This window comes from Zea mays, chromosome 7 (genome assembly GCF_902167145.1).
Source record: "Zea mays cultivar B73 chromosome 7, Zm-B73-REFERENCE-NAM-5.0, whole genome shotgun sequence".
In the NCBI taxonomy this organism is placed as follows: domain Eukaryota; kingdom Viridiplantae; phylum Streptophyta; class Magnoliopsida; order Poales; family Poaceae; genus Zea; species Zea mays.
The window spans coordinates 17,939,210-18,011,298 of record NC_050102.1 but is presented as its reverse complement, the minus strand read 5'-3'; the positions used below and the strand labels follow the sequence as shown (position 1 = coordinate 18,011,298).

The 72,089-nt window shown below is 44.8% G+C and overlaps 3 protein-coding genes across 6 annotated transcripts in view; all 3 read right to left on the bottom strand.

Moving 5' to 3' along the window:
• LOC100279515 (uncharacterized) overlaps positions 1–3,260 on the bottom strand; it is a 3,684-nt gene extending 424 nt beyond the window's left edge. The window contains exons 1-7 of the mRNA NM_001152514.1: positions 2,944–3,260; positions 2,114–2,200; positions 1,749–2,006; positions 1,366–1,530; positions 751–804; positions 473–619; positions 1–249 (exon numbers count right to left, since the gene is read on the bottom strand). The exon at positions 1–249 is cut by the window's left edge and continues 424 nt beyond it. Of these exons, the coding sequence (NP_001145986.1) occupies positions 1–249; positions 473–619; positions 751–804; positions 1,366–1,530; positions 1,749–2,006; positions 2,114–2,200; positions 2,944–3,105 (1,122 nt within the window). The 5' untranslated portion in view covers positions 3,106–3,260. The remainder of the gene's footprint in view (positions 250–472; positions 620–750; positions 805–1,365; positions 1,531–1,748; positions 2,007–2,113; positions 2,201–2,943) is intronic.
• Positions 3,261–40,942: 37,682 nt separating this feature from the next.
• LOC100273727 (uncharacterized) lies at positions 40,943–43,058 on the bottom strand. Of its 4 annotated transcripts, none has more exons than XM_020540367.2 (7): positions 42,517–43,058; positions 42,295–42,413; positions 41,990–42,055; positions 41,774–41,856; positions 41,610–41,684; positions 41,455–41,533; positions 40,943–41,351 (listed from the first exon to the last, which is right to left on the bottom strand). In XM_020540367.2, exons 1-6 carry the CDS (start codon positions 42,756–42,758, stop codon positions 41,474–41,476), a joined length of 645 nt encoding a protein of 214 aa, XP_020395956.1. In that variant the 5' UTR covers positions 42,759–43,058; the 3' UTR covers positions 40,943–41,351; positions 41,455–41,473. The 4 variants fall into 4 exon arrangements, with proteins under 4 accessions (XP_020395956.1, XP_020395957.1, NP_001141609.2 ...); XM_020540368.2 differs by having other exon boundaries at positions 41,616–41,684; NM_001350700.1 differs by having other exon boundaries at positions 40,958–41,351; positions 41,638–41,684; positions 42,517–43,017.
• A 166-nt stretch (positions 43,059–43,224) lies between these two features.
• LOC542604 (zeta carotene desaturase candidate) lies at positions 43,225–51,528 on the bottom strand. Its single transcript, NM_001112139.2, has 14 exons — positions 51,178–51,528; positions 50,538–50,662; positions 50,284–50,418; positions 49,908–49,980; positions 46,828–46,901; positions 45,728–45,832; positions 45,311–45,555; positions 45,135–45,222; positions 45,003–45,045; positions 44,770–44,926; positions 44,448–44,576; positions 44,294–44,366; positions 43,959–44,123; positions 43,225–43,716 (listed from the first exon to the last, which is right to left on the bottom strand). Exons 1-14 carry the CDS (start codon positions 51,323–51,325, stop codon positions 43,558–43,560), a joined length of 1,719 nt encoding a protein of 572 aa, NP_001105609.2. The 5' UTR covers positions 51,326–51,528; the 3' UTR covers positions 43,225–43,557.
• Positions 51,529–72,089: the final 20,561 nt, after the last annotated feature.

The window sequence follows — 72,089 nt, the reverse complement described above, 5'->3', positions numbered from 1 at the left end:
GAGCTGGTTGCTGCTGTCCACCACCTGAACGTTCTTGAAGTAGCTCGCCTTGCTGAACCCTTCCTCCGGGAAGTGCCCGCTGCCCATCTGGGTCGATGTGTGCGTGCCGTCGGGCTCCGAGTTCACCACCTCCCCGCCCCATTCGATCATCGACGCGCTGTCCGCGAGGTAGGAGAAGAGGAAGGACGGCCAGTAGCCCAGGACGTATTCCTTGCCAAACTGCATCCACCAGTTTCCTTCCTTGGGGTCCTGCTCACAGGGCACGCAAATCAGAATCCTTACATAAGGATTTTATACGAAGTGCATGTGGTTTGGAGGAAACCACTTCAAAAAAACTGACTAACTGAGCATGGGCAGGAGAATTTTTATACCAAGTGGGCATAGATTCTCTGGCCATGGGCTCAGTGATCTGATTCTGAAGGCACACTAATGTGGTGAGGCCTAATGAGTAATTTAACTGCTAAATGCTAACCTTCCAGATCAGGATGCTAATATCATATTGGGAGCCCGCGTAGTTCGAGATGGGGAAGATACTAGCCCCCATGGCAACCTCGCTGTTTATCTGAATGAAACCAGAGCACAACATGTTGTAGCAACCTGTGGCTTGGTATGCATCACTCTGCAAAATAGACAACAGCACAGCATTGCAGCAGTCAATGAGTTGATGCGCCAAATGCTAGAATATCTGCTAATCAAGTACTGAAACGCATTAACAATATGAGCAAAAGGAATTGGATTTGTGAGACTTACAGTCCAATATGTGAACAGCCTGGTGTTGTTGTCTCCATAGAGGTCAGGGCTAACCTGATGAACAGGACATCACATAAATGACAGACACTTAAAGTTGCATGCGACCACAAAATGGTTAGCATTTACTTGACGCAAGTATGAATGAGATTGTGTCAAATTAGTAGATTGATTGAGAGACCTAAGGCATGTTTGGTTCACTACCTAAGTTGCCACACTTTGCCTAACTTTTCTGCCTAAGGTTAGTGGCATGTTTGGTTTGATGCCTAACTTTTCTGCCTAAGGTTAGTTTTTCAATTCGAATGACTAACCTTAGGCAAAGTGTGGCATATTTAGCCACAAACCAAACAGCCCCTAGTTATTCAATTCGGACGACTAACCTTAGGCAAAGTGTGGCACATTTAGCCACAAACCAAACGTGCCCCTAGTGTGTGTGCATATATAGGGCCGATGAGATCTTATGGTTTATGGAAACAACGCCAATCAGATCTCAAATCTCTCTAACCAAGATATACACAGGGCTGGCCGCCGGCAGTTAACGCCTGGCGCAGGACCCACGCACGCTAGCCACATTTGGTTGTCTAACAGGTTGAAGTCATAAACTCAGCTTTACAATACCTGCCAGCCAGCCTCTATGCTGTTGAGATCCTCCCCAAATGAACCCCCCAAGATCCAGAGCTGGGACAGGCTAAATTCGTTAGCCTGCTGAATCTTGGGCTCCCACACATTAATGGTAGCCTTTGCACCATAGTACTTGTCGCCCTGGACGTACGCAATGGCGTGCTGCATTCCGCAATGGCAACAGTTCAGTAATCACAACATATCAATGTAGCTACCACAACAACAAACAAAGCCTTTTAATCCGAAGCAAGTTAGGGTAGTTGAACCCCACTAGAAACCACAAATCAAGATTTAGCTATTTTCCATGCATTCCTACTCAAGGCCAGTGTAGCTAGCTACCAAGCTCTTCAATATCAGCAAGACAAACCATGTGGACGTACTTGGTGGCCACCCTCACTGAGCATGTTGGGATCAACAGACAGTGGGTTCGGAGCAGTGTGCCGCTTCCTGCCATACCGCCTCACGGAGCTAGCTCGAAGCAGGTCGTCCTTCTTGGTTCTCCTGATTGGAACCGTGCCCTCGGGGCACCTGCCATTTCGATGCCACATCTGGAGCATCGGCCTCTCGCCAGCATTGTTTGAGCCTATGCTGCTCTTGGTATCATCGTATAGACCTTCAGGGTGGTACGCCGGCCTAAACTGAAAGGATTGAGGTTGTGGGGAGAGTTAAAATGGTGGAAGGGCAAACAAACCATCTATAGGCTTTGCTTTGATTCCTGAAAAGATTTGAGTGCTGGTTGGCTCACCTGTATTGTGTGGTTCTTGAGGAGAGGATGATCAAACGCTGGCTGGTGGGAGATATGCACGCAGTCGATGATGTCTCCATCTGGACTCTGAAGAGTGAGAGGCTTCTATCAGTGTCAAATGGGAAGAAGAAAAAAAGCGCTGTTCTCCCAAAAGCAATGCTCATGTCAACTTTCTTTCGATTTTTCACAGTGTCTACTTCATTCAAAAGGAAACTCCAAGATTGCAAAACTTAAAAAGAAATGCAGAAAAAAAACAAATATGCAGCATTAAGCTGACATTCTGGAGCTCGGCACGTTCGTTGAGCTCAGAAAATTGCTGAAACTGGAGCCGGAGCAAAACGCTCAGAAAGGCAAGGCTATGTCCCTTTTTCACTAAGAGAGCATCACTTTGCAAGAGCCAGCCTGTCTCCAAGCAAGACCCATTCATCTTTTTTTTTCTTTTTCACTCTGATTTGCTTGGATTTGCATAGTCTATCTACCTCCAAAAGGCGAGAACTTTTGAGATAATTCTCCAAAGTGACAGCGAAAAACTACCAGCGAGGAAAGCCCAAAAGAATCGGACAAAAGTAGCTTTTTTCGTTGTTGAATAATGCGGAGGAACTGCCTTCGATCCTGAAAAACGAACTGAGGTATGAAACCAGAAAATGGGGAATAAATCTAATAACCCCAAGAACAGGTCCCCGCCCAAAGCATCTAGCTGGAAAGAAACCTGAATTTGAACCCCCCCCCCCCCCCCCCTCCCACCCTTCGTGGCAAAGGCAAAGCTCGACAGAACACGCAGAAGAAAGAGCAATCATTTCGAACTCCACGGACGACGGAGCGACCAGCACCTCGATGCTCTTGACGGCCGGCTTGTTGAGGCGCTTGAGGTGCCGGTGCACCCTCCTCGCCGACGGCGACCTGGCCTCCGCCTCCGCCGCAGCCGCAGCCGCCCACAGCACCCACGCCGCTGCCAGCACCCACCACGCGGCGCCACCGCGCGCCCTCGCCATGCGCCTCGCCACACCGCCGCTGTGTCAGCAAGATAGGATAGCAACGCCTGCTCTTTTCCACTCGCCGCCTCCCCTCTCTCAGAAATTGCAGGGACGCGCTTCTCCCCCGCAGAAACGCCCCGCTCCGCTCGCCTCCCGCGGCGAGGATCGGTCCGCGATACGGGAAGAATGCAGGGGGGGCAGGGTCCTCGCCTCCCGTGAACCTACAGGTGGGAGTGGGAGTGTGGGAGTGTGCAGTGTGTGAGCTCGGTGGGAAGCGTGCGGAGGAGACTGGTCGCCCACCCTGCCGCCTCTGCGCTACTCGCCGTGGCTTTTGCCGTTTCCGAGCTTTTTCTGTTTTGGATTCCTTTGACGAAACTGCCCTTCCCTTGCTCCATGATTCGCGAATTATTGTTAGGCGCACAGCGTGGACGCGGGCCGTGACGCTGCCTTGTGGGGCCAGATGTGAAGGTAAGGACCAGCTAGAGGTATGGCACGGGTGCTTGCAAAAGTACTCTCATGACATCTTGTGCAGCGTTTTGAATTTTTTTCAACTGTGTGAGTGTAAATACTATGCTAAACTGTTTAACTTCTTTTTGACACAAAAAGATGCTCTTTTTCTGAGTGCCACATGGGATGGGATGGGATGCAAATATGCAATGCAATGCAACGCAACAACCAGCTGGCTGTTGTTGATAAGATACTTTGCAAGTAGTAGTAGTTGTTACAAAACAATGTAATATATGATCAAGACCCATCCAACCGTTGATTCTACGGTTATTTGATCCAAGGGTCTGATGCCCTTTGTACACATGTATATATATGGAGATCCCTGCAATAAACAGACAACACCAGTCATTTGTCTCATTCTCTCTTTTGTCTCTCCATTTTGCCACTGAGCACTGCAATAGAGCGCAACACGTTATCAGCACTGTCTCAAGGGAGAAATCAGAGAAGGGGAAGAGGAAGAACACGCTGTTCTTGACAAGAACGGCAAGATCGATCTACACATCAACAGCAAGGTATGGAGCATACCGTTTCCATGCGCATACGCCGTATGCGCGAAGTTCTTCACATTGTTGATGATGCGATGTTGGAAGCGTTCACCGTTGGGCAAGCCGCAGCGCTTCCACCGGTGCACGCGATCCCTGAACGCCGTGTGCAAGTGCAAAATGTGCACTTCTGCGTTCTCCATGGATGGACAGCGGTGGTTCCACTGCCAGTGGTGGAGTGTGGACTCCCCATTGCATCCCCGTCGCCACCGGCGCCGGTGTTTGACGCGGGATCGTCCGCATCGGCCCCCATGGATGTCGATTTGGCAGCACCACCACCGCCTCCGCCCACTGCAGCGGTTGTTGCTCGTCGTTCGCCATCTCCGCCGGCGCCCGTGGTCGTCGGAACCATCGCTGCCCGTCGTGGGCAGCCCCCTCGCGCCGTCAATGCTCCACGCGGACGTGTCATCTTCACTGGCCACCGTCCAAATGGGGTGGCTCCATCTTCCTCCTCCAACGGGAGGGCCTAATGGCCCTTTGTCCGGCCGGTGGTGGTTGCCGCCACGACGGCCGGTTGGGGGAGGGGGTTGGGGAGCGGCTTGGGCCCCAGGACAGCTCGCTCGGCTGCGCAACTCGAGCGCGGGCGCGGATCTGGGCCAGGGCGCGCGACCTCGCGCGCGACCTCGCGCGCGAGGCAGGCGGCCAGAGAGCCCAATGCGGGCACGGCGGCCCCGTGCTGCTCGGCCCCCACGAGCAGAACCGAGGCGCCCGCGGCCGGCCCCTCGCGGAGTTCGGCGTGGCCGCCTCCTGGTGCGGGGTTGGCTGACACCGGCACGCATGACGAGGACGCCCCGGCGCGGCTCGGACGTGGGTGTCGGCGCTCCTCAGCATGGGAGCCATGGCGGCTGTCAAGGCCGGCGCTCGGCGCATGCGCATCCTCGGCAGGAGGAGGGGCCGGCCTCGACGCACGTACGCGACCCCCGCTGGCTCTGGCCGGACATGGCAGCGCGGCCCCAGGCGCGGGAGAAGGCCCCGGCGCGGGCGGCTCCGGTCTGGCGCGCTCGGCGCGGTATCCCGGTAGCGCTCGGCGCGACCCACCGAGACGCCCTGCGCGGCTCCCACCAGGCGAGGACGCGGGCGCGGGAGTCCTCGGCCAGGAGGCGCTTGGCGGGCGCTGGCGGCTGGGACTTCGGCACCCTGGCGGCGGCGGCTGGGAAAGCTCCTGTGGGCGACGGCGGCTGGGGGCGGTTAGGGTTGGAAACCCTAGCCGCCCCAATATAAAATAGGCTTTTTGGGCCTCTGTTGGGCCGCCTGGGCAGGCCAGCTGGGCTGGGCCGGCGTGCAGGCCTCTGGCCGCTGCCTGGCTCGCCTGGCAGGCCGCCTGGGCTACTTTCAGAGGCCTAATATAGCCTGTTTTACCATTTTAAATTCTGAATTTCTGTATAAGACTATGTTTTATATGCATTTTCAGTTCAAAGTTATCTTAGGCGTCTAAATTCGTGATTTAGACTGCATATATTGTAAAGACATATCTGTTTTATTGTAAATATAGCAGATTTTAGTTCGTGAATTATTGTTTGTTTTACATTAATAATTCACATATCTCTACTTGCTATTATTTACGCATTCATTTATGTTTGCATATAAATATAGCATTTATTAAGTTCAGACTTAATAAAACTCATGCAAAAATGAAATTACATTATTTTGGATTAAGAGCATAGGGAGATAGAGTCCTAAGCATTGGCTGCACTAAATTCTTTATAGAATTTAGTAGCCCAGAGACCGTGCTTGTGGCAGCATTTGGAATGCCTATCTCTATGAGGTCTACATCCCTCGGGATGATTACCAATACGTGCTATCCAAAATAACAGGATATGGAGTTATTGAATTTTACTTTGATAATTAGTAGAGCATGGGTAGTGGAGACCTAAGCATTGGCTGCGGTTTGTTCATTTATGAACTTATCTGCCTAGAGACCGTGCTTTTAGGCAGCAAGTTTCTTGCCCACTACTAGATCTACCTCATTAATTTGAGGATTATCTATACTATACTTACTAAAATTCAAAGTATTTATTCAATTGGAAGGTCTGGAACCTTCAGGCAACTCATATCACATGTAAGAGTTAGTGAATTTTACTTTGATAATTAGTAGAGCATGGGTAGTGGAGACCTAAGCATTGGCTGCGGTTTGTTCATTTATGAACTTATCTGCCTAGAGACCGTGCTTTTAGGCAGCAAGTTTCTTGCCCACTACTAGATCTACCTCATTAATTTGAGGATTATCTATACTATGCTTACTAAAATTCAAAGTATTTATTCAATTGGAAGGTCTGGAACCTTCAGGCAACTCATATCACATGTAAGAGTTAGTGAATTTTACTTTGATAATTAGTAGAGCATGGGTAGTGGAGACCTAAGCATTGGCTGCGGTTTGTTCATTTATGAACTTATCTGTCTAGAGACCATGCTTTTAGGCAGCAAGTTTCTTGCCCACTACTAGATCTACCTCATTAATTTGAGGATTATCTATACTATGCTTACTAAAATTCAAAGTATTTATTCCATGGGAAGGTTTGGAACCTTCAAGAAACTCGTTACATATGTAATTTTAAAGAACCTTTGCATAATGAGCTTACAACATCACCATTGTGACTATTAATTTATGCGTAAATTAATGGATGTCCATGGTAATGACTGTAGGAACATGTCAACCAAAGAGTTCGAGGAACTCGCCCTTGATGGGCATAACTACCCAACTTGGGCTTCAGATATTGAAATAACTTTTGCTTCTCGTGGGATAATTGATGCCATTGCAGCACCCATCACTGGTACTGATCCAGTGAATGAGGTTAAAAAGAACACAGCACTTTTCCTTTTGAGGCTTTACATCCATAAGGACCTTAAACAAGAGTACCTTATGGAGAGATGCCCTCATAACTTGTGGAAATCTCTCAAAGAGCGCTATGAACAGCAAAAGGAGCTCATATGGCCGTCAGCCAACCATGAGTGGAACCACCTTCGTCTGCAAGATTTTAAATCTGTTGCAGAATATAACCATGCTCTTCATAGCATTTGTTCTAAATTGAAATTTTGTGAGAAAGAGCCCACTGAAGCAGACAAGATAGAGAAGACTCTATCTACCATGCTTCCAGAGGATAGGATATTGCATCAGCAGTATCGCTCTAGCAATTTCCAGAGATATTCTCAACTCATGCACACATTGACCCAAGCAGAAAAGCATCATGAGCTTCTTCTAAAGAATGCTCAGCAGCGCCCTCCTGGGTCTGCCCCTCTGCCTGAGGTACATTTCAATGTGCATAAGACTGAGAATAAGAAAGGATTCAAGAAAAACTTCAAGAATCCTCCTGGACCTCACAAATTCAAGAAGAACAAATTCCACAAGAAAGGTAAAGGAAAAGGAAAAGGAAATGGCAAGCCTCTACCATCTAAGGGCAACAGAGCTTGCCTTAAATGTGGTACTGAGGGCCATTTTGCTAGGGACTGCACTTGCCCTAAGCACCTTGTTCTTTTGTATCAACAATCCCTAAAGAAGCCAAAGTCTGATAAGCCTGGTTTTGAGGCTCATTTCAATTCTACTGAAGCACCAATTGAGGTTGGAAGTTCTTCACTGGCTTCTGGTGACCTGAAGAACACTCTTGCTAAAGAGCACCTCAATGGGGTTGACAACAAGCCTCCACTTCTGCAAGAAGATGAATCTGATGATATGATCATTGAGTATATGTCAAAGGATCCATTTGGAGATTTGGCATAAATCTCTCATGCTTGGAGATTTGATCATGATCACTGTGGCTTGTGTGGTTGTTCTATACTGTCTTTATAATGTTGTTGTAATAAGTAGAGGTATACAATCTCATGTGTTGAGATGTAACACACTCTACAAGACCAGTGTTGGGTCCTGTGTGTAGTGCGAACTCATTGGATGAGTCGCCATACCATTATTGTAATATTGTTTCGACATTGTGATATTTAAATATCATGTTATGTATAGTACTAAGTTGCATCACACAAATTCTTATTCAGAATTTTTATTTATGTATAGATGCATAATGATGACAACTCGACGGAAGAGGAATTATGCCTTGTGGACAGTTGTACCACAAACTCTATACTTAGGGAGATCAAATACTTTCAGACTCTTAAGAAAAGAGATGGGAAAGTTTTGACCATCGCCGGACGCGATGCTGTGATAGTTGGCTCTGGTCGAGCAACTATTACACTCCCCATGGGTACTGAAATTGTGATCGAGGATGCATTATTGTATCCTGATTCTACACGTACCCTCCTAAGTTTTAGAGATATCCGGCAAAATGGATTTCATATTGAAACCCATGATGAAAATCAAGAAGAGTTTCTCTTCTTGACCAAGCCGAATAAATATGGCAAGCGCATATGCGAGAAAATTTCATCACTCACGTCAGGGTTGTACTATACATATATTAAAAGCAATGCACATGTTGCATACAAGGTAATTTTCCAAGATGTTGATGCATTCCAAATTTGGCATGATCGACTTGGTCATCCTGGCATAGGGATGATGAGGAAAATTACAGGCAATTCAATTGGCCATAATCTGCCCACAACAAGTTTTCCCAAATCTCAGGATTTTGTTTGCACCGCATGTGCAACTGGGAAACTTATTTTGAGACCATCATATCTCAAAATTAAAGCTGAACCGCTTAAATTCCTTGAAAGGATTCAAGGAGATATTTGTGGGCCCATTATGCCAACTTCTGGGCCATTCAGGTATTTCATGGTACTGATTGACGCATCTACTAGATGGTCACATGTGTGTTTACTATCAACACGCAACCATGCATTTGCCAAGATAATGTCTCAAATTATCAAGTTAAAGGCAAATTTTCCTGAACATCGGATTAGTTCAATCCGAATGGACAATGCTGCTGAATTCAAATCTCAGGCATTCAATGATTACTGTATGGCGCTGGGGATTCAAGTACAGCACTCGGTACCGTATGTCCACACCCAGAATGGTCTGGCTGAGTCACTAATCAAGAGGATTAAACTCATAGCAAGGCCATTATTGATGAATTGCAAATTGCCTTCGTCGTGTTGGGGTCATGCAGTTCTGCACGCTGCTGACCTTATACAATTACGACCAACTGCATACCATTCAACATCCCCAATACAAATGGTACGTGGAAATCCTCCAAGTATTTCCCATTTGCGTAAATTTGGATGTTGTGTATACATTCCAATCTCACCACCTCAGAGAACAGCTATGGGCCCACACAGGAAAGTGGGGATCTATGTGGGATTTCAATCTCCGTCGATCATTAAGTATTTAGAACCCTTAACAGGGGATCTATTTACAGCCCGTTTTGCTGACTCTATCTTTGATGAGGAACATTTCCCGGCATTAGGGGGAGAATTTATGTACCAAAAAGAATGCCAGGAAATAAATTGGAATACTCAAAGTGTTCCAGGTTCTGATCCACGTACTTCAGAAACTGAACTGCAAGTTCAGAAAATTATACATTTGCAAAGACTTGCAAATGAACTGCCAGATGCATTCACTAATTACAAAGGTGTCACTAAATCATTCATTCCTGCTAGGAATGCACCAGAAAGAGTGGAAGTACCGAATAAGGCCACTCAACTCCTAGAGAGGAGAAGTATGGTGAATAAGCGCTGTTCTGTTGCTAAGAAGCAAAGAACAATAGTGAATGCAATAGGACACCAATATGATACAATGTATCATGTGGATTGTGATGATCCACAACCCAGCTCGGATGTGCACATAACCGAGGCTGGGACATCGGAAAATCCTGGACACATCAATTTGGGAAATTCTGATGAGTCTCTAAGGAATGATGAAATTGCCATCAACTATGTTGAGACTGGTGAAACATATGATAGAAAAGCTACCAATGTCGACATATATTTCTCCGAGCAGATTGCTGAGGACCTTCAAAATGATCTAGATCCAAAGACCATGGCAGAGTGCAGTAAGCGCTCGGATTGGATCAAATGGAAGGCAACAATCGAAGCGGAGTTAGCCTCGCTTTACAAAAGAGAAGTTTTCTCTGCTGTAATACCTACACCACGTGATATCTTCCCTGTGGGATATAAGTGGGTTTTCATTCGGAAACGAAATGAAAATGGTGAGGTAGTGAGATACAAAGCAAGGCTAGTAGCACAAGGGTTTACGCAAAGACCCGGCGTTGATTTCAACGAAACTTATTCACCAGTCATGAGTGCAATAACGTTCCGATATTTAATATCTTTGGCAGTGCAAAATCGTCTATCTTTGCAGTTGATGGACGTAGTGACCGCATATCTTTATGGGTCACTGGATTCTGATATATACATGAAAGTTCCTGATGGAATAGATGTACCGAATCCAAAGGCAAAGCGCAACATGTATTGTGTAAAGTTGCAGAAGTCATTATATGGCTTAAAACAATCGGGCAGAATGTGGTACAACCGATTGAGTGAATTCCTTTTGCGTAAGGGATACACGAAAAATGATGATTGCCCGTGCGTTTTCATCAAAAGATCCAAAGTGGGATTCTGTATCATATCAGTTTATGTTGATGACCTTAACATCATAGGAAATAAACTTGATATTGATGAAGCACGTCATCATTTGACGACGGAATTTGAGATGAAGGATTTGGGTAAAACCAAATTTTGCTTAGGTCTACAACTTGAGCATTTACCTTCTGGAATCCTTGTACATCAAAGTACATATACCCAAAAGGTATTGGAAAAATTCAACATGCATACGTCTTATCCTTCAAAGACTCCTATGGTGGTCAGATCTTTGGATTTAAAGAAAGATCCATTCAGACCACGGGATGATGAGGAACAGACATTGGGACCGGAGTTCCCATATCTCAGTGCTATTGGTGCATTGATGTATCTTGCTAATAATACCCGGCCGGATATTGCTTTTGCAGTAAACTTGTTAGCAAGGCACAGTTCTGCCCCAACGAAAAGACACTGGGTTGGCATTAAGAATATTTTCAGATACCTAAATGGCACAAAGGATCTAGGACTCTTTTACAAAAGAAGTAATGATCCTAGTTTAATTGGGTATACAGATGCTGGCTATTTATCTGATCCCCACAATGGCCGATCGCAAACAGGATTCGTATTCTTACAAGGTGGAAGTGCCATATCGTGGAAATCGTCTAAACAGACTTTGGTGACCACGTCCACCAACCATTCTGAAATAATTGCATTATTTGAAGCATCACGTGAATGTGTATGGCTTCGTAGAATGGTGAATCATATACTCACAACTTGTGGTATTGGTTCTCTTGACTCACCAACAATTATCTATGAAGATAATTCAGCTTGTGTTGTTCAGATGGATACAGGTTATATCAAGAGCAATATCAATAAGCATATTTCTCCTAAACTGTTGTATCCCCATGAACTTCAGGAAAAAGGGGATATAAACATCTTGCAAACAAAGTCTTGTGATAATCTTGCAGATCTATTCACAAAATCTCTACCATACTCTACATTTCAGAAATGTGTTGAGGGGATTGGTATGAGACGACTTAAGTGCTTGCAAGGTTCAGGGGGAGTAATTCCCCATGATATATAACCTGTATTGAACCATCATATTACACTCTTTTCTTTGTATGAGTTTTGCCTTACTAAGGTTTTCTCATCCAAAGTTTTTAACGAGGTAATATCAACAAAGCTATATGCTTCATCATTGATTTTTCCCACAGGGGTTTTTATACATGATGATTACAAGCGTATTTTTCTTTTGGAGACAATGTGAGATTATTCTCATTTTCCAAAAGATATTGTGTACTCCTTATTTTTCCCACAGGGTTTTTGAGGAGATAAGATAAATTGCAGATGATCAAACGGTTTTGGGTTGATCAAGGGGGAGAGTGTTACAAAACAATGTAATATATGATCAAGACCCATCCAACCGTTGATTCTACGGTTATTTGATCCAAGGGTCTGATGCCCTTTGTACACATGTATATATATGGAGATCCCTGCAATAAACAGACAACACCAGTCATTTGTCTCATTCTCTCTTTTGTCTCTCCATTTTGCCACTGAGCACTGCAATAGAGCGCAACAGTAGTTTAGTGGAACAGTAGGTTGACGTGGAACTTCGCATCAATGTGTCGTCGAGTGGCAATACGATCTGTCACTTCTATTCTACTCTTCGAAACAGTATCGAAGAGCCAAGAGAAGTCTCAAAAAAAAAACTCGCATTTATTGTTGATGGTGTATTTCGAAGCTAAAACGAATGGTGTGTCTTTTATTGCTCCGTCTGTTTGAAATTACAAATTTTTATAGTGTTTTCTGTATGTACGATAAAACGTTACATATATAGACATAATGTGTCTATATATACATATAATAAAAATTATGTGGCTAAAAAACAAAGAACGATTTGTAGTTTGGAATGAAGGGGTATTAAAGATGAATGTTCTCCCTCGGTTCCGAAATATAGTTTTTTAGCTCTCTTTTTCGTCCAAGTTTAAATAAATGATAATAAATATAGACATACATAACAACAACACTCGCAAGTTAATCAATAAATCTATATACTTTGGGATTAAGGGGGCATGATTTTTTTTGTATTTTGTGCCCATGTCAAGAAAGTAAATTTTAAAAATTAATTCAACAAGAATGAGACACTTAAGTTGCTTAGACTGTCTTTGGTGGATATGGTAAAATAGATATGCAGAACTGTAAATAACAGTGAAGTTTGAAATAGACGACAGGATAGGGGTCTGCTTGAGATGGCCTTAAAATGAGACAGATGGTATGCTTCTAGCAAATATCGTGGCTTCCTCTGAGCTAACTTGTGATTTTTCCTAGATGAGAAGATCAAGCATCCTATATTGTTCAAGTTTCATGAGTAATTGGCGAGTGCTTTTATTAGTTGTGATATCTGAAGTACTGCATTAATGACGGAAAATAGTGCAAGCAAACGGATATTCAAGTATAAGACAATGACGAACACCAACCAACCATATAAATTTACTCACACTAATACTGGATAAACATTCGATGTGGACATTTAGTTGTTCCCAAGTGCAATTTTTCCTATATAGCTCCCTCTGAAAGACAAGTTCTCTAGTGTGAAATTACCATCTCTCGAAAGGGAAATTCATGTAAAAGTATTCTTACTTGAATAGGAGTATCCTCTCTTCTTTTTCTCTACCCTTAAACCTAGGAGTTCAAACTAAGTCCACCCCATAAATCTTCCCACACACTCATGCCTATACTAAAACCACTCAACGTTTTAACCCCAGACAAATCCCACTATGAAAAAAAAACAATGTTCCAGGTTATTTTATTTGCCTACTTTCTCTTATTTAAACACATTCGACGTCCATTATTTATTGGATCATCCTTAACACTACTCAACAATCACCTGAGTTTCGTCGTGCGTCTTTGCCTCTTCTGGAAAAAAAATTCCCACTCACACTCGCCCCCGCGTGCGCCCGGTCGAATTTTCGCACCAACCGCTAGTCGCATCCTCCGCTCTCATCTGTGAAACCAACCGCGACCACATCCTCCGATCGTCATCCATCTGTCGTCCATCTCCCGGTCGCCGCAAGACAGCCGCGACCTCACCCCGACCCTCGTCTGCCCTGCCTCGCTCATGACGCCTGGAGCCGCTCGCGCATGAAATCGTGCTCCGCACCGGTCACCGCGCTCCACGTCAACCACAAGCACCCCACCTCGCTCACAACTCGCCCAATGGCAGAAGAGCTGGAGGCGGCCGTCGCCGCGCCCTCGCGCACTTGTAGGACCAAGCATGGGCAACGACACCCACGAGCCAGTCCCGGGTCGTGCACTGGTTTCCCGCCCGAGGTTGGTGTTGGGGCGAAGGCGAAGACGCTACCCTTTGCGCGAAGTCTTCGTCGCCTCGCTACACCAACAAATGCGAGACGATTGGCGCGACTGCCCTTCGTCCTCTCCATTGCAAGGCGTCTTCCCGTCTGGGGTTGGTCTCTAGGGAGTCGTGACTGCGTCTTCCCGTCTGGGGTTGGCCAATCGTCTGTCCGTAGTACTATTTATTTACTAGAAACTCCATCCCACTTTAACCGTAGTACTATTTATTTACTAGAAACTCTATCCCACTTTAACCGTAGTACTATTTATTTACTAGAAACTCTATCCCACTTTAACGGTTAAAGTGGGATAGAGTTTCTTTTCATACGCAACTATATTTAGGTTGATGCTACATATATAATTAACAACCCATCCAAGAAAGGAACGGTTGTTACTTGTTCATACCTCTCTGGAGTTGCTTGGAACTTATTTACTTATGTTTCTTATCTTTGTATCGCTTGTGATCTGGTTTATTAGAGACAAGAACAAACAAGATTCAAAGGAATCCAAATAGAGCACAATGGACATATAGTTTTTTCCCAAAAAATGGTATTACTTCCGTTCTCGAATATTTGTCGTCTGCTAATTCATTTTTTAACTGAACCACGATAAATAAAAAAGAACGAAGGAGTACCAGTTTGAAAAGTTTTTTGTTTTAAAATAATTAAGTTATGAATTTTAGAGGTTAGAACAAAGTTTTGATATTTCGGAAAATATAGACCAACCTTCGAAACCGATCAAATTTGTCTACTCATAATTGAAGAGTGTTCTCCCGAGAGTTGAAACCAAACTATTGCTCCCTTGAAAATAGAGCAACTCCATTAGTTCTCTAAAATCCTTCTTAAATCAATAATTTAGATATTTAAGCTAAAAACTTTGCTCCAACGGCTCTCCAAATAAACTTCCTAAATTAGGCTACTTCTTATCTAACCACATTTTCTCTCTACATAGTAACCTTTTACTGACTCTCAAAACAACGAAGAATGATGGCAACCAATCATATGTCGACATGGTTTACCCTCTTCAGTAGCAAATCGACCGTCGCCCCTGAATTCCCAAAGTTTCATTACGTGTATGTGGTTTTTGGGTGGCGACCGTTGGGGTTCTGTTAGACTGACTGCAACGCATGCCCCTTCCCCTCCCCTCCCCTTGTACTGTTCATCGTATAGGGGATACAGTTCCCCCCTTCCTCCCGCAGCGGCGCACGCTACCCTCTCCCCTTCCTCGCGACACTCTTCTCTCTCACGCCAGATGCAGGGGACGACTGTAGCCGCCCCCTCGCCTCCTTCGCGCGGACGCTGCCGGCCGCGCCAGACTACGGAAACTTCGCGTTCCACCTCGCTTCGCCTTGACGCCTCCGCGGACGGGCGATTTTGCGCGGCGACGCGACGGCGGATCCACCGTCGCCCGGTGGAGTCGGCCCCGGCCCCCCTCGGTTGCGCAGAAGAGGAGGTCGACTTCGTCACCACGCACAGCCGTTCGCGACCGAAGCCGAAGAGGACTCCAATCCACTTCCAGCGACGAACGTCGCGACCGATTGGTTTGCTTCCATTTCCGACAAACGACGGCGCCATCAGATCCAGACGGATCCCCTACGATTCGGCGTGGTGGGCCCTACATCTCCCCTTCTTAAGGTATTACCTTCATGAACCACGCGAAATCATTAGTTATTTCACGATTGATTTACAAAACCACTCATATTTTGCTTGGATTCGCCGTCTTGCGGCCGAGATCCAACCCTACTAGAGGTATACCATCTTCTACCCCGTCAAATGAAAACTTCAGTGAGGATATATGTACATTCGCACTGCTTTTGTTCAAAATTCGTAATTTTTGTTGCCAAGCCCAGAGGAGTTTAGCATATCCACACTAGAGTTCGAGGTATGAACTTGTTACGTTGTTCATCCTCCGATTTAGGCGCCTGGTATACCAAACTTTATGTTCCACGTGATGCAAATACACGAACAACAGTAACCCTAACATTAGCCATGACAGCATTTCTATTTCCCCAGTGCTGTTCATTGGACTGTTCTTGATGTTTTTAAACTGAAGACAATGTATCTGTGCCATTTATGTGGAATGTTACCCTTTCGTACTATATGAGTATGCACCAATATAAGCCATAACACTGAATCACTTATTTTGTCACAATTCTTTGTGCTTGCATGGAGTACACGTATGTTCATGAGTAGACTCACTAAATTTAATGACATGTTAAATTACTTATGACTTCGATTATGTGCCAGATCATGTGTCTGGCACAACTTGTGTTTGACTATGATTATCTGGCTCAATATGTAATGTTCAAGACTTGAACTAGTGTTTCTGTCATGACATTAGTTCTAACATTTCTATCTGCACGTACTAGTTTCCTTTATATTTCTGTGCCATACACTTCCCTTACCTTGAATTGTGTATAAAATGTTCTTGCTTTCGTTCATTCCCATGTACCTGCCAACAATTATATAACTGATATGTACAACTTCAAAGTTTGCATCTCTCTGTTTGTTTTATGATTCGAAGTGTACATGTCATATGTCATCTTCACTTTACTTCCTCCCTATTTTTTGGACATGTTCATGTTTTTCATATGGCTTAAGATACAATTTGTCTGTTACATTTGATCATCATTATGATATATCTTTGCAAGGGCTTGTACAGTACTTTGGAATCTCTATTTTATACTTCCCTTATATTTCCTACAAGTTTGTAATGTTTTTCCTTTTTTATGAATCCCTGGTGGTGCATACAAATTTTGTATGCAATATGATGTGGGAACTTTTGTCATTACAACAATGCATATGCTTTTAAAGGGTTTGAACATGTTACTTCATAAATTAAATGTTTGCAGCCCATTTGATAATGGCATCCTCCCAAGAAGATAAGATGAAGGCTTTGATGAAAGTCCTTGTCGACTGTACCGAGGATGCCACAAAATCCCTGGGGGTTTAGTTGATCATGCATTAGACCACATGCATGATGAAGAAATCCTAGCTAGGACATTGTTTGCCATCAGGGGCGGACCTACAGGGTGTTCTAGGTGGGCCCTGGCACACCCTAAGCCAGCCCACCAAAGCCCAGCCCCTATAGATTTTGCGTGTGTATTTGGGGGTTGGAGTAGTAGTATATGTTGATCATAATAGGAATTCATGGTTTAAATTATGATTATTTTAAGCAGCAACGCTAATTCATCCTAGTATACTAACATTGATTATACAAAATTGTATATAAAAAATTGTTGTGGCACACCCTATATAAAAAGCTAGGTCCGCCACTGTTTGCCATGAAAGAAAAACTAGAGTTGCTTCAGCAGGATGCCTTAGAGGCAAAAGTCCAAGCCTTTCCAGAAATAGCTAAGTACGAGTGGGATGACATCAGTGTTGATCCTCCCTCTCCGTCACCCCCTCCAACAGTTACTGATCCTTCTGTTGAGGAAGAGGAGTTCTACTGCCCCGAAGTCAGTGACAAATGGTATTTCAGTGATTCAGATAGGTCTACCCGTAATAGCTACTGGAATATGTTTTAGGTTTATGTCCGCAGTGAAAGTTACATGACATCCTTTTGAACAACCATATGTCATGTATGTCTAAGTCTAAGCATTACCCTGTCCCAACAAGTACTTAGTTTGATGTAAGGAATTATGTAGTCAGTGAACTATGTTCAGTACTATTTGTGATGTGCTTGGTTTAGTACTGTAACCGTGAATGGGAACCTTTTATTATAACTGTTGCTCAGTTCTATGCTTGTTTTGTAATTCATTTGTTCAAATGCTTCTGTACATTTTCATAAGTTATTAGCATATTACTAAATTTGTCCCCTCTCCACACTTACTAGAATGGACCCATCAAACAATGCCACTTCTTCACAACCCATGTCAAATTCATCAATTGGCCAGCAATTTCCTCCTCCACCCCCTTTGTGGCCAACGGGTTACATGCAGCAGAGTGGTATGGATTGTAACTTTATGGGAAACCTTAATTTTCCAAACCCTGCTCAAGGTCCGACAACAATGTGGGCACCCATGCATACAGGAAATACTTCTTCCCAATCTACCATGATTCCCGCCTCACAATCAGCTATGTACTGGAATCATTACTTGAACTTTGTCAGGAATCCTCTTGGGTCACCTGAAGTAAACCCATTTCCTGATTCCATTCCACCTTCGAATACCAGTACACCATTACAGGGTTCCAATACTATACCTTCCTTACCTGTGAATTTGGACTCAGATGCAGAACACAGTGTTCATGACATCAATAGTCCTGAAAAGAATGCACCTCCTATACATAAACCCAAAAAGTCTAAGGAACAAAACTTTACTGGCCCTGAAGATCTTCTCCTTTGCACAACCTGGTTGCAAATAAGCAGTGACCCTGTTGTGCACACTGGCCAACGTAGGGAGGGCCTTTGGGCTAGAATTGAAAAAAGATACAACAAACAGAGGGGCAAGTTTCCTTGTAGAGTGAACAGAGCGCTTAGCAGCAGATGGGACAAGATTAGAGCAGATGTTAGTAAGTTCGCTGGCTACTACGCAAGAGTTCTAAGAGAGAAACAAAGTGGGTTAACTGATGACGACAAGGTAACCCAAATTTTACAGACTTTAAATCATGTACAAATGATTGTATACATGTTAACACATTTGTAAAATGAAACCATAATTTGTGCAGACATCGAAGGCGGTAACATTATTTGCACACGAGGAGAACAAACCTTTCCAGTACATGCATTGCTGGCACCAACTAAAGGGAGAACCCAAATGGGAGAGCATTTGTAGTGGACAATCGTTCCGCGGATTGAATGCAAATCCAATTGGCTCAACAGGTACTCCGTATGCTCCCGCAACTGAAAATGATAGTGCATCTGCAGGGTTGACAGGAAAACGGCCGCGTGGTCGTGATTTCAGTAAATCAGAGAGAAACATACCTGCATCATCGTCATCTCCAGAGTACCTTAGCCGTTTGCAAGAGATAACTGAAAAACAAATTCAGAGGTCCATAGAAAAGGGTGAAAAGAAAGAGAAGTGCTCAGAAGAAGACAGGGAAATGGAGAAAAAGAGGTTGGAATTGGAAGCAGAAAAGGTCATCATACGAAAAAGGGAATTGAAACTTCAAGAACTAGATTGTGCTGAAAAAAGATTACAGAGGCTGGAGGCAACAAATGAAGAAGATGTCGAACCCGAAGTTTGGATTATGATGAAACAACAAAAAAAGAAGTTGCAAGAATTCATATTTGGTTATGAGTGAAAGATATATTCGGTAACTCGTAACTTGAGCTTGTTCACCAAACCGGTTTCTATTATTTGCTTATGTCAGAACGTTACATTTGTTTGGCAGACCATTATATTTTTGTTCGAACCATAAGTCGTGAAGGACAGTTGTGCTGTGCTGTTTGTTGTATGGTGTTGTAATAGACAATAATTATTTGACTTTGCTGTGAACATGTATGCTTAAAGTTTCATATATTTCGTCGTGAACGTATTCGAGGTTCCGAACTAATTGCTGCGTGTTCAGCTTGGAACCGCTTGTCATGTGTACAAATCGTTTGTACTTTTCATTTTACATGCCTGAAGACTACATATGAATATTTTTGTGTTCAAAGAACAAGTACAGGTTTGCAATGAGCATATACTTTATTTCATAACCGATACGTAGGACATCAGAATGGAAATTACACATAGTAGAATGAAGTTGAAATAAACTTAGCATCGAATGATGAAGTTTACATGCTTCCACGCCGAGCCCACAAATGCTCGACAAGATCATTTTGGAGGGAGCACGATCTTTCTTGGCGACGAAGATCGAAGTGGTTAATGACCCATTCTGCCCTTCCTTCTGCAATTAGTTGTGGTGCTTGACTGGTTGAAGTGTTATCTCCAAAATCAATATTAGCAGCAAACGGCCCTTCGTCTTCAACAATCATGTTGTGCATGATGATGCAAGCTGTTATTATTTCAGTTAAACGATTACGATCCCAACCATACGCTGGACCTCGCAGCACCGCCCACCTTGCTTGAAGAACTCCAAATGCACGCTCAATATCCTTTCGACAACTTTCCTGCATTTGTGTGAAATAGACTTTCTTTTGCTCATATGGGTGCCTTATAGCTTTTACGAAAGTTGGCCAGTTGGGGTAAATACCATCAGCTAGGTAATATCCGAAGTTATATGCATTACCATTAATTGTATAATGGACAGGTGGAATTCGACCAGATGTCATGGGGTCGAATACTGGTGATCGGTGGAGCACATTCACGTCGTTGTTTGTCCCTGGCATGCCAAAGAAAGCATGCCAAATCCAAAGGTCATATGTTGCCACAACTTCTAGAATCATGGACGCTCGACCATTTCTGCCACAAAACTGACCACGCCATGCGGTAGGACAGTTCCGCCACTCCCAATGCATGCAATCTATAGAACCCAACATCCCTGGGAAACCCCTTGATTCGCTATGGTGCATGATGCGTGTTATGTCAGCTTCATTAGGAGTTCGCAGATACCACCCACTGAAGTATGCAATGATACCTCGACAAAAATGCTGAAGGCATTCCCTAGCTGTGGACTCCCCTATTTGAATGTACTCGTCTACAGCATCAGAAGGTAACCCATATGCAAGTACCCGCATTGCCGCACATACTTTTTGTAGGGGACCTAGACCAGGCATACCAGTTGCGTCTACCCGTTGTGTAAAGTACGAATCCTGTTGTTGAAGACCTTGCAAGATTCTGAGGAAGAGAGGCCTACTCATGCGGAACCTAAGTTTTGAATAAAGAATATTTGTAATGAAATTGGAAATATCAAACCGTATTCGAATAACAAGTAGTGGGTACCTTCTACGAAAGACGTGGGGTGGATACACTGGTGTAAGGAAAATGGACCCCGTGCCATTTGGCTAATTGAGTTTTGGTGTTTGATGAACAACACAATCCGTGAACTAATAAGTTTTCTAGTGTTTGTGTTTGTAGTTCACAGGATGCAAAGAGAATTGGACCAAGGCAATGAGGATGCAACACCTCAAAAGAAGACATAAAAAGATACATAGGAGTCCAATACTCAAGAACAAAGAAGCCCGAAGAAATCAGCGAAGAAATCCAAGATGAGGGCTGTCAGCCAACGCCTGGTGGCGCACCGGACATTGGTGTCCGGTGTGCACCGGACTGTCCGGTGAGGCACCGGACAGTCTGCGCAGAGAGGCCGCAGACAGGCGTTCTCTGGCTGTAGCACCGGACTGTCCGGTGTGCACCGGACTGTCCGGTGTGCCAACGGGCAGACGGCAACGGTCGGATCCAACGGTCGACTGCTACAGGCGCCAATGGTCGGCTGACGTGGCGTGCACCGGACACTGCAAAGTAGATGTCCGGTGGTGCACCGGACTGTCCGGTGCACCCGACGACAGAAAGCTGCTGCTTTCTGTCCAACGGCTAGTTGGGGGTGTGGAGGCTATAAATACCACCCCAACCGGCCATTCTCAAGTGTGGGAGCCCAAGCAACATACCAAGGCATATTGTAGACATTTCCAAGTGCTCAAACACCCAAGTGCTTAATATAATCACTCGGTGATTAGCGTAGGTGCTTTGCGAAGTGCTTAGGTTAGTTAGACCGCTTTAGCGCTTGCTCTAGGTGAACCCTAGATTGTTGAGTGAGTTTAGATAAACCTCACAACCCCTTGGCTCTTGCGTGAGCCATTGTAATTGTACCGAGTGGGGCGAGAGTCTTGCGAGACCGTGACAACCACGTTTGTGTCACAGCCGCCACCGTGTACCGGAGGGAACGAGGCCCGCGGCGTTTCGGCCAGAAGCTCGATAGTGGAGACGGTGGGGAGCGTCCGAGAGGAGCCGGAAGCGGAGCACCACTTGCGTGTGGAGAAGGCCCGCGACTCTCTACGGAGTTACTCGACCGAGGTGCTTGGCCCTCGCGTGGGCTTCCCTTCGCGTAGGGGCACCAACGAGGATTAGTCGGGACCTTGCACGGTTCCGGATACCTCGGTAAAAATACCGGCGCCATCCACGAGAGTTTGCTTCTCTACTTTGCTCTTTAAGTTTCCGCATTAATATTAAGCATTTAAGTTTCAATCTTGTATTCATACATATCTAGTGTAGATTGAAACTTAGCCTTTGCGGTAGAGATAGCAACACTTAGACAAAACCTAGTTTGCACATTCTAGTTTGACTATTTGCATAGGTTTTGCTCTAGGGATTTAATTGTGGCCTAGTTTAGCGAAAGTTTTAGAAGTCCTAATTCACCCCCCCCTCTTAGGCGTCACCCGTTTCCTACAAGTGGTATCAAAGCCCGGTTTGGCTCATTTGAAACGCTTTAGCTTCACCGCCAAAAGAGCCAACGCTTGTTTAGAGGAAGGGATGGATACCCATAGGCCACCACATTTCGACGGCACTAGCTTCCCATATTATAGTGCTAGAATGGCTTGTTACCTAGAGGCCGTTGATCTAGGTGTTTGGAGAGTCACTCGTGACGGGATGAAACCCCTCAAGAATCCCGAGAAACCCACCACGAGTGAGGAAAAAGAAATCCACTTAAATGCTAGAGCCAAAAATTGCCTGTATGAATCTCTTAGCATGGATATTTTCAATCAAGTATTTACCCTGAAAACTGCTAATGAGATTTGGCTAAAACTGCATGAGCTCCATGACGGCACATCCAATGTCCGTGAGCAAAAACATTGCCTAGTCTTAAATGAGTATAATTCTTTTGCTATGAAAGATGATGAGCTTGTTAGAGACATGTATTCTCGTTTGAATCTAATTATCAATGAGCTCAATTCTATTGGGATTAATAAGCTAGGTGATGCGGACATTGTGAGGAAGATTATCTCCCTGCTACCACAACAAAGATATGGGAGCATCATCACCATCCTTCACAACATGGAAGACTTGAGCAACATGACCCCGACCATCGTGATTGGGAAAATCGCGGCTTTTGAGATGTCGCGAAAAATGAGTCGGGGAGAGGAGCCAACTTCCTCAAGACCATATGCTTTTGCATGTGATGAAAGGAAGGGCAAAAAGAAGGCTCCCACTCCAAGTTCCTCAAGCGAAGAAGAGGAAGAAGAAGAAGAAGAAAGTGATGATGATGAAGATAATCAACCATGCACATCATCCTCCGAGGACGAAGAAACAATCCGACACGTCGGAAAGGTAATGAGGATGATCCGCAAGATTAATCTAATGGGTGTGCCCCTGCAGGTCGAGGATCTTCTCTTTAACATTGACAGGAAAAGGCAAAGAAAGAGAGGATGCTTCGCATGTGGGGAGAAGGGCCACTTCAGGGACAACTGTCCAAATATGGCCAAACCCAAAAAGGAGAGGAGCAAAGGCAAGGCGCTAACAAGTGTTAGAACATGGGATGATTCTTCAAGTGAAGATGAACCTCCAAGGACGCGCAGCCACCGGTCCTCGTCACGATCATCACGGTCATCACACAAATGCCTCATGGCAAGAGGTAACAAAAGCACTCCATCCTCTAGTGATGAAAGTAGTAGTGATGATGAAGGTGAGGGAAAGGCCTCTCTAGATGAGCTTGCGGAAGCCGTAGAATTTTTCCAGGATGTTTGCACTAAGCAAAAGGCTCAACTTAAAACTTTGAAAAATAAGTTGGTTAGCTCTCAAAATGATTACAAAGGTTTGCTAGAAAATTTTGAAACTTTTGCAAACTTAAATAGTGAGCTATCAACTAAAATTGAGCTATTAGAATCTAGTGCTCCATCCACTGCTACCGATGATGGCCTTATTAAAAAGAATGAAAAACTGAAAGCTAAGTTAGCTAGCTCCCAAGAAGCTATTGAAAATTTGCTAGAGAAAATGGAAATTCTTAGCATACACAATAATGAGCTAACTACTAAGCTAGAAAACATTGGTAGCACCCCAGCAGCATCTTTAGTTGAAATACCTGAAATAATTAAGAAAGATGTTTCTGCTTCCTGCTTTGATTTAATTGATGATTCTAACCCCTGCAACCAAGTCGTTGTTGAGAATATTATTGTAGAGACATGTTCGGATGAGGTTGCAAAGGAAAATGAACAATTAAAGCAAGAAGTGGCTCGCCTTGGCAAGGCTTTGTATGACAAGAAAGGCAAAGCCAAACAAATCCAACCTCCACAGGATAACACCACTGCGGGAGTGAACAAGCCTATGGAGGGAGAAACTGTGATTTGTAGGCTATGCCACAAGGAAGGCCACAAGTCTTTCCAATGCAAGGCGATGACCGAGGATAAACAAAGGCAAAAGCTCAAGCAAAAGCCATCAAGCAAAATCTCCAACACCTACATCAAAAAGGTGAACAAAAAGGATGCTACACCATACTTGATCAAGAAGAAAAAGAATGGAAAGGTGATAGCAATAAAGGCCAACAAGCAAGCCAACAAAGGAAAGGGGGCCAAACGCATTTGGGTGCCAAAGGAAATAATTTCAACCATGAAAAGCACCAAAAAGGTTTGGATCCCAAAAGGGAAGTGAGTGGACCGAAGGTCTGCGGGAAATTTGGAGACTTGGCAAAGTTGGGATGTATATCATGGGATACATCATATTGGATCAAGTTTATTGCCAAGTGGGTTAGTGAAAATTTTGGACCCAAATTTCCCACCCATGACTAAGGTAACTAGATTTATTGTATCTCTTGTTTTTAGATATGCGTATCTATTTACCTTGTATCTAGTTTACCTTTCTTGCCTAGTATTACATTTGTTATTTACTTTTGTTTAAAATCATGCATACTAGGTAAATCATATGGTAGGATTGCTTGCTTTTAATTCATATACTTAAGCAAACCTACATGGCTTAAAATGTTTATTTAAGCACGGCACATAGCTTCTATATCACTCCATAATAAATGATGCATAAATTGAAAATTTTGATTTCTACAGGTTGTATCATTTAACTTATATGTGCCAAAGTTGGGATTATGGATAATTTGCCCCTCTTGATATCAAATCAAAGTGCGTGTCTCCTACAAGTATTCAAAACTTGTATGCACACCTTTAGGGGGAGGTTACTCTATAATCTAACACTTTGAGACTAACACCTTTTCAAGTCTATTTCATGTGATAGTCTCATTGTAAGGAAAATAAAGTCCCCGGAGATAGACAACAATCTTCCACTGCAAAATCTCCAAGAACTCTCATGTCTCTCAAGCTCGCCATTGATCTTCAATTGGTATCTTTTGAGACTACATTTAGTATCATTTACATGTCTTCTCCAATATTTGATTAGACTATATTTCATATCATATGCTTCCATGTTGCTAAAAATGCATAAGTAGTTAACTCATATTCTGTTACCTATGCATAAGGGAAGTTAGTATTTTCAAATCATGTCTTGCACCTCTAATTTTCACATGCTTTTTCCTAAGTAGAGGATCTCTATCAGGGGGAGTATTTCTTTATCTATAAAGGGGGAGAAAAACTCTTTCTAAAGGAGAATACTCATTTAGGGGAGTAATCTTTTAAGGACTCCTACAACTGGTATCATTCATGGCTTAATTTAATATCCTTCTAGTGATATCATTTGTACAATCCTTGTTGAGGGCAAGCTTTTATTTACTTCCTACATGCTTTTAATGTCTTCCTTTTCGGTGGTTGATGCCAAAGGGGGAGAAGTTTAGGGACCAAATCAATGAAAACTATATCAAACACCAAACACCACCAATTTAAAATTTTATATCTATAAATGGCTTTTTAAGTGGTTTTGGTTATTTGGTCCAAAAATAGGAAGTAAGTGAATTATGGAGTTAGGGGGAGGCTTAAGTCCATAATATCACATTGTGGGGACAATCATGCATCTTAGCAAGTAGATTGCATATTTGCACTCAAATACTTGTATTATTTGCTTGCTTTGGTTGTGTTGTCATCAATCACCAAAAAGGGGGAGATTGTAAGGAAAATGGACCCCGTGCCATTTGGCTAATTGAGTTTTGGTGTTTGATGAACAACACAATCCGTGAACTAATAAGTTTTCTAGTGTTTGTGTTTGTAGTTCACAGGATGCAAAGAGAATTGGACCAAGGCAATGAGGATGCAACACCTCAAAAGAAGACATAAAAAGATACATAGGAGTCCAATACTCAAGAACAAAGAAGCCCGAAGAAATCAGCGAAGAAATCCAAGATGAGGGCTGTCAGCCAGCGCCTGGTGGCGCACCGGACATTGGTGTCCGGTGTGCACCGGACTGTCCGGTGAGGCACCGGACAGTCTGCGCAGAGAGGCCGCAGACAGGCGTTCTCTGGCTGTAGCACCGGACTGTCCGGTGTGCACCGGACTGTCCGGTGTGCCAACGGGCAGACGGCAACGGTCGGATCCAACGGTCGACTGCTACAGGCGCCAACGGTCGGCTGACGTGGCGTGCACCGGACACTGCACAGTAGATGTCCGGTGGTGCACCGGACTGTCCGGTGCACCCGACGACAGAAAGCTGCTGCTTTCTGTCCAACGGCTAGTTGGGGGTGTGGAGGCTATAAATACCACCCCAACCGGCCATTCTCAAGTGTGGGAGCCCAAGCAACATACCAAGGCATATTGTAGACATTTCCAAGTGCTCAAACACCCAAGTGCTTAATATAATCACTCGGTGATTAGCGTAGGTGCTTTGCGAAGTGCTTAGGTTAGTTAGACCGCTTTAGCGCTTGCTCTAGGTGAACCCTAGATTGTTGAGTGAGTTTAGATAAACCTCACAACCCCTCGGCTCTTGCGTGAGCCATTGTAATTGTACCGAGTGGGGCGAGAGTCTTGCGAGACCGTGACAACCGCGTTTGTGTCACAGCCGCCACCGTGTACCGGAGGGAACGAGGCCCGCGGCGTTTCGGCCGGAAGCTCGATAGTGGAGACGGTGGGGAGCGTCCGAGAGGAGCCGGAAGCGGAGCACCACTTGCGTGTGGAGAAGGCCCGCGGCTCTCTACGGAGTTACTCGACCGAGGTGCTTGGCCCTCGCGTGGGCTTCCCTTCGCGTAGGGGCACCAACGAGGATTAGTCGGGACCTTGCACGGTTCCGGATACCTCGGTAAAAATACCGGCGCCATCCACGAGAGTTTGCTTCTCTACTTTGCTCTTTAAGTTTCCGCATTAATATTAAGCATTTAAGTTTCAATCTTGTATTCATACATATCTAGTGTAGATTGAAACTTAGCCTTTGCGGTAGAGATAGCAACACTTAGACAAAACCTAGTTTGCACATTCTAGTTTGACTATTTGCATAGGTTTTGCTCTAGGGATTTAATTGTGGCCTAGTTTAGCGAAAGTTTTAGAAGTACTAATTCACCCCCCCCCCCTCTTAGGCGTCACCCGTTTCCTACAACTGGGTTCTCGGCGAAGTAGTGATGATGGATAAGATTTTCTCCACGAAAATGATCCCTGTGAATAACCCGCCGAGGCAAACGGGACCGTCGTCAGAGGTGGCGTCTGGCCTCTATGTTGAGGACAAGAAGATTGACAAGCATAAGTGTTTCGTCCTCACTATCACTCGAATCAGAATCTTGATCGCTATGCCTGTGAGACATACCGTGAAATGGTTAAATTGTTGATCTACTCAACTTTGTTGGTGCATTTGTGAAGAGATGGATTCCATATATATAGGGGACAGGAATGCGGCTTCAGGGGGAAGCTAGTGGCTTCCCACGAAAGGCAAACGTGGCTTTCGTGGCAAGACAAGTGCGGCTTGCCGCGCACGACAAGTGCAATTTGCTTCGCAGGAAAATATATTACAGTTCTGATGACGGTAAATACGTTTTCACGAAATTATGCAAATTCGAATGTATTGTAAAATAATATTTTTTTATATATTTTAAGCGAAATGTAATGTAAACTAATTATTAATAATAATTATATTTTTTAATACATGCGCAACATGTCGGACGTGTGCAAAATAATTAAATAAAATTAAAATTGAAGTTGATTAAGTTAGTTATATGGAAATGTTTTTTAATGAGTAGAGGGATATATAGGGGAAACTATAGGGGGAACGGTTGGGAACGGTTGCGGACAGTCTTAGCAATTTCGAGTGATGTAGTGCCCCCACCCACACCACACCACACCGTCCCGCTCCGATCCTGCTCCCCTCCCGAGTCCCGACACCACCACACCAGTACCTCTTTGCACCGGCTGCACGCACGGAAAAGGCTAGTAGCACGTTCACGCGAAACCCCACTGACGCACGGGACCCAGCGGCCTGTGGAACCCATTGGTCAGTAGATCTACCAGGCCTGCAAAATTAATCTACAGCCCGTTACTTTTGGAGAAAATTCTTTCAATGCCACCCAAACTTATACCAATCCCTTCAATGCCATCAAAATTTATAGCTTCTCTTCAATGCCAACAATTTTAAATTTTAATCCTTTGAATGCCATTACCGTTAGTTTAAAGTTAACGCTGTTAGTTATATTTAAAGCAAATCCCTCCAATGCCATCAAAATCTATACTGATCCCTTCAATGCCATTAGAAATTGGTTCGATCTATTTGGGTTTTAAAAATTTCAGAATAGAAAAATTTTTGAACCCAAAATTTTTGAAACGCAAATATATCACATTGATTTTAAAATTTATCTCCCTATGTTATCATTAGTGATTGTTGTTAGTTTGAAAAAAATATTAGGAATCAAATAGACCGAACAGATATAGTGGAGTAATTTTTGGTGTTTACAAAAAAATATGTACTAAAGTTTTTGAAAATTGTGGAATTAGTCCATATTTTGTATTCTAGAATTTTTAAAATCCAAATAAATCGAACCAATTTCTAGTGGCATTGAAGGGATTGATATAGATTTTGATGGCATTGGAGAGATTTGCTTTAAATAGAACTAACAGTGTTAGCTTGAAACTAACGGCAATGGCATTTAAGGGATTAGAATTTAAATCTAATGGCATTGAAGGGAAGCTATAAAATCTGATGGCATTGAAGGTATTAGTATAAGTTTGGATGACATTGAAGAGATTTTCTCTTACTTTTGTCCCACTCCTCATCTTCTCGAGGAGTCGTACTGCTCTGCTGCTGTTACTGTCAGCGGCGCCGGGCCCATGTGTGTGTGTGAGAGAGATAGCGCATTGGATTCGCATTCTCGCCGGTTCGCCTCTTGCTCGTACCCCTACCCAAAGGATGACATGTGGGGCGCCAGGTTTGACCTGACCGGGCTCTCTCTCTCTCACGCAGGAGTGAGAGGAGACGACCTGCTGGTGAAGCGCGCACGGGCACGCACAGGCGGAGCGGGTGTCGTTGCCTATAGCCCCCGTCGTCGAGGTAGATTAGTCTGTTCTTCCGACAACTGTACTAATGTATTACCTGTAGTATCTGTTTAGATATAAAAACAATTATTAACTGATAACCAGTAGTATCTTCAGGGATCTAAAGAATCTAGCTGTCTTCACAGTTCAAACAGATTAATAGAGAAAAACACACACTAATGGACCATGAAAAAGATGAACCATGCATCGACTCAGTACAACGTGAGCGCTTGAGGATCTCCTCTTTTGGCTACAGATTTTAGCCGTTTTTTTTATAGACAGCTGATGAGGTGATGACTGTGCTCTTGATACATTGACTGACTGACATAAATAAATGAAGTTTATGTTATTAAAGATGAGACGGCGAAACCTTGCGCGCAACAGTAGTAGTAAATCCTGGCGTCCCATTCTGTCCAAGCTATCTAGTGACTAGTGTCCTCCGATCGGTCATACGTACGCCAACCAAAACAGGCACGCGGTCAAATGCAGGAACTGTGCAGCCCACGCCCACGGCCCACCCGCTATTTATTACTGCCACGCTGAGGCTATTTGGGATGGTAGTGGCGTGTGTTCTGCCACTTTGGGACCATAGAGTCAGAATCATGGTTACATGCACCGCCTCATCCAGGGTCACCATATGACTTGGCTTTCTCTGAGTTTGTGTATGGTTGTCTACACGTATGAAATGCGGGCTACATAGACAGACGTAAAATAAGTTATGTTGGTTGCATCTAACGCGCGACTGGCTAGACTCGTGCGAGATTGTACGCGTGGGTGCCGTCATCCAATCGGACGGATAGTGTTGATATCTTACCAAAGTTCACAAACTGCATATTTCGTGCATACGATTTACAATGCGTCCACGCCGCAAAGATTCGAGAATGTATAATATTGATGCTTTGATAACTTAATCGACTCTTTGTGCATTGAAGTTAAACTTTTTATATTATATTTTAATGCCCGTTAACATTAAACAGTATTGTTATCATCATAAAAATCAGTTAATAATCGTATTACTGAGATATCTCTACTGTATTAAAGCATTGTTTCTCATGGTTCCACGGTTCCCTCCGCCGCCATGCATCCACATTTAAACATTACAAATGCTAAAATTATGGATTCAAACCATGTTTGTTGTCTATAAACTCACAATTCACACCCTACCTAGCCAACCGGACACACATGTGTTTTTATTTATAATTTATACTTAATCATAAATATAAACTGTAGCGACATATGAGCACGTTGCTAGTTCTGAATTTTATATATGACTTTATGATGTCCTTTATATCCTTGGCCACTATTATATTATAGATTTACTACTTTACTTTATCCTTTATAAGAGTATCTCCAACAATGCCTTAAAATAATGTACTATCTTGAAATATAGGGCTCAACTCATAACAAGCAACCCCAACAGTGTCCTATTTTATAAATTGTTATTAAAAAAAATATAGCACACTCCATAAAAATGACTCAAATATACTACGTGCCACATTAGTGTCCTGTCTTTATTTTCTATATCATGCTCAGTATTTTCTTTCCTAATAATGCAATTCACTTCCAAAAAAATACATGATTTAGGGATTAACCGTTGAAGCCCAATTTGTTTTTAGTGTCCTAAACACTTTCAATGATGTAGTATTTTAATTTTTAGGGTACTATTTTAAGTCACTTGTTGGAGATGCTCTTACTAAAAAAAATCATAGCTTTGTTTAGTTTTGTGTGTGTGGTGGTGGTAGTGGTGTGGTTGGGGTGGGGATATAGGTGTACATTTTGGTGGAGTTTGATGGGTTGGCTTGAAGCACGAAAAAAGTATGGTCCAAACACAACACGACTTCAAATATTTTAGTGCTAGACCGGTCTGATCCGATGTATCGGGCCATGTTTAGGCTGAGATCACGGCCTATTGGTGGTGGGCATGGGCACATTCACGAAATGGTCCATATTTGTAGACACGAAACGGCCGGTACAAATTTAAATTGGTTTGGAATGTCCAAACCGGTCTGTTTTTATCGGTTTTCCATCGATTTACCACCGGTAACCTAAAATGGTTTTGTAAACCGTGAACGGCCCTCACGTCGTCGTCGGCGGTCCAAACGATAGATGTATGGCGAAACAGTGAAAAGGAGGGAGCGAAGAGGAGTCTTGTACCAGTCATCATCTGACGATACCATCGGAAATTAAAGTAGCTAGCGTTCTGGTCAAGATGCATGCATGCCGAGAACTTGCGCCTGAACTCCCCTAGAGATGCTGTCTCTTACGGTTTGCTTGTTCCATAGAAGGTGCATTCCACCAAACAAAAGCGAAAAGAAGCAGCACGGCCGGCCTCACCACATGCACGCCAAAGCCGCAGGATCGTAACGAAGGTAAGGGACCAGCTGCAGGGTGGTGGGTGGAAGTGGAATCCATTCTCGCACACATATAAATAAATAAACGCACTCAACAACATAAATGATTGTACCATTACACCAACATATATAACGCAACTTTATTTAATTTTAGAGGCCACTACGTACTACCACACAGGCATCAAAGTTAATAATTAAGGAGATACTCCATCAGTCATCTTGTTGCATGAGAATTCAGTATTCCATATCACTAAGTTCATTCACTTTTTTATTTTTTATTTATTTATTTGGTTCTGTGATGAGCCACAAACCCATAACACATGCATGGCCTTTCCCCAAAAGGCGCTTCTGTCGTGCGTGCGTGCGTGCATTCTCAGCCATGCATGCCACTTTGGCCGGAAAGAAAGTGTGTATATGTGTATGTATTTCTCCCACGCCCACCGTCACATGAGCCCACGTCACTTTGACACGCAAGAAAGGGAGGACGGAGCTAGCTAGAGGCATGCATGCATGATCCGTTGCACACCCGATCGGCCTCACATGGTCTGCCCGCGCCCCGTTCGTTGCTCACAACAGTCGCCTAGCTGGTAGATTTGTCCACTGTTCCACCCCATGACAAGCCCAAAAAGTGTACCCTTGCTGGTTGCTACCACCAACTTCTCATGGAACTTACAAATTTTATGTATGGGCTGTCAGGAAAAAGAAACATTAATATAATATTATACTAGTACTACAAAATTGCTGGTAAGAAAGTACTATCTTCAATAAGCTTGGAAAAAAAAAGATACGAGTACTAATGATGCAGCAGCGATTGGTTGTAGACGGATGCAGCGCCATGCTGTATATGTACCAATCCACTGCAGGGCAGGCAGGCAGGCAGGTGGAATTTCTATTTATTCTATTAAAGAAGCACGCACTTACCCCGCTTTTCATTTTAAATGAGAACGAACTTCTATTGTTAAAAAAAAAAAGGGCATGGCGAACGCGTAGTTTGTATATGGCTATGATGTTCAAAATGTGAGATAAGTAATTGTTAAAGAGATGGCCGGCTTTGGTTGAGTTTAGAGACTAATTAACCATAGCGTGAGTTAGGGTAGTGTGCAACATATCTCATGGCTTATGGTACCCATGTAGAGACGGTGGTCGACGGTGAAGGTGGAGGCAAAAAGTGAGTTCATGTTGATGGACTAGGAACAGTAAAAGACAGGACACCAAGTCTTAGACTAGGGGACTAGAAAAGCCAAAGAACTGACTCGATGACTGGCACCTGGGAATCAAGTGCATGAGTATATGGTGGAGCAAACCATGTTGACCAAGTCAAACTAAGGCACTAGAGGACTTATTGATCGGATGGCCGAGGATGACAGTAACACATGTCGGGATTGTAGAGGATGCATAGCAAATACATGTCTCTAGGAGTTTTGATGGATTGTGCCTCAAACCCGCAAGGAGGATGGTTTTCGGGCTCGATCCTCAAAATATAGGTAGAGTTCTAGTAGAAGCTGGAGGCTTCATATAGTGTCATCACGAAGCTTGCGTTGAGGCACAACAACACAAAGTCGTGGAGAGCCCGGAGGCATCGAATGCATAGATCTTGAGTTGGACCATTTTGCTCTTGGGTTAAGTGGTTTAGCTAAAAAATCGAAGGGCAAGTTGATATTGTGCAATAGGGCCCTTATAGATAAGGGAGATGCTAATCCAACCAACATTATCTCTCTAGCACTTCTTTTATTTTCATCATTGTTATGATTCCCCCTTTGTCTAGTCTTTTGAGTGAGATCTAAGTAGAAATCTTCCATCTATATAATGTGACCTTGTAGCCTATAAATTTAGTAGAAATGGAGGGTCCTACCCTCCTATGTTTATAGATCCTTCCTCTAGTCCATTGAGCGAGATCTACAGATGAACTTATCGAGTAGAAATCTTCCATCTGTGTAACGTGACCTTATAGCATATGAATCTCATGGGAAGGGAGGGTCTGCACTCTTAGATTCATGGTAGCTCAAGATCTTGTGTTGTTTGCCATATTTGCTTCGAGTTTTCCATCTCCTGGTCTTCTTCTCTTTCGGTTTTGAAAGAGATTTACATATTTGAGCCCTTGGAGACTTTTGGGTGGACCAGAAGGTACAAGGACATCTCAAAATCATTTCCACCAATTGATTCCCAAAGTTTCCTTGATTAATTTGGAGCTCAAATTTTGTGGATAACTTGGAAAGTTAATTGAGAAGGTATGTGCAAAAGTTTAGGTCAACTAGAGTCCTTTTCTTCTACGGTTCAGGCCGCTAAAAACTGCACCCGCAGCATTGCTGCGTAAAATACAGCAGTGCCACAATCCAGCACTGTCGTACCGAGTGTTGTTACGGTTTGTTGTTGTTGTTGTTGTTGCTGTTGTGTAGTTTATTCCTTTGTATTTCTTGCACCGTTTTTAACATATCTTGTCACTAGTTTGCATGTGTGTTTCTTGTATGGGTCTTGGTTCTTTTAGTTTTTTTAGGGCTATCGAGGTTAGTTAGTATCCAAGCTATAAGATCGTTTAAATGAAAAAAAACTATCATTCATCTCCTCTGTTCGTCTAATTTGGTCCTTCCATAATAACGAGCTTAATGCATGGTGCGGGCTAGCTAGCTCATTGCAAGTGCGGCTGTGATATATATATATATATATATATATATATATATATATATATATATATATACGGCGCTGCTAAAATGCACCTGGGTGCATTCTCTATATTGAATGCACCCAGGCGTTTTCGCGCGCCTCCTAGCCCCCCGTCGCCGCCGCGCGCATCCCTTTCCCCGCGCCGCCGCCGCCTCCTCGATGCTCCTCCCCTAAATCCCACCGCCGCCGAGCACCCAGGCGTTTTCGCGCGCCTCCTAGCCCCCCGCCGCCGCCGCGCGCATCCCTTTCCCCGCGCCGCCGCCGCCTCCTCGATGCTCCTCCCCTAAATCCCACCGCCGCCGAGCGCCTCCCTGTCCTCGCGCCGCCGAGCGCCTCCCTGTTCTCGCGCCGCCGCGCGTCTCCCTGTCCCCGCGCCGCCGCGCGCCTCTCTGTCAGCGTGTCTCTGTCCCCCGCATTTGAATAACTCTGAGAAATTTTGTTAAAAAATATGATTGCAACTGCTGGTCTGATGTAATTGCAACTGCTGGTCTGGTGTGATTGCAACTTCTATATAACTATGTCCAAAAATCTATTAAATAAACAAGATTGCAACTGCTGCTCTGATGTAATTGCAACTGTGGGTCTGGTGTGATTGCAACTTCTATATAACTATGTCCAAAAATCTATTAAACAAACAAGATTGCAACTGCTGGTCTGGTGTAATTGCAACTGTGGGTCTGGTGTGATTGCAACTTCTATATAACTATGTCCAAAAATCTATTAAACAAACAAGATTGCAACTGCTGGTCTGGTGTAATTGCAACTTCTGGTCTGGTGTGATTGCAACTTTTATATAACTATGTCCAAAAATCTGTTAAACAAACAATGATTGCAACTGCTGTCTGGTGTAATTGCAACGGCTGGTCTGGTGTGATTGCAACTCCTATATAACTATGTCCAAAAATCTGTTAAACAAAACAATGATTGCAACTGCTGCCTGGTGTAATTGCAACTGCTGTCTGGTGTAATTGCAACTGCAAGTCTGGTGTGATTGCAACTTATGTGAAGAGGTTGAGCCGTTCGCGGAGGAGCCGTTCACGGAGGAGCCGTTCACGGAGAAAGAGGGGCGGGGGCGGGAAAGTGAAAATATTCTGTCCGGAGCGTGCGGGAGGGACGAAACCGGCCTGGGTGGGACGGTTGGCTCGGACCTGGCACATAGGTTCGGCCTGGGTGCATTCTCTATATTGAATGCACCCAGGTGTAATATATAAATACAGTATATATATATATATATATATATATATATATATATATATATATATATATATATATATATATATATATATATATATATATATATATATATACCAGTTCCCAACCAACCATTCTGCAGCAGTGTTAGTTCTGCTAGTATAAGAAAACGGTATCCCCGGCCCCCATCATGCAAGTGCGCTGCCACAGCAAAAATGGGGGGGAAAGGAGGCGTCTTACTTTAAGTTTCCTAGCTATACGGGCTCAAACTAACTAAAGGGGAATCTTAACCTAATTAGGCACCGTGCGCGTGATCTATCTCTGAAGTGCCAAATCAACTGCATGTGTCCACAGAACCATAGCCCGTGCCCTACCACTATCTATGGGTGGGCGGCAAAGGATACGGGCAGCACGGGCTGTCTATAGCAACACAACACTATTAGCTTGATTGGAACCTCTGCGTGATTTGATTTGGCAAAAAAAAATTACTGTGAAAATCACATGGCAAACATAGCTCGTTTTAAGGAAGGCCATATATCATGCAATCTTTTATTTCTTCCCTGCAGGATTTCTCACAGAAATTTTGAAATAAGAAAGTCGATCACTTCAGTGTTTCCAAGCGGCCTTTCTGTAACTTGGAGCCTTTCTGCAACACGTACACACATCTTATTCAAAATCCTGATGATGTTGAACTTGGAGCCTTCTGTAAAACAGTCAGTCAAATTTACAGTGGCATGCAATTGCAAAGAAACAAAGAAACAAAGACACATATAAGTCAGGCGGGCATATGTGTGATGGAGCCCGGCGCCCGGGAACAGGGGATTTTATGGCGTCTGTCGATGCATGGCATGGGGCAATGGCTGGCCGGCCGGCCTGGGAGACGGAGACACGTACGGACAATAATGCAGCGGTGTTTGTCCTACAAAAAGGCTGCTGCTGGTGGTGCTAGCTAGTCGTACTACTGTACCATACACATGGTGCATGCGACGGTGACGAGAGAGAGAGAGAGAGAGAGAGAGAGAGAGAGAGAGAGAGAGAGAGAGAGAGAGAGAGAGAGAGAGAGAGGTCCCTTGGTGTCCTTGTTCAGTCTCACATGTCACACAAGCCAGCAGGGCTGATGGACGAGGCTGCTGGCAGGCTCATCCCATCCCATCACCTGCATGCCATGGGATGACAGTGTGGTGGTGGTGGTGGTCACCGCTGGACTGCTGGAGTGCAGGGACAGGCGATGGAGGTTGGTGGAGGACTGAGGACTGGGTGAGCGAGGGCCCTGCTTGCTCTCCACTTATGGATGAGTGGAGGCTATCCAGGGCCGTGAAAGCTACATGTCATCCACTCGGCAAAAAAAACCCAATCATTTGGAGATGGACGCAAGGAAAAGTATCGGCACCCGATCATGCCATCATCAGCTCACTTTCCAATTCTACAAGGATTGTGTACAGTGTGTGTAAGATAGGTATAGCTAGCATTAGCAACAAGGTGTGTGTTTGTGTGTGGATCAGGCCAGCAGGAGAGATTGATGACCAATGTTGCACTGCATGAAGTTAATTAATATAATCCTTTTACCAGCCTCTTGATCTTGGAGTAAGATCGGTGACCAAACGTTACTTTGCATTGCGGCTGTGCATGTGAGAATGGTCTTATTAGAAGCCACTCCAACAATCCACGCTGAGTATTCTTCAGCTAGCAGAGCTCGGTGGTTCAATCTACAAGACACAAGAGAGAGAGAGAGAGAGAGAGAGAGAGAGAGAGAGTAAAAAAAACAGCCATATGCAGAGGGTAGCCAAGTCACATGCGTGCATGGTGGGCACAGTGTGCTCACAAGGTTTGCAACAGCGGATGGGTACAAAGCTGCCTTTCAGGGGATTTGGAGGTATCTGCATGCGTTCTTCTTCTTGGGAAGTAGATGCCAAACAAACTACATCTTCGGATCAACACACCTTGGGTTAAAGGTAACGTGAACGAGGAGGAAGGTGGTTCCAAAGGTTTGGGATCATTGGTGGTATTTGGAATATATAGTAGAGTCGGTTTTTATACAGATTTCATCCGATGCCAAATTTAAAAATCTGTACTACCTACACCCTAGAATTTCGAGTCATGACTGGCAACCCCCTTTATTCAAATAGTTCGAGTCATTTCGTTCTTTTTGGAGAAACATTGTGTTAACACGCCGGAAGGGATGGAGAGATCGGACAGCAAAAGGGAAAGACAGGTAGGAATCTACGAGTTGTACTCTTCGGTACAATGGGAAACCAGAGAAAAACAGCTAGATCTAGACGTAGAGGAGGTAGAGGAGCTTGAGATGGAAGATGAACAGGAGTCCATGATGTTCTGAATATTTCATTGACCCCTCTTATGTATCTTTCTCTGATACTCGTATGTCAACCTGTGTCTTGCGAGTTGGGCCCAGCCCATTCTAGTGAAGGGAGCCTCCAGCCCAATCAACATACCTGACATTCTCTCCTCCTTAAAACTTGACTTGCCCTCAAGTTATAATAGAAAAAAGGTCTGAACTGCTAGATGATTGTTCTTCAGTTGAGTCTGTGTTGCACTAAAGATTGCTTCATTTCTCCTTTTGCTTCCAACAATAGTTGCAGCTATGTTCAGTGTGTAAGCTGTGAACATGAATATCCAGTCCACGTGGTAGTTCTTGTGCAGGAGATCCAAAAATGCTTGAGCACCACCCTTTCAATAAGAATTTGAATATAAGTTATTAAGGCCTCTCCGCTCCATCTCAAGGATAGCCCTGGGTATTGAAATTTCGAGAGATCCACTGTCTTTGATCTCTGCTACTGTATCAATTGGGCAATTCAGCTGTATACAAAGCAGTTTTAGCGAAAACAACAGACTATGAACAATTTGATAACCGAGGAGGTTTCTGTTGGGTGCTATCGCCTGTTGCGGCGCTCACGCCGTCGCCTTGCTGCTGTTACGCTCGTCGACATGCCACCTCGCTGGAGCTCCGTCTGTCATCGTCGTCAGAAGCTCGTCCTGGGTCCTTGTGCTTCCTCGCCAGCGCCGTGCCCAGCTCGCCGGAAGCTCACAGCCGCTCGTCGTCGTCAATCCGTCGACGCCATCGCCAAGGCCTCGTCGTCCCTGCTATTGCTAGAGACCTGCCCTTCGACACCAGCAACCGCGTTCGATTCTTCCCCGACAATCGAGTCCCTGTTGCGCCCACGCGGTGACGCTTTCTATGTTCGTTCAGCTCGCCAGAGCTATCGCCCTCATCATCGTTCGTCGCTTGCTCGCCGTCGTCGAGGCCTCGCAGGTGCCCTACTACCTCACGCTGGAGTCGTCGCATCCCAGCTGGTCCCGTGTTCCGCTCTCTTCGTGTGTCATCCGTAGGTAGAAGAAAGATCCAATTTTTATATGCTACCCCTATCGTCTACCACTACAGTAAAACAGAGCATTTCGTGTGTCATGTCGTTATGTTAAATTTTGTAAATGTGAATGCTTATGTGATTATATTTGTGAATGTGTATACTTATGTGAGTATATTTGTTAATGTGAATGTGTATATGTGTATGAAATCTGTTTTGTATTTGCAAATGTCAGATTTTTTAAATTTCAGATTTTTGTGCAATTTCTAAAAAATATTATGTCCGACGGCTTAGTGTAGGCCGTCGGACATAAGGTATATGTTATGTCCGACGGCTTAAAACCGTCGGACATATGCTATATGTTATGTCCGACGGCTTTAAACTGTCGGACATAACAGCTGTGGGCCCAGGCGGCGGGTAAAACGGTTATGCCACCTTATCTCCGACGGTTCGATGGGGCCGTCGGACATACGCTATGTCCGACGGCTGCCGTCGGATATAATGCTATTTCCGACGCGTTATCCACGACGGCTTAAAACCGTCGGAGATAAGTTAATGCCGTCGGACATAGCTTATCTCCGACGATCTAAATCTTATGTCCGACGATTTTAGCCGTCGGAAATTTCTTCGTTTACTGTAGTGTACGGTTAATCATGTGTAACCCCTACAACACTTTGTTCTTTGAAATTTGATTATTTAAAATTTAAATTATGTGGTGTCATGAATAGTTAACTTAATATTTATGCAATAAACACTTTTAAATAGTAGCTTTATAACTATATGCTAATCTTATTTAAATAAGTTTCTGTAATAGTTTTAATAATGTCTAGTATGTTTGTTATAATGTGTTTCATAATATTTTATAATTAAAAGGACTAATAATGTTTCATAGTGTGTTTATAATCTCATAACCACAGGTATATAATATATGTCTTTTATAAAAGATTAAAATGGTTCACCTGATGTTTATATATTTCTAACTAAGGTATTTTCATGTTTATGTCTAGTATTATAAAATATAAACCAAACCTTTTTACAAAAGCGCACCTTTTTTGTTATAATCATTGTTTGTGATGTTTGAACAACAGATGCTCTTTTCGTTATATTTTCTTTTTAGTTTAGTCTATGGTGAATGTTGTATGTTATTGAGTGGTGTTTGTTTCTTCCTATTTATTTTTGTGATGTTTAGAAATTGATCCAGTAGTTGAGAATCAGAATCTATTCCATGGAAGAATCTCGACTCTTCTATAAGCAAGGCAAGTGGACTTCTCCCTTTGCATACTCAGTTTGATCCGAAACAACACATATAATAAAGTTTACATTTATGGTATGCATAATTTTATGGGTTACCTATTCAAATATATGGGACACTCCAAGATATTCGTCTCAGAAAGTTTACAAACATATAACAAAAGCACCACTTGCACCGTAACGTTCACCTTGCAGTGGAAATCAAAATGTCAACCCAAGCAGAAGGTGTTGTTTTGGTTGCTTCTACACAATCGTCTCAACACAAGGGCAATGCTTAGAAGAAAAATTATGGAGATGGACTCGTACACATGTGAAATTATATCTTGCAAAAAGAAGAAACAATTATCCACCTCTTCCTCAAGTGCAACTTCACAAGAAGATGCTGGTAGACTGCAGACAATTAGATTTACACTGCCGAGAGCATCGGACATTCACACTATGATAAGATCCACTGTACAATAACTTGACAAAAAAAATAGAAAGTGGAAACAGTGATGGTCATGATGTGGTGCATCTGGAAGTGTAGAAATGAATGGAATATTTAAAAACGTGCCATCTACAGTACAAGGGTGGCTGACATTGTTTAAAAAAGAGATACTTCTTATCTGCTTCAAAATAAAGCAAGAAATAGCGGAGGAGGTCAGACAATGAATAAACACTCTGTAATGCAGCCTGTACATATCGTCTCATGTAAAATCAGCAAATACACATTTAATTAATAAATACCGCAGGCCCCATGCAGTACCGCCTTTTTTTTATCTATAATTGGATGTACCAATGTTGGACTGTGATTTGATGATGGGAAAAGAATATAGTAATAATAGGGTAGTTTCCAGTACAAGTAGGTTAGGGGATTTTAGGGACGGAAAATGCCGGAGAAGCTTCAGGAGGATCGGCACAAGACGGGCCAGGTCCAGGAACCGGCCAGCCCATTTTGGTAAGCACAGAAGAGTGTGGCTCGTGGCGAGAAGGATGGGTCCGATGGGTCTATCTGATTCAAAAGAGGATGTTCGTTTGGAATATAGGAGAGTCGGTTTTTATATAGTGTTCATCAAATGTCAAATTCAAAACCTGTACCTACACCCTACAAATTTGTGTCATAATAACCGCCCTTTACTATATATCTATATACGTAACATATATCTAGGTAAGTAGCAAAATTATTCGAATGTTTATAACCTGGAACAGAGAGGGTACAGTTTGTTTGCACAGAGAAGACCAGCGGAGCTCTGACAGACGGCTTTGGACACCTGCTCATCACGGATTCAGATCACTGATCCTGCGTCTGCGTGGCGCTGTACATTGCATGCTCTGCCTCAGCCTCAGCTGCCTTCCAGCTTCTCCTCCGGGGCCGAGACGAAGATCTGAGCGATGGCCTGAAGCGCAGAGACGTCCCAGCTCTCGGAGTGCCGAGTAACCTGAACAAACACGATCGATCCAAACATAAGAACATTTCAAATCCGCATCAAACGTACATACAAAAAAAAACTCCCACAGTTTGGAGATTTCCCGGACGGCTACCTTGAAATCTCCATCCAGATCATACGTCGTGCTCCCTCCGATCGCGACCAGCGGCCTCCATGGAAGCCTCAGATACGTCCTGAAACGACGGTCAGTCCTGTTCCGTTCAGAAACACTGCTGTGTAGTGTAGGGAGGAGGAAGAAAAAAAAATTACGTGTGCCTTTTGGAGCTTGAAGATGAACCTTAGTTTCCATGTCGCCTTGACGAACTTCGTTTCGGCCCTCGAACCCTGATATGGTCATATGGACGCGCATTTTCCAGTCAGAAACTGATGTCATGTCACTGCGAACGAATCGCCGCCGGTCGACTAGTTCCTACCTTCTCAATGTTCTCTAGCTCGAGCGAAGGGCTGTCGAAGAAGGGCACCAGCAGACCCAGGTTCTGGGAGTACCTGGAGAGTCCTGTGCGAGGAGCAAGAACGCACGCACGCACTCATTGTCACAGCTCGGTTTTTTTTTTTCCTTCTTCTTCTTCTCTCAGACAGTACAGGCTAACAAATGTTCATCAACAAAAGAGATGTTTTAAATTACGTACCGCGGAACTTGATCGTCGGGTCCTCGAACAAGCAGTCTTCGGTGTATATTCCCGGAGTGAAATCCCCTGCAATCCCACACCATTTCCTTGGTAAAAAAAAATGTCCTTTGAACGATCCATGCCATGCTGATTGCTGAGTGCGCGCGCGCGCGCGCATGCATCAACGTCGCCGTCGCGGTTCGGCCGGTGTCAGGTTTAGGCAGTAGCTCCACCTGTCCACCACAGTGTCTAGCAAGCGCCAGCGCCACGAGCGTGACCCGAACATCACTGACGCAAGAACGCAGCGAGGTGCAAGGAGCCCGTACCGGTGAGGAAGTAGGCGCGCCGGTAATCGTCTCGGAGCACGGCGAGCACGTCCTCGACGCTGCCGCAGGTCGGGTCCGGATCCGGCTCCTCGCCCTGCTGCTGCTGGGTAGCAGCGCCCCTGCACAGCCGACCGCAAGAGCACAGAACGCCACGGGGATCCATATTCCAGAGCGGATGGATGACTGATGGGGTTGACGAGTGTGAGATGCTGGGTTAGTTACCTGAGCGCCTTGTTCGGGGAGAGGGCTCTGAGGAGCTCGGTGACGGCGCTGACGGCAGCCCTGACCACCGGCGGCGCGTCCGGCGCGGCTCGGACGGCGCCCGTGAGGCGCCTCCGCCCCTGCACCAAGGCGCGCGGGACGGAGACGGGCTGGAGGGCGCTGCCGGCGCGCCGCAGGTGGCTGCTACTCGATGTCGATGGCCGGGCCAGGGACGGCGGTCCGGCGGCTGCGCTTGGTGCCATCAGCCGCCGCCAAACTGCTGTTCGCTCTTGCTCGGGGAAACACGGACCACTGGAGGTCGGACGCTGACGCTCACGCGCACGCGCTCGTGGCCATCACAAGCCGGCAGGTCGTGAGGCCTTCAGAGGGACACGCCGGCTCCGGCTGCCCACTGTCTCTCGCTCCACATACTGCCTCCACCCGTCGCCGGCCACGGCGGGAGGGGCAGCGCCGGAGACTGACTGGTTTCTCCTTCCAGCGTCAAGGCCGGCAAGCTTTCCATAAACCATAGCTCAAATGCGCATGGCCTAAGCCTAACGATAACGAAATATTTTTCATATGAAACGAAAAGGTTTAGCACGAGAGCTCGAGTTGATACAGGATGCTGCTATTTTGTAAAAAAAAAAAAAACACAATGGCCAAAATGAAGTAAGATCGTTGGTACAGTCTCCCAGCAAGTGTCGCCGGATCATCGCTTGCTATATTTTCTTGCAAGACGCAAGAACAGTGTGTGCTATATATATATCATCAATCATCCATCCCAATTACCAATCGAGTTCCAGCTGAACTTACACACTGCCTGATGTAATCCCGTATGCCAGCCACCTAGACTACACCCTGCTTCTCGGATCAGGGATAGGAAAGAAACGCCTGCAGGGGGGGCAGATCTAATGCTCAAATTGGATACGATACACAGGAGGTCGCTGCGGGAATCGCCAGCACCCTGAAGCGAGAAAAGCCAATGGTTGGTTGGTTTGTCCATTCCAGCATGTATGTGTGGTTGGAAAGATCCAAGCTTCTCTGCAGTGCAGGAGGGGTTGTTCAGCTAGCCTGCAGGACTTGAACGTTCCCCAGCGCCTTCTCGCCGTCGTCGATGAGTAGCTTCTTTCGGAGGGCCAGCAGCTCCTCCCCGGCACCGCAGATGTAGGCCGACGTTCGCCTGCCGGAGAGAGTTGCTCCTTCCATGCTGTCAATGTAGTCCTGCATGTACAGCACAAATAAGACCAATGTACCATGTCCTACCGATGTTTGCATGTTGCAAGATAGGAGGAAAAAAACATTCCAAGGTGTTCAGACGCCATGAAATTGAAATGAAATTGAAATGGTTGTTTCTGATGGTTTTCTGAGCCATTGGTTAAAACAAACTCAAGGCATTCAGACATTAGTTTTCTGGGCCTGTTGATGGCTGTAGCTAGGTCGATGTTTTTTATGTACAACAATACCTGTTTCGTGTAAGATCCAGAGAGGAAGAAGTTTTTAACGGGCGTCTTCTGATCAGGCCTGAATGGGTCGTTTCCAGGAGCCTCACGGTACAGCGATTGTCCGATCTTTACCACACTGGACCATGTAACTTCCAAGCCCCGGGAAGATGGGAACAGTTCTACAACCTGTGGGAAAATTACATGTGTTTATTACTGAGGTGAGCTTTGGAAGAATACAAAATAACATAAGCAGAAGAAATCTCTCTTTTTAAGTGCATTGAAATGGGGTCTTGCTCAGTTATGTGTAAAGGGAACAGCAGAAATTTGATCAAAACAGAAGCTATTTACAAACCTACCTGCTTTTGAACCTTACTAATGATCTCCTCGTTTGGCAATGGCATGTATGGATCTCCAGGAGTCAGCACAGCTCTGCAGATGAATTAGGCGTGGAAGGTGAATACATTTGCAGAGCAAGACATTAATTTGATACTTGGAAAAGAGTAGACTTACTGGATCAGGGAACCTTGCCCTTCAATGTAGTAATCAGCAGGAGATGAGAGAGCAAGGTCCGAAAAACAGGAAAAGTCTGCATCCGCCGTGTACAAAAGGTTATCCAACCCAACCGCCCTTTGCAGTTGTCTACATCAAATATAAGAATGGGTATCAATGAGCATGCATGGCGGAATACAATTCGCATTTGCACAAAAATCTTTTTGCAGAAACAGAAGTAATCTTCATTTAAGCTTACATTATGGGTGGTGTGCATTCAAATTTGTCAGGTCTAAACCAAATAAGTAAAGAAGTTATAAAAAATAGTGAATACTTCAGCTACCTTGATTTCTCCAAATCTTGAAGTTCAGTGACCCATCCATTGTAGCGGAGCTGGACAGTGACAACAGGGACACCATCTAACTTGTAGATATTGTCAAACATTTCCCATTCCCTCCATTCTGATGGAAGTAATCTTTTGATACCCGGAACATCACAGGCTGTGGAACACCAAGTTAAGTGTGTATGGTTGGGCATGCTAGCAAAATAAGAAAGACAGAACAAAGGAAAAAAAACCTGCGACGTATGCATCAGCTTTGATTATCTCTCTACTTGTAGCCTAAAAATGTCCAAATGAATGAAATTTTAGTAATAGGGGCTACATAATCGTGCAAAGCTGTGCAGTGATACACTGATAAGAAAGCATGCCTTGGTGAGGAGAAGGCCTTTAACATAGGTCTCTCCATCAGGTGATTTCTCATAGAGAACCTCTCTGCATCCCCACCTTAAGTGAAACCTGAAGGATTTGTCATAAGATGTAAGTCTTGAATTCTACAGCAGTAAACAGAAATTTCACAAAAAAAACTTGGTCTCTGTCACCATACCTACCACCCCTGTCTGTTATATACTTCTTTATTGGGCCACTTAAGTAAACATCAGGTGAACCCTTTAGCATGCGTAACAGGGATGCCTCTGTCTTTGTGGCAAACAAGGTGAAAATAGTAAGCATGCAACGTGCACTGATATTATCACAGTCAATGAAACCCAAAGCGTAAGCAACAGGATCCCACATTCTTGTGATACTCTCCCGAGTACCCCCTTTGGACATGAACCAATCACTGAAACTTACCTGAAATGGGTTAAAATAAAATTAACGAGTGTTTGAGGGAAAGAAAATTGACAAAAAGTTTAGTTATCAGCGAGTTAGAACAAAAACATTTTGAAAAGATACTGACTATTGCAAATGAATGCTCTTGATGCACACTCTTAATGGATATGAAATAAAAGCAAGGGATACTTACATCATCCAAGTCCCGCACTTGCTGCAATGCACCATCAGGATCAACCAGAGCCCGAACAACTGGACTAAGGGCAAGAGCAACTGCATTTCTTGCTTTATCATAAACCTGCAAAATAATTTAAATATGAAAGATTAACACGTGAAATTATGTCATCAAATAGCATGGGGTTAATTAAAGATATTGATGAGTGACACGACTTTAACCCTTATTTCGAGCTCGGAATCCTTCACATTGATGAGTTTTCTCACAAAAGATTATCCATTCGGTCACACATATTAAAGAGAAAGGCTGACAGTAATGTCTATATGAATGAAACTTAGAAGCAAAGGTTTGCAAATTAGATTTTAAGAAAGACACACACCTAAATATTAGGTCTGAACTAAACCATCGTTCAGTCTGAAAATATGGCAATCATGAACCCATCGTTCAGTCTGAAAATATGGCAATCATGAACGAGCATTGTGAACGTAAATTGCTCGCCGCAAGAATTGGCAGCTAGGAACCTATTATAACTCTTCAATGGACTTTTCCATCTATTAGAACAATATGAGTAAAATATTATATTGTGAAAATATGTATTATAACTCAACATTATCAGAACCTGCAGTGTATCATGCACGCAATAGTTCAAATACAAATATGACGGATTGTACAACAGTAACAGCAACAAAGCTTTTTAGTCCCAAGCGAGCTGAGCTATGCTGGAGTTAAAACCCACAAATCAAGGTTCAGGCACATGGATAGCTGTTTTCCATTCGCTCCTACTCAAAGCTAAATCTTTGGGAAATTCACAAATCAATCAAGCTGATTACTTGAAGTGGGAGAGGAAGAGCCACTTCACAAAGTGATGGTGTATGGATGGAAAGATATGGAATACAGATGGAGTTCAAAGAGTACGCCACTAAATATGTCAGAAAGAAATAATATGCTTTAGTTCTTAGGAATGCTCAAACCACTTAAGCATGTTACTGATAAAGCTCAAGGTGAAATTTACAACATATGTGGAAATATGGAATTGCACAAAATTCAGAAACAAACTGATAATGTCATGAGTTGAGATTCTCATTTAGAATTATAGTAATCCTAAATTATGAATTTACCTTGAGCTGATTAGTTCTTAGGAATGCTTGAATGCCATGTAACGGAGCTCCCACCGGGAACCGAAAATCAAGTTCTGTATAGCAGGCAAACAATATGAAAATCTACATAAATAAGTTATAAAATATACAAAAAAGTATGTTAGTCATTGCAGCCAACTACCAAAGTACGGAACATGGCACACAATGTCATTTAATGGCTTAACTCAAGATGAATATTGCAGGGCTAAACAAATAGTTCACAGAAAATATTGCATTCTTGTTTCTCAGAAAATACGAATGAATCCCTTAAAAGAATATGCAAGAACAGTATTGTTATGACCGGCGTCACTTGTAGGCGTCAGGGTCGAGCCAATGACTAGACCACACCGGTAATTAGGGGCAAAATACCTAGGATTTTCTTTCCTTAGCTATTTTGCATTGTTTTCATAAAGATAGGATCATGATTGATTCTTGTTAGGAGAGGATAAATACATCTAAACATTTTTTGGAATAAAGCAAGCAAGGCAATTATCTTGCCTGACCTCAAAGGTCATCTCCCACGTCTCTCCCTCTCTAGCCCCCTCCCTGCACACGACCATGGCTCCTGTGCGCCAACTAGGTACAAGCCCCGGCCATCATCTCCTATCTATATGATCTACGTAGTCGCGATAGGGTCCCAGAACCTATCAATCTGATATCGGAGTTGTCGGGTGACGATGACTCCCATAAGCAACCACCGATCAACTGTCGTCTGCTGCCGACGCTACCGCAAAATCCCTAGCGGACATAACCACGTAGTTGGACAATCTCTCCATGCGCATGTAGTCCCTAAAGTACTAGCAGACATCCTCCTCTACGGGCACCATACACCAGGGTTTTCCCTACAGGATGTCAGGGTATTGGGCGATGACGTTCTTGTCGTTCTCCACCACCACAATTGTGTCATCCTCCACCACCCTGCCCACCACACTTCCCACCACCCTCCTGCACATCTCTTCCATGTTCACCACTCTTTCCATCCACCAGATCAACTTCCCCTCACAACCTACGCTGCCTACATTTTCGTAGGGACCGCCTGTCTCATCTGTGTCGGTGTCCACTATTGGCGCGCACACCAGTTTGGGTGTCCCCCACTTTAGCAAGTTCGACTTTTCCACCTATGACGGCAAAGAGGACCTCCTAAACTAGCTCAACTATTGCGAGCAGTTCTTCCATGCGCAACATACGCTCGCCTCCGATCGGATCTGGCTCGCATCGTACCACCGTGTGGGCACGACACAATCATGGTAATATGCCCTAGAGCAAGATGAACGCATGGTGTCCTGGGAGGGGTTGAAGGATCTTCGCTATCTGCAGTTCAGTCAGGCCATCCACCGCAATTGTCTCGCCGAACTGGTGAGGCTCTCCTTGCACACCATGGTCTAGGACTACCGAGAGCGCTTCAATGTGTTGGTGTGCCACACCAAATCATTTGTCAGTCTAGAAGGCCGACCTCTTTGTCGAGGGTCTTCTAGAACACATGGGTCAACATTGAACTTTGGGAACCCCATGACCTGTAGATGGCCATGCACTTGGAGCGAGCCAACCGCACACAGCTTCTCCAAGTACACGCCTTCATCGCCCTCAACCACCCATAAACGACTACCTCGATCACCTACGCCTTCTTCAAGGGCGATGTTCGTCTATACAACTTCCCCACCTCCATCGGCAGCGATTATGACCCAGTCTTCACCAGTGGCATGTGGTGCGACCTCTTCAAGATGGATGGCATCAAGATCTGCTTGAGCATAGCGTTCCACCCTCAGATAGATGGCCAGTTGGAGGTTGTCAAAAAGGTGATCGCCATGTACCTCTGTTGTGCCTTGAGGGACTGTCTGGACGTTTGAGTTGATTGGCTTTCTTGAGCAGAATATTGCTATAATACTTTGTTCCACATTGTGTTCCGCACCATGCCCTTCCAGGTGGTGTACGTCTGACCCGTACCGCCTCTACTTCCGCACGCCGCAGGGCAGCTTAGATGGCGACAGTGAAAACCCTTGTGAGAGCGCAACAACGTCCTCTTAGAGGTTCGCGAGCGTCTTCTCCAGACCCAACAGTATGCCATGCGCTACTACGACAACTCCCATGATGAGCTTGTGTTTGTGATGGTGGTCTAGTTGTGGCTTTGTATCCTCCACCGACTGACGCACTTGTTGCAGTCCCGAGGAAAGGACAAGCTCGGGCCATGTTGTGTTGGCACCTTCCAAGTGCTAGATCGTGTCAAGCAGGTGGCATATCCTCTTCAACTTCCAAAGGGAGCTCCTCTCCATGATGTGTCCCACGTGGAGCTGCTCAAGCCGTTCCGCGGGACCCCCTCCCCCCCCCCCCCCCCGCAACGACTCCACCACCCATACAGGATAGCCACCTGCGCGGTAGAGCATGTGTTGCTCGCCCAACTATGTTGGGACGCCTAACATGTCCTGTTTAGTGGTGTGGCCTATCCAACGATGACACCACTTGGGAGTCACTTCATCACTTCAAGGATCTCTACCTCGACGTTCAGCTCGAGGACGAGTTGTACAAAGAGGTGGGGAGAGATGTTATGACCAACATCATTGCCGTCATGTATAGGCATCAGGGCCGCACAATGGCTTGGTCACACCCGCAGTTAGGGGCAAAAATGATTTTTCTTAGATATTTTTGCATTGTTTCCATAAAAATAGGATCACGATTGGTTCTTGTTAAGAAAGGATAAATACCTCCATACAGTTAGAACAAAGCAAACAAGGCAATTATCTTTCCTAGCCTCAAGGGTTGTCTCTCACGTCTCTCCCTCTCTCATCCGCTCCGTGTGTGCGAGCATAACTTCTATGTGCCAGCGGGGGTACAAGCTCCAGCCGTCCATCTCCTACCCGTACAACCTACACATTCGTGGTAGGATCCCAGATCCTATCAAGTATAGTTCTTGCACATAGTAAACTTGAATAGTCATTTAATATTCAGCACATTGAAAGTTCTGCACTTGTCCATTCTATGATGGTTACAGAACTCCAAACTTAAATATTTTCAGCATAAGAGCATTGGTCCACAAAAATGGACGTGTATGGGGTAGTTGAACTTACCACCAATCGTGCCCCCTTTATTTACAAAAGTATGGGTATGTTCCTTCACCAGCAGATTATTATCAGCGCCAACCTGAAATATAACAAGGTTTAATTTCGTTGTTAAATATGGCCAACAGGTCGGCAGTACACCAGTGCTCAACAAGGCACCAAATTATTTGATATCTTGGTTCATATATGGACAAATTGGCTAGCACGTTTCTTCTGTAAGTTTACTACACTCCAGGAGGTCCAAAGACATCCAATTCCAAAACTCCGTGAAATAGTAAAACTAATTCAGAGTTTTCATGACATAATGTGTACCAACCACATTGATACCTAGGTAAGGAAGACTTTCAGTATGCTTCCAATGAGCTTACTGTACAAGGGCCTTTACCTTCTTCATGAGGCGGAAGAGATTGCTGTAGCACCCGAAGAACACATGCAGCCCCATCTCGATATGGTTTCCTTGCCTGTCAACAAAGGAGCCAACCTTACCACCGATAAACGGACGGGACTCGTACAAATCAACCTGTTAAGCCAGACCACAGTCACTCGGGATGATTAGGGAAATCAGTAAGATTATTAGGAAGCAGTGAATTGTTGGACAAGAAAACGTTTAGCTCTGCTGAAAGCAACAAAACTGCTAACCTCATGGCCCTGGTCCAAGAGCTCAACAGCGGTGGACATGCCCGCAAGGCCTGCCCCTATGATGGCCACCTTGAGCTTCGGGCCCCTGTAGTGCTCTGGCTCGGGTGGGAATAACCCTTTGGGAGCTGGCACACAAGGAAGTAGTTCTCGTTTCAGCATTTCCTTTTTGCAGTCAATATGGCATTTGAACGAACATAAAGATATTTAAAACGGAACAGAACTGGCAGGACAAACGAACATAGGAATTTGGAGCAATCTACCCCGACTCTAAACCCTTTCATGATAAAAGAAAACATTTCTAACACAACTTCGGTAACTGTTTTCTGCTATAATATACTATATTTTATAAAAGTCACGGCATCACTGCATGATTGCAATATCATGAAAGAACTTTTCAGGGGAAAAAAAAGTCGAATGACACGGATAGCCGAAGTTAATTAAGCATGAAGTTTGACTTGTGGCGCCCCCAAAGGCAAGCTTTTTACGGACGAGGGGAGCAGTGGAACTGCAGTGTGGAAATTGCGCAAGGTTAACAGTTCCTGAACCCACTTTCAGGCTTTCAGCTCCCACCGCCGCAGGAGAGCAAAGAGAGGGAGATTACCACGGACCAATCAAGAGTAGGAAGGATCCCGTTCCTCACCGTTGACGCCCATGTCGGAGACGTTACGGTCGAGCGAGCAGCGGACGGCCGAGGCCCGGCGCGGCGGCAGCAGCCCGGTCCCTGGCCGCGCCCGGCGCCGGGGCGCGAGTGCCGGTGCCAGCGTGGTGGTGGCGGCCACGGACGCCATGGCGCGGCAGCTCCAAATGGCTAGCACTCGGCAGCGGTGGACGGGTGGGGCGGGTGGTTGGCGGCAGCCGTGGTCGGCAGCGTGTAAAGAGGAGGACAAGGAGAGGGGCAATTTGTGTGAGGGCCGGAGTGGGAGGGGAAGCTGGGAGGGGATGGGAGGCGAAGATGCCGTCGCGCAGGGATTTGTCGCGGGCGTCGTGGCAGAACCACGCCGCACCAATGGTGGTGAATACAATACACAACGTTGCATAGAGGCAAACGGCACTCCTCCCCTACCATTTCCGCTACGTGCACAACGGCATGCCCATCATATATTACACTACAATAGCACTTTCTTGTGTGCCTGCCTGCCAATATTAGGGATGTGTTTGGCTGCAGGCCTAAATGTATACGATTGGTGTTAGAGCATCTCCAACAACGTGATCTATAAAAATACCCTATAATTTGAAAATAAGTATATTTTATAGAATTTAGGACACTAACAAAACACCTCGTTCCAATAGTAAAGCCCCAAATCTAGATTATACGGCAGCCCACTACGGTGTAGTATATTTGTGTCACTTGAGAGAGTGTCCTATAATTTTTGACAAAATTTTATGAAATGGGGCACTGTTGAAATAGTTTTTCCTGTGTAGAGCCTCATATTTCAATTTGAGGCACTAGTTTGAGGCATTGTTGGAGATGCTCTTACCAAGGTAATTTGGCCAGTGTTTGGTTGGAGGGTAAATTTTTGACCCACAAAATTTTAGCCATGATAATACAAACCTCGACCAATTCTTGGCTGAATCTAAGGCGGGCAAATCGGCCGCCAAAATTTGGCATGGTCATATTGCACTTTGGATGCAAACCAAACACCCAAACTTAAGCTTAGTTTTGGCTTTAGCTCAACTTTCGCCAGCAACCTAATTTTTGGTCTGGCTACTTCGGTGGTCAACCAAACACACCTCTAGAGAGAGAAACGTTATTTTTCTATAAATGAACTGTTAAGATTTTTTTACGAAGGGGCGAAGCCCCCTATTTCATTAGGAAATAGGAAAGAGTTCATTACACCGACAACCATCATGACCCTACGGTCCGACAGAACCCCAGCTAGGCCTGACATCTACCCAGACACCTTATAATATCACCCTAAATAAGTAAAGGGCCTAGAATAGAAGACAAAGTTTCGACCTACTACCAAGAACATAGGAGTTTCTTATTACAACCACTTCACAACAGACGGGCGCAACAAAAGAAACTAGCTTAACCCACCACCAAAAGTATAGGCGATCACGTATGCAAGGAACCACAACTTTTGATCACCCAGAAATTCACATGTCCCTCGGACCCCACCCAAACGCTCGGCCAAACGCTTCACTTGCTATCTTTCTGATTAGCTTGCTTTCTTGGACCACCATTTTTTGTTTCCTCTTTCTCTGTCGAATAGCCGAGGAATCCAGCCAGAAGCAACAAAGAAAAATGACGTTAGAAGGATCAAGCATAATTTTATCACCAAAGCACCAATCATTCCTTGTGCGCCAAATTGCCCAGAACACTGCACCACAACCAAACAGAAGCAGATTGGCAATTTTATCTTTTGGTTTACTTAACCAATTATCACACAGGTTGTTGATACTTCTTGGAATATCCACCAAGTTTAAAGCCACTTGGATCACTCTCCACACGTATCTCGCGATGGGACATTGAAAGAATAAATGATCAATGGACTCATCACCACCACAGAAACAACACTCTTGAGAACCTTTTCAGTTCCTTTTCTTCAAATTATCTTTAGTAAGAATTTTGTTTCTCACCACCAACCAGATAAAAATCTTGATTTCTGTGGTAACTTGGATTTCCACAAGAACTTGTAAGGAACAGAAACTTGATCCATCACTTTCTTTTTATATAAGGAGTTCACTGAAAAACCTTTTTTATCAAGTCCCAAACAATCATGTCATCTTGATCAGACAGGGAAAAATGATTACAACAATTCATCATATCCTCAAATAACACCCTCAGATTACCAATAATCCTTCTCCTAAACGAGAGAGCATCAAAATTGGACACCAAGACCTTATTAACAGAAATGTCTTTGTCATAAGCCAAGTCAAATAAGGTAGGAAATTGGACAGCCAAGGGCAGATTACCTATCCAGTTACTCTTCCAAAAGCTAGTGTTCAGTCCATTACCCACTAGAGTTTTACAGTATTTATAAAAGTTATCTCTCAAACTCAAAACATTCTTCCAAAAATGAGAGTCCCCTTGTTTTTTGATTGACAGAAATAAGGGGTTTTCCCTTAATGTATTTACTTGCAATGATCTTTTGCCATAAACCCTTTGAATTTTCAATATTCCAAAGCCATTTAGTCAGTAAGGAATCATTCATAAATTCAAGGTTCAAAACCCCTAAACCTCCCTGATTTTTAGGGGAACACACCGAAGCCCAATCAATCATATGAAATTTTTTTGACTGATTACCACCTTGCCATAAAAGACGTCTCCTGAAAATATCCATTTTTCTGATAACAGATTTAGGAATAGGATAAATCGAAAGCATATAAAGAGGAACATTGGAAAGGCATCTATTTAGTAGAGTCAGTCTACCACCCAGACTTAAAAATCTACCCTACCACCCAGCAAGCCTTTTTTTCCAATTTCTCTACCATGGGAACCCAGAGACTTTTATTTATCTTCTTATTATCAATTGGCACACCAAGATATTTCATAGGAAGATTACCAATAGGACAAGTAAAAATATCTGCATACAAATCTTCAATTTCCTTGGCTTTTCCAAAACAATAAATTTCACTTTTGTGAAAATTAATTTTCAAACCAGACATACTTTCAAACGAACACATAATGAATTTGAGGTTTCTAGCTCCTTCTAAACAATCTTGAATAAGAAAATAGTATCATCAGCATATTGAAGACAACTACATCCGTTTTGGATGATATGAGGGATAAGACCTTCAATCAAACCCTTATCTTGAGCTTTGCGAATCAAACACGCCAAGCCATCAGCAACCAAATTAAACAAAAGGGGAGAAAAAGGATCCCCTTGTCTCACCCCTTTATGCGTAGTAAAGTACGAACCCAACATATCGTTTGTTTTTATGGCTACTTTGCCACCTCGCACTATTCTCATCACCCAATCACACCAAGTACTCCCAAAACCTTTTTTATCCATCATGACATAAAGAAAATGCCAATTCACTTTGTCATAAGCTTTTTCAAAATCAATCTTAAGGACCACACCACTTTGTTTTTTCCTCTTAACCTCATGAAGAATCTCATTGAGCGAGACCACCCCGTCCATTATGTATCTGCCCTTAATAAAGCTATACTGAGAATCACTAATCACCTTTGTGATACAACTAGCCAGTCTGTTATTCAGAACTTTAGTAATAATTTTATAACAAACATTCAGAAGACAAATAGGTCTGATGTTCTTCATATCAACCGCATTATCCACTTTTAGTAAGAGAGTAACCATCCCATAGTTCAATCTCTCGATATCCAGATTTCCATCATAGAAGTCTTTGAATAAGTTCCAAATGTCCATGTGAATAAGCTCCCAAAATTTTTGAAAGAATTCAGTAGGAAAACCATCCAGATCGGGAGCACTATTATGCTTCATCTCAAACACCACTTTTTTAATTTCGTTGATGCAAAAAGGAGCAGTTAGAAGCGATCTGTCTGTGTCAGACAACTGATTCATTGTGAGATTTGAAACATTAATACTAGAGTAGACAGAGGGGCCAAACAGATCTTTATAATATGAAGACGCAATCTTATTAATACCTACAGTATCATTCACTGAGGCACCCTCATGAATCAAAAAAGGAATTTTAACACGTCTTTTCCGACCTTTCGCAATAAGGTGAAAGAATTTAGTATTCTCATCCCCCTCATTAATGAATTTCTCCCTCGCAGTTTGCTTTTTTGCACCCTTCTTCCATAATCTTTTTCAGATTCCACTCTAACTCAAGCTTTTCAATTCTATCAGCATCGAAAATGCCCAATATTTCACTTCTTTTATCTAAAATATCAATTTTACTCATCAGATCTTTTTTAGTTTCAAATATCTACCTTCGACATTTATGTTCCAACCTTTCAACATTTTTTTTGAGACATTTTGTTTTTTCTTTCCAAATATCAAGACTTTTTTTACCTCTGACAGGCAAAGACCAATTATTTTCAACAAGATTTCTAAAATCAGGTCTAAGCATCCAACATAGCTCATATCTAAAATCTCTCACTAAAGGGGGCGCAAAATGTCACACCCGGTTTTAGAAGGCAAACCGAATGCAAACCATGTACGTGCCAGGATCAGCAATTCACGTACACAGCAGTTACATAACATGGACATCATCACACAGTGCTCAAATAGTATTAAAAAGGGAAATAATAGTCGATTACATCATATGTCTGAGACATCCACATAGTCTTTACAATAAATCAAAGTGCGGAAAAGAAACGTAGATAAACGTGGCCTTCACAGGCAGCCGACTGGGGGTTTGCCGCTAACCCACGCCTAGAACTCGTCGTAGTCTTGGAACTCCTGGAAGTCTCCTTCCACGGCTTCGTCTTCTCCTGAGCAGTGGTTGCAATGTGGACAACCTAGGGAAGGAGGGGGTTGGTGTGTAGAGCAAGGGTGAGTACACATCAACATACTCAGCAAGTGTCTTGTTTGGCTGTAGTGGACTAGCTTTATGTGGGGGGGTAAGTCAAGCAGTTGCTTTTAGTTGGTCATATTATTATTACTAGTAGATAAAGCCTTACGGAGAGGCACTCGAGAAACCGCTCGAGCCCCCTTGAAGGTCACAAGTATAACATCATAATAAAAGAGGGGAAAACAGCGTATCATAGATAATTCTCATCATGTTCGTTGATTAATGTTAAGCAATAGCATAAAGCTAACCAATAATAATCTGACCCAAATAGGTAAACAAGGACAGGGATAACAAAAGCTAGTCAATCCTTAGGTATAAATATGTAATGCGGGAGGTGAATTAAAGAATGTATAGGACAGAGATGGGTCAAGGGACACTTGCCTCCACCAACCGACTGCTGCTCAGGGGCTTCTCCTGCGAGTTCTTCGGGCTCTCCGACCGGATCGTTCTCTATGCGAGCGCAAACATACATACATCCACATATTTAATACAAAAGAACAGTACACCATACAATAGAATGCAGTAAGTAAACAGACGTTCCATGCGGACTCGCAATTACGGTTAAGAGAGAAAGAGGAAAAGACAGACGAGAAACGATCACGTTACATTATTATGAATTAAACCACTCGCTCAATTGAAAGGCATTAATGTAGACACTACGTTTAGCATAAAGTAAAGTCATGTTTCATGTCTAATCATTATAAGCAGATGAAGGTAAATTAAAAGGATTGTCGCGCGGCGAGACACGCGACATAGCACTTTAAATTGAATTAAGGAAATCAACGACTCGTCGCGCGACCGAGCACACAACGAGACACTTTGCATTAATTATAAAGAGACGTTAAGCTTCGTGCGACGAAACGCACGACGGCATACGTCAACTGAACTGAGTCTAAAGTGGAACGTCGCGTGAATACACGTGCGACGTTACACATTAAACAACCTGAAATTAAAATGGATCGTCGCGCGACGAAGCGCACGACGCAACACAATCATAGAATCTGAAATTAGATAAATTCGTCGCGCAACGAAGCGCGCGACACAGCACGCTAACTAATGGAGTTTGAAACTAACTAAAAACCAAGAATAATCACCACACGCATGGGGTTGCGCACGCGGGAACGCGTTAGGGGTAAACGGGGGAGCGCGAGGCCACGCCAAGGCAACGCGAGCCACGCCGAGGGCCGGGACGCCGCGCGCAGGGGGCCGAGGCCGCGCCGGGGCCGAACGCCGCGCGCAGGGGGCCAAGGCCGCGTGCAGGGGCCGGGGACGCCGCGCCGGGGGCAAGGCCGCCGCGCCGTACCGGGGGCCGCGCCGGGGCCGCGCCGCGCGAGCAGGGGAGGCAGGGTCGCGCCGCCGCGGGCAGGGGAGGGGGCGGGGGCCGCGCGCGCCACGCGAGCAAGGGGCGGGGCCGCGCCACTGGCGAGCAGGGAGGGCAGGGGGGCGCGCGCAGGGGAGGAAGAGAGGGCGCGCGCAGGGGGAGAAGAGGAGGGAGAGGGAGAGAGAGAGAAGGGAGGGGAGGGGAGCTCACCTCGGGATCCAACTCCGGCGATCACCGTCTCCAAAACCTAGGGCACCACGGGGAGAGAGAGGTGGAAGAGGGAGAGGGAGGTTGCTGCGCGGGAAATCCAAATGAGAGAGGGAGGAGAGGAGGGGGCGCATGGGGGGTGTGGGGCGCAAGGGGCGCGCAGGGCCAGGCCGGGCCGGATCGGGCCGGGCTGGGCTGAGTTGGGTTGGGTTGGGTTGGGCCGAGCCACTTCACGGATCGAAACCTACGACACGCACGACCCTCAAACGGGCTCCAATCGCGAACTGAAAACCGAGACGGAACAAGACGAACACGCAACATCAGACAAGGAAATGTGCTTCGGCATGATGCAACACCCATGACACTTAGGTTTTGTTCATACACGACACGGACACCTGTCACTATACTGGTTTGAAATTAGGAAGAAGGAGCGAAACAGGAAGAGAAAAGAGAGTAACACTCGAATTTGGTGAGAGAAAAGAAGAAAAAATTCTACCCCCAAATTCAGAGCGTTACAAACCTATCCTCCTTAAAAGAATCTCGCCCTCGAGATTCAGGGTTGGCTAGCAAAGAGCTCAGGGTATTTAGCCATCAGATCATCTTCACGCTCCCAGGTTGCTTCTTCCTCAGAGTTATGACTCCTCACGAATTATTCAGAAATCCGAGACTCAACCTGTCAAACTCTTTGGCCAACTCATAGGGCATCGGATGAGCGACCATCAGATTGACTTGACTCTTCCTGCTCAGAGCATCTGCCACTACATTCGCTTTGCCTGGATGGTAGTGAATCTCCAACTCATAGTCTTTGATCAACTCTAACCATCTTCTTTGCCTCATATTCAGCTCTGACTAAGTGAATATGTACTTCAGACTCTTGTGGTCTGTGTAAACATCACATTTCTGTCCATACAGATAGTGCCTCCATGTCTTCAGTGCGTGAACCACTGCTGCCAACTCTAGGTCATGGATTGGGTAATTCTGCTCATGAACCTTCAGCTGTCGGGACGAGTAAGCCACAACTCTTCCCTCTTGCATCAACACACATCCCAAACTAGTGTAACAAGCATCGCAATACACCGAGAAGGGCTTGTGCACATCAGGCAAGACTAAGACAGGCGCCATAGTCAACTTCTCTTTCAGTGCTTCAAAGGCCTCTTGACATTTCTGGGTCCACTTGAACTCGACCTTGTTGCCTAGCAACGTTGTCATTGGTTTTGCAATCTTCGAAAACCCTTCAATGAATCGCCGATAATATCCAGCCATTCCAATGAAGCTCTTGATCCCTCGAGCATCTGTTGGCGCTTTCCAGTTCAGAATGTCTGCCACTTTCTTCGGATCAACAGCCAATCCTTCTTTGTTGATTATGTGACCCAAGAACAGGACTTCACTGATCCAGAACTCGCACTTGCTCAACTTTGCATACAGCTGGTGCTCTCGCAATCTCTGCAATACCATCCTCAAATGACTTGCATGCTCTTCTTCGCTTTGAGAGTAAATTAGAATGTCATCAATGAATACCACCACAAACTTATCAAGATAATCCATGAATACACTGTTCATCAAGTTCATAAAGAAGTCCGGTGCATTGGTTAGACCGAAAGATATCACAGTGAACTCATACAACCCATACTTGGTAATGAATGCCGTCTTCGGAATGTCTGAAGGTCGAATCCTGAGCTGATGATAACCCGACCTCAGATCTATCTTGGAGAACACACTGGCTCCTCTCAACTGGTCGAACAGATCTTCTATTCTGGGCAAAGGGTACTTATTCTTGATTGTGACCTCATTCAGAGCTTGATAATCGATACACATCCTTCTGGTGCCATCTTTCTTTTCCACAAATAGGACAGGGGCGGCCCAAGGCCATGTGCTTGGCCGGATGTAACCTTTCTCTGACAACTCATTGATCTGCTTCTTAAGTTCAACTAACTCTAGTCTTGATACTCTGTAAGCTCTCTTAAAGATGGGGGCGGTTCCAGGAAGAAGCTCTATGGCAAATTCAACTTTCCGCTCTGGTGGCATACCTGGCAAGTCCTTTGGAAACACATCTGGAAACTCAGACACAACCTTGATACTCTCAATTGGGTCTGCTTCACTGCTATCGACAGCCATCTGATAACAACTTCCTTTCTTTGGTTCAGGTGGGACTAACTCTGTCACCACTTCCTCTCCTAGTGGGGACACCAACTTGATTGTCCTCTTATCACAACTGATAACTGCCTAATACTTATCTAGCCAATTCATCCCTAGGATGACATCTATTCCCTGAGTACCCATTACTATAAGGTTAGCGGGAAACGCTATCCCTCTTATTTCCACACTTACATTCAAACAAATGCTATCGGCTTGAATTCTACCACCGGCTGAGTCAATTTGAATGGGGTTGACATGGTAGTTATTGGAAGATTATGTGCTTCTACCCATGATGCAGTAATGAAAGAATGCGTTGCTCCAGTATCAAATAACACTTCTGCAATATGGGAGTCAACTGGGAACATACCTACTATCATGCCGGGGGTCTCCTGAACTGCTTCAGCCTCCAAGTGGTTCAGTCTCCCATGATTATAGCGTGGCTGAGAGCGGTTGCCTGCTCCAGGCTGAGACACATTCTGCTTTGCTGGGGCATTGGGGCCTGATTGCTGCTGGGCTGCCTTCTTCGGACATTGCATCACCCAATGGCCCTGCTCTCCACAGTGGAAACATGCTCTGTTTCCAACCTGAGCTGGTGCTGCCTGACTGTTCTGCTGGCTTGCTGGGGCAGGAAGGCGAGGTGCCTGCTGATTCTGCCTCTGGAACTGACCTCCTCCTGACTGATTGTTCTGACGATTCTGATACTGGTGCTGAGGATACTGCCTTTGGAACTGCTGTTGCTGCTGCTGAGGTGGACGCTGGTTCTGCCTGAACTGCTGAGGTTGATTGCCTGAGAAACGAGGACGATTGCTGCTTCCAGGCTGGGGGTCCACTAATCTTGCGCTTGCGATCCTCCATCTCCTTACGCTTCCTCTCTGTCATAATTGCTCTGTCAATCAGGTGCTGGAATGTCGGGAAGGTATGATTCATCAGTTGATACTGCAGAGGGTCAACCAAGCCTCTCAGGAAACGATACTGTCGCTTGGCGTCGGTGTCGACATCTTCAGGAGCATAGCGAGACAACTACAGAAACATGTCCCGGTACTCACTGATAGACGATGACCCTTGCTTGAGGGCCAGGAACTCCTCCTTCTTCACTGTCATCAGACCTGCAGGAACATGGTACTGACGAAAGCTACCTCTGAACTCTTCCCAGGTGATGGTGTCGGGGTTGGCATGGGTGGAGAGATAAGACTCCCACCATGACTGAGCTGCTCCTCTCAACAGACGGGGACCATACAGGACTTTCTCCCTGTCATCGCATTGAGCGATATGCAACTCCCGCTCCACTGTGCGTAGCCAGTCTTCAGCATCCATAGGGTCAGAAGAGTGAGCAAACGTTGGGGGATGACCTCTCATGAATTCAGCATGCTTGTCTCTGGGCATCTGAGGCTGAGGTGATGGCTGCTGCTACTGCTGCTGAATGGCGGCCAGAGTCTGACCGATGGCTTGAACTACCTAAGTCTGCATCAGGAACATCTGCTCGATCGACATCGGGGGCGAGGGCGGCAGCTGCTGCTGCTGGGGTGCCTCATCCAGCTGAGCTGCTTGCTCCTGCTGAGCACGCCTTCCTCCTCTGCGCCTGTTTTCTAACATCTGCAGAACGCAACCACACATCAGAATTGACCTTGCAAATCTTGCAGCATAAGAAAAGAGTATAGAATTCTCCATAACACTGAGCAGATGAGCATCTTCACTGATCTCCAACACAGACCAACACAGCTCCTCAAATAAAGAGGAAAGTGGAATAAAAGGCTTCCCAACTAAATAGCTAACTCCATTAACATATAACAGGTAAACCAAAATGCAGGGGATACCCACATCCTAGTGACAGTCATTACAAAGATCCAAATCAAACATAATTCATCATGACAAACATAAATACACAGGATATAGCAAACTACCCTGTCTAACTAAGACTAACTAAAAGCGAGACTAATGCTAAGACTGTAGCTTCTATGTATATATTTTGTATTAATTACAAGATCTGACTCTAACGATCTATGGTTCTAAATTTATCTTGGTCTTGCAGTCGGGGTTGCCATAAGACTGGTGTCCACACCGAGGTGAGCGGTACGGGTGCTGAGTCCTGACGGGAGCGGGGGAACCATCATCCAGGTGACGACGCTCCGCGCGCTCAGCCCGTAGCTGGGCGATCTCAGCACGAGCCCTACTCAGCTCATCTAATGCATGGTCTAGCTCCGTGTTTAGCATGGCGGCTAGGTTGACTGTGCTGCTCAACCTAGGATTGTCCTCACCAACAGGTGAGACAATCACACCTCCTGTGCTGCCAGATGGACGGCGAGGGTAATACTTCAGGTTGAGACCATTAGCTACCCCACCGAGCACTGAACTGTAGTGCAAAAGCGCACGCCGTGCGGCATCTTGCATGACCGCCTCAGCTGAGTCCCGCTCAGAGATGGAATAGTGCTCTGAGCAGACCTCAGCACCCCAGAGACTGTTCTCCGGACGGCGCACCAAGCAGGTCGCCTCCCAACGGTCCGGGTAGACCCCGCGACTATGCTGGAAGACCACACAGCGATACTCGATAGACCAAGTACACCAGTCAAGTGCCCGACGTAGCAGGGTGTCGAGCGCATCGTGGAAGTGACACCCGCGAGCAGCGTCGCGAGTGATGGGTTGAGCAACCCATCTTTTCGGCTCCTGGTCAGCAGAAATGTCGGTGTCGTGGCTCGAGCTGTCGTCGCCACCTCCGTCGTCTGGGTCTCCTCCAGCAGCTACTCCAGGGGCTGGGGCGTCCAGTGGTGGTGCAGGGGGCGCCTCCAGGGGAAGCACAGGGGAGCAGCTCCTCACAGACTCTATCTCCTCCTGGAGCGAGAAAGAAGAGCCCTGCTGCTCCTGCTCCTATCATCGACGCTCCTGCTCCTCATGCAGGCGGTGGTGCAGCCTCTCCAAGTGGCTGGACTGACCGGCCATGGGACGGCGAAGCGGACGCTCCGCGAGACGAGAGGGTAAGAAGGGGATGACAGACTTCCGTGCGGTGTGTCTAAGACGAGCCATCTATAAAAGACACCGCAAGCAAAAGAGTGAGAACAGAACTAGTATGACCGGCAAGTAATGAACCATAAATAAATGAAGGATTAGAATAAAACATAATTTTTAGCAAGGTATGATATATAGTAGAACATAGGTTTGGTCGATATGACCAACTTTTGAAGGGATACCAAAGTCAAGGCAAGGACATAGGTCTATAATCCTTAGAACGACCATTCTACTCTAGGTTAGCGGTCCTACAGTCAGCACGGCTTTGATACCACCTATGTCACACCCGGTTTTAGAAGGCAAACCGAATGCGAACCATGTACGTGCCAGGATCAGCAATTCACGTACACAGCAGTTACATAACATGGACATCATCACACAGTGCTCAAATAATATTAAAAAGGGAAATAGTAGTCGATTACATCATATGTCTGAGACATCCACATAGTTTTTACAATAAATCAAAGTGCGGAAAAGAAACGTAGATAAACGTGGCCTTCACAGGCAGCCGACTGGGGGTTTGCCGCTAACCCACGCCTAGAACTCGTCGTAGTCTTGGAACTCCTGGAAGTCTCCTTCCACGGCTTCGTCTTCTCCTGAGCAGTGGTTGCAATGCGGACAACCTGGGGAAGGGGGGGGGGGGTTGGTGTGTAGAGCAAGGGTGAGTACACATCAACATACTCAACAAGTGTCCTGTTTGGCTGTAGTGGACTAGCTTTATGTGGGGGGGGGGGTAAGTCAAGCAGTTGCTTTTAGTTGGTCATATTATTATTACTAGTAGATAAAGCCAAGTTTTAGGATTAACCCACGTTATTAACCCAAACGTACTCTTTCCAAACGGAAAGAACACCACTTACCATTACCAGAGTCAAAACCAAGAACCATCAATCTCATTGCCACCTGCAAATCCGAACATCTCTGATCAAGTACCACTAATCACTGGAGCTCCCTTGGCCGCTCATAACCGTGAGCACGGCTGATATATCAGTTTTCATACACTCTGCAGAGGTTGTGCACTTTACCCACAAGCCGTGATTTCCCTTTCTGCCCGGAGATCATGACTCTCCATTGATCACTACCAAGGTGACCCAGCAGGATATCACTACGTAGCCTTTACAAAGATTCCTCGGGGCTGTAGCCGCCCGTTAGGTTTCCTAAATGTACCGCACTCCTCCCCAAGGGACAAATCAACCTTGGCAGAGCGAGCCGCATACACCGAGCCCCATTGACGGCACAACGGCTAAGCGAACTACACCCCGGTTCCTCTAATTATTCAGCTAAGGGCGTCCCACTCCACCCTCATGGTTGCACTGTTTTCCCGGGTGGTCATCCAACGAACAGGTCCTTACGGAGAGGCACTCGAGAAACCGCTCGAGCCCCCTTGAAGGTCACAAGTATAACATCATAATAAAAGAGGGGAAAACAGCGTATCATAGATAATTCTCATCATGTTCGTTGATTAATGTTAAGCAATAGCATAAAGCTAATCAATAATAATCTGACCCAAATAGGTAAACAAGGACAGGGATAACAAAAGCTAGTCAATCCTTAGGTATAAATATGTAATGCGGGAGGTGAATTAAAGAATGTATAGGACAGAGATGGGTCAAGGGACACTTGCCTCCACCAACCTACTGCTGCTCAGGGGCTTCTCCTGCGAGTTCTTCGGGCTCTCCGACCGGATCGTTCTCTATGCGAGCGCAAACATACATACATCCACATATTTAATACAAAAGAACAGTACACAATACAATAGAATGCAGTAAGTAAACAGACGTTCCACGCGGACTCGCAATTACGGTTAAGAGAGAAAGAGGAAAAGACAGACGAGAAACGATCACGTTACATTATTATGAATTAAACCACTCGCTCAATTGAAAGGCATTAATGTAGACACTACGTTTAGCATAAAGTAAATTCATGTTTCATGTCTAATCATTATAAGCAGATGAAGGTAAATTAAAAGGATTGTCGCACGACGAGACACGCGACATAGCACTTTAAATTGAATTAAGGAAATCAACGACTCGTCGCGCGACCGAGCGCACAACGAGACACTTTGCATTAATTATAAAGAGACGTTAAGCTTCGTGCGACGAAACGCACGACGGCATACGTCAACTGAACTGAGTCTAAAGTGGAACGTCGCGTGAATACACGTGCGACGTTACACATTAAACAACCTGAAATTAAAATGGATCGTCGCGCGACGAAGCGCACGACGCAACACAATCATAGAATCTGAAATTAGATAAATTCGTCGCGCAACGAAGCGCGCGACACAGCACGCTAACTAATGGAGTTTGAAACTAACTAAAAACCAAGAATAATCACCACACGCATGGGGTTGCGCACGCGGGAACGCGTTAGGGATAAACGGGGGAGCGCGAGGCCACGCCAAGGCAACGCGAGCCACGCCGAGGGCCGGGACGCCGCGCGCAGGGGGCCGAGGCCGCGCCGGGGCCGAACGCCGCGCGCAGGGGGCCGAGGCCGCGTGCAGGGGCCGGGGACGCCGCGCCGGGGGCTGAGCCGCCGCGCCGGGGGCAAGGGGGCCGCGCCGTACCGGGGGCCGCGCCGGGGCCGCGCCGCGCGAGCAGGGGAGGCAGGGTCGCGCCGCCGCGGGCAGGGGAGGGGGCGGGGGCCGCGCGCGCCGCGCGAGCAAGGGGCGGGGCCGCGCCACTGGCGAGCAGGGAGGGCAGGGGGGGCGCGCAGGGGAGGAAGAGAGGGCGCGCGCAGGGGGAGAAGAGGAGGGAGAGGGAGAGAGAGAGAAGGGAGGGGAGGGGAGCTCACCTCAGGATCCAACTCCGGCGATCACCGTCTCCAAAACCTAGGGCACCACGGGGAGAGAGAGGTGGAAGAGGGAGAGGGAGGTTGCTGCGCGGGAAATCCAAATGAGAGAGGGAGGAGAGGAGGGGGCGCCAGGGGCGCGCAGGGCCAGGCCAGGCCGAACCGGGCTGGGCTGAGTTGGGTTGGGTTGGGTTGGGTTGGGCCGAGCCACTTCGCGGATCGAAACCTACGACACGCACGACCCTCAAACGGGCTCCAATCGCGAACCGAAAACTGAGATAGAACGAGACGAACACGCAACATCAGACAAGGAAATGTGCTTCGGCATGATGCAACACCCATGACACTTAGGTTTTGTTCATACACGACACGGACACCTGTCACTATACTGGTTTGAAATTAGGAAGAAGGAGCGAAACAGGAAGAGAAAAGAGAGTAACGCCCGAATTTGGTGAGAGAAAAGAAGAAAAAATTCTACCCCCAAATTCAGGGCGTTACACAAAATCAGTTTGAAGACATAAAAGCACATGATCAAAAAAGGATCTACTGAGACCAGAAACATTCACATTATTATAATGAAGATCCCACTCCGGGCTGACAAGAAATCTGTCCAACTTCTCATAAGTAGGGGGATTTCTGTTATTGGACCAGGTATAGAGTCTACCACTAAGCTCAAGTTCAATCAGATCATGCACATCAATAATAGAATTAAATAAAGAACTCCACCTATTAGTACCTCCAGGTTTATTTTTATCAGATTCTTTCCTTAGGATATTGAAGTCACCACCAATTAACATTGGGTGAGAACACTTGGACCAGAAAGCAGACAATTCGCTTAGGAATTTTTGTTTCTGGTCATTTTGAACATCTCCATACACGTTTATGAAGTTCCAAATAAAGCCTGATTCTTTATGAGCCACCAAAATACGAATCATAAATTCCCCCAAATCTTTTTCTCTCACATCAAAAATGTCAGCATCAAACCCTACGACTAAGCCACCAGATCTCCCATTAGGGGGGACCAAACCTAAGCAAAATTTCTATTGCCGCCAATGAAGTTCAACCAAGAATCATCAAAGTTTTTTTGTTGGTTTCTTGAAGACCAATAAAATCAATTCTCTCTTTCCTAATAATATCTCTTAGGAAATCACTTTTCACATCTTTACCAGATCCTTACAATTCCAAATTAAACCTATCATTCTGAACAAACTTGTGTGGGACTCTCCGTATTTTGAGAAAATCGTGGCAAAAGGTTGTCGGTTCATAGAGTTTCATCACACATGTTATTATAGGCCATTAGACTGTTTCTGACAAATCGTACATATGATCATACAAATATTGTTTGACAATAACACATAGTAAAGTTTGAAGTAGAAGATAGGATGGGTAAGTAATTGAAGACATCCTTAAGATAGTCTTCACGATGTTATATATGTATCCCACCTGTTTTGAGTTATATGTTGTTATAACTTTCTAATACAAAGTTTTTTATTTTTATGGATTTGCGAAGAATTGCTGACATATCAACAATTGTTGAACAAAATTAGAAATGGCTGAACCAAAAATAAAAAAATGCTAAACCAAAAACGAGGTGTCTGGCTTTAGTCGAGATGGCTGACTATGGAACAAACACGAATAGATGAAAAAACTGTAAATGGCTGAACAAAACGAACAAAAATAGTCGAATAAACATAAAAATGGCTGGATAGATCAAGAACAACATATTGAAAAATTACATGAAATGGCTGACAAATGCAAATGACCGACCAAAATTAGAAATGGGTGAAAAAAAATCAAAAAAATCGCTGAACAAAAAATGAGGTGGCTGGTATTAGTCAAGATATCTAACTATGGAATGGCTGAACAAACATAAATAGCTGAAAAAACTGAAAACGGCTGAACAAAAAACAACAAAAATAAGTTGAATAAACATCAAAAATAACTAAACACATCAAGAACAACATAAAAAAATACATGAATTTGCTGACAAATGCGAATGGCTGAACAAAATTAGAAATGGTTGAACCTAAAATAAAAAAATTGCTAAATATCGTGAATGACTGAACAGAATTAGAAATGACTGAACAAAAAAAAAATCAAAAATAGCTAATACAAAAAATACGTATATCAAGTGGTGTCTAGTTTTGAAGATTTCATCACACCGAATCCAATGGTAGGTTTTCAATTTAAACCAATATAATTTTTAAATAAATGTATGCAAGGAGAGACTTACGATAGTGACATGTGAGAGATTTTTGCATGCATCTTGGAGGCTCGCACGAGGAGCCAGGCGACGCGCGTGGGTGGCTGATTTGGTCGCTCGCCTCGTCCGGTGATGGACCAACTGATCTATCACTCTAGGTGATGTACACCGCGTAAAAAATCTGGCATATCGTTTACTTTTGGATGCATCTCTAGGATTTGAACGTAAAAACCTTAAGTTTTAAGCATAAAATCTCTCAATTATAAGCGTAAATACCGAGCCAATGTGAGAGATTGATAGCTCTGGTGCGTTGCATTCAAGATCCTATTTTTTGGCAGATCCGAAATTATGGTAATCGCATGCATTCAGTTTCTATTTTTATGCAGATCAAAAAATTACGGCAGAACATGAGAGTTTCCATTGCATGCGCGCAAATTTTAGATGATATTTTCGTTTCCACTACACGTTCGCAAAAAATTACATGACATGAGTCACGCAGAGCATAAATTCTTATACAAAGTCACATAAATATTTATACCGTGTAGCATAATTGATAAAAATCCTAACGTTGGTTCAACTAACAGCCCCCGCGGAAATTAGGGATAGTTTTATGGCAAATGTAAAAACGTATTCATCACCGTAAAGATCATCACTAGAATGCATAAATAGTCTAAGTAGCAGGCATAAAACATAATCATCGATGGTATAAACATGGGTCAGATAGTTCGTCGCCGGAGGACGATCCCGAGGCCGCTAGATCAAAGGACGCCTTAGAGGCAATTGGATCGAAGGTGGTCGTCGTCGTCGGATGCCCGAGATGCATCGCATCAGAGGAGATTGTTGTCTTCAGATGCCACCACAGACGGTCACCGCAGCCATCACCGCTCGCGCCTCGGAAGGTCGTCGCCACCACCACTAATCGCGCCTCGGGAGGTCGCGGTCACCACCACCGCTCGTGCCTCGGGCAGACGCGGCCACCGCCGCTCGCGCCTAGGGTAGTCACGGCTGCCGCGGCGCTCGCATCTCAGGCCGCCACTCGCCAGCATCGCCTGGGTCCACCGCTCATGTCTCACGCCGCCTCTCGCCTCTCGTGACGCAGGAAGCCGTCGTCGACGTCAGGCCACCGCTCGCACCTGACGCGGTTGTAACCGCTGCAAGGCCCCGAAACCCTAATCCCTAAGGGTCTGGGATGTTTTTATAGACGCCCGGACCTAGTCTGGCTCAACCGAATGGCGTGTCTGGCCCGGGCTTTCTCTAGCTATTGGAAGCCTAGGGCTTTAGATGCATGCATGTGCATGCATGCATGTATGTATGTATGTATGTATGTATGTATGTATGTATGTATGTATGTGGTCGGTATATTGAGAGCCCAGGGCTTCCAATAGTTACAGGAAGCCCCAGCCACCCCTTGGACCGCACGTACGCACCTAACAACCAGGTACATGCGGTCTGGTGCATCCCTCGCCAGGCACCAGGTCAAACCTCCTCATATACGCGTGCCAGTCAAACCCCCCGACCCAACACCCAACCCCTCACATGGGATGCACGCCATAATTGCGATTCTGTTTTTTTGCACAAATGGCATAAATAGTACACAATAATAGCATAAATAGTTCATAGAGATAGCATAAAAACCCTGTCTAGCCATTGTACCACGTCCACATGTGCAGACACATGCATGAAGATCCTATCTTTATGGTGGATCAAATAATTATGGGAGATCGAGTTTCCATTACATGTGCATAAATTTTGGATGACATTTTCGTTTTCACTGCATGCACGTAAAAAATGGATGGCTCCATAAATATAGGATCGCTCCAACAGCCATGCAGCTAGTATACTCGTTATATCCAGTTTATGATATATACGGATACTAATTATGCTACATAATATAGGTATTTATGCAATTCGGTACATTGCATAAAAATTTGTTTCCTATTGCATGCACAAAAATTTAGAATGACCAGGAATGTGTGATGAAAGGAAATGGATTACCACTGTTGTCTGAGAAGGTCACGCCTCGCGCGACCACCGGTTGGGGCCGTCGTGCACGTCTTTGGCCGTCGCCGCCGCATGAGCCTCTAGCTGCTCGCACCTCCCAGGGTCACGGCCGATGCTCGCGCCTCCGGGGTCGTCGCCGCCGCTCGCTCCTTGGGGAAGCGCCGCTACCGCGCGAAAGGGGCATTGTCGCTCGCTCACGCCTCCGGGGCCGCGTCATAGCTGCTCGTGCCTCGGGTAACCGCCGCTACCGCGCGAGGGGGCACCGTCGCTCGTGCGTTGAGATGGGAGGTGTCAAAAAATGAACCCTAGCGGCTTGGGGTTCCTTTTATAGATGTTTGGACGTGGTGCGGCTGAACTGGATGACACCGTTGGGTCAGTGCTTCGTCTAGTCATTGGAAGCCTAGAGCTTGTAATATACAATATATACACACACGTGTGTTATGTCTAGATATGTAGTGAAAGTTATGTGTTTTAGAAAAAGGCAACATATACTGTGTAAAAATGATTAGGATGCTAACTTGCTAACATCAAATTTTGTCCATTGGATCAACCATCTATGACTGAGTGCAATTCTACCTAGAGATAATGTGCTCTATTTTGTGAAATGGTAGGAGTTTGAGAGAATATGGGATTGTACTCAGCCATAAACGATGGATCTGGTAAATAAGATTTTATGTGTTAGCACTCTAATCGTTTTTATATTAGATATGCTGCATTTAAAAAGTAACGACTTAAATTTGGAACCGAGAGTGTATAAGATAAATATACAAAAGAGAACTCCAATAGTTGCAAGGGAAATGCATATGTACTCATATTTTAAGCCAAGCAATGAAGCAATAGATGATGAATTTGCGCTACAAAATGTGTCGTCTCATGAGATTATGCATTATACATGTTCAAGATATTCAAAGTACACAAATTTAGCATTAATTGTTTGAAAGCATGTTTTTTGTCGGATAAATTTGTGATATTAAAGTAACCTCTGAAATAACATACACAATTTTTTTTGCACATATCAGAAACTAAGTGCATATTTGTTCACCATGCCTTCAGTTTCATAGTTTATATAACCCTATATGGTCAACAAAACACTTCAATTTACAAGACAGCCTATATAATCGTGTAAGTTGGCATAGATTAGCTTATTGCAGTTTTTTTTCCTTATGCATGTATAATCACGACTATGGGCCCCTTTGGCAGGGCTCTGGCTTCTCCAAAAACGGCTTTAGCTCTGGCTCACGAGGTGAAACCACTTCTTTAGATGAGCCAAAGCTATTCTAAAAATCATTTGGCAAAACAGCTTATAGGTTGTTTTTCAGAAAGACCCTTGTATATGTATATCTCTCATGTACGTGGCTAGAGATTGAAGGGAGGACCAAAAAATAATAATTTGGACTGGTGGGAGGGCTATTGTGCAAAAATAACGTGAGCTGAAGCCGGGTGAGCCACTTTTTTTGGCTCATGCCCTCTAGTTCATTTTGGAAAAACACTTCACTGGTGAAGCCATTTGAAAAAGAGGTGTTTGGCACAACTTTTGCATGAGCCAGAGCCGAAGCTGAAAAATAAGCCCTACCAAAGGGCCCTATATAATTAAGCTGGGGCAAATAAACGTGGTCTAAATTTAAAGTTATTCTTTTTGCATGATGTTGCATTAGGGAAGCTGTCATTGTCATTTTTATGTTTTCCTTTCTCATGTTTGGTTGTGTGAGATTTCCTTTTTGACCATTGCGTGCATTTACTGAATCTTGAGATAAATTTTATTAGTGTTGCTAAGGCTATCTCTATTTCCATCTTTATATTCAAACTTCGTTTTACGAATAGTGTAGTTTACAGTGCAAAACAATGTTTTAGATCATGATATGAATGAACTGCTGAAGACGGTATAATAATCAATAATTCGTTTTGCTAGGTCTTTTGGTGGAACCTGCCGGTCTAAGTTTAAGTTACAACACGAGTACTCGCACTTACTATTATTTATTGTTTTATTGTAGAAATCTGACCAATTGATAAGAAAATTTTAAATAAGTTTATCAATCTTAAATTATGGTTGCTTGTCTTATAATATATAATTAGATGAATAGTGCTTGTATCAATGCAGGTGAGAGCGTGCATATACGTAACTGATTGTATAGATATGTACAGTGACAAAAACAAAATATATTTCATTAGCATGTGGTTAATAAACGTTCTTTTTTTGGAGGGAAAGAGCTGCAAAATGGTGGACTTGTACTTATTGGGGGAAATCCCTCCGTGTGGCCGTAGAAGCTGAATAAAGAAACGACGCGGCAGTTCATGGAGTTTTGGGCGGTAGTGCTCCTTATCATCTACCTTGTTGGTGCAGCACCATCACCATGGTCGGCATCTTAACTTTCCCACACCCAGCGCCTTTCCAGTTTCCACCGGAAAAAACACTCACATTCTCCACAAAGAATATGAATAATTATCATAGTTAGAG

Excerpts from the sequence above, each read along its gene's own strand:
- LOC100273727 (NM_001350700.1), bottom strand. The coding sequence starts at position 42,758 with ATGGCACCAAGCGCAGCCGCCGGACCGCCGTCCCTGGCCCGGCCATCG. Across the intron at positions 42,056-42,294 it reads GCGCGCCTACTTCCTCACCG|GGGATTTCACTCCGGGAATA; the intron begins GTACGGGCTCCT and ends GTGGGATTGCAG. Across the intron at positions 41,352-41,454 it reads ATCTGGATGGAGATTTCAAG|GTTACTCGGCACTCCGAGAG; the intron begins GTAGCCGTCCGG and ends GTGTTTGTTCAG.
- LOC542604 (NM_001112139.2), bottom strand. The coding sequence starts at position 51,325 with ATGGCGTCCGTGGCCGCCACCACCACGCTGGCACCGGCACTCGCGCCC. Across the intron at positions 46,902-49,907 it reads TAAAGGGGGCACGATTGGTG|AACTTGATTTTCGGTTCCCG; the intron begins GTAAGTTCAACT and ends CCTGCTATACAG. Across the intron at positions 45,556-45,727 it reads AAGTGCGGGACTTGGATGAT|GTAAGTTTCAGTGATTGGTT; the intron begins GTAAGTATCCCT and ends AACCCATTTCAG.